The following is a 56,063-nucleotide window of genomic DNA, read 5'->3' as shown; positions in this document are numbered from 1 at the left end:
CAAAAATAAATATAAAAATATCTCAAAACCCTCTTCAAACCCCAATGTTTCTTCAATTTTTGACCTAAAATGTCAATTTGTTTAAGATTTTAATCACCAAACTAAAGGTTAGTACATATTTGCTCACATGTGTATTGATTTGTGTGTTTTTTTTACTAGATACTGGTTATGCTCGATCTATAAGGCTCGAACCATGTTCTTCATGCGTTCTAGTTCTAGCTCTCAAATGGTGTAGTTTTGCCCTATTTTCTTATATATTTTAATGTTGATGTTTAAAAAAATGAATAAATTGTTGGATCGAGTTACAAGGAATATGGAATTAGCCACTACCTCTGTTAGGCGGGGATGCCAGGCTAAACACCGTGCCAAATCCTCTCAACCTCATTCAAAGGCTAAGCCTGAGTTGAAGCAAGAGGAATATGAAGGCTAAGCCTGAGTAGAACGAAAGGACTGCAATGTAGCGGGCTTAGTCCTTACAACATAACCAACTTAATGGTCGTCTCAATCACGGTGATGCAAGAAGGATGACTGGTGTTGAGTATTATTGTCCATGAGTTGACTCAGACGAACGTGATATGAGAACCATGTTCTCTAATTTCTCCCATCATAGTATCAAGGGACTGATCTAGTTATAGATGTGACGTGACCTTGATAAGATTTGTTTAAGCTTGGTCCGTCCGAGGATCTTTGATGAAATTGCGGCGTGCATGGTTGAATTCAATGGAGATGAAGTCAGTAATTTAACTCCTACACAGTCTTATTTGTGTTTAATTGATGTTTTTAATTATGTGTATGTTGTTGATATTTATCTCGACGTACTATATTGTTTTTGTTAAAAGAAAAATTAATGTATTTCGCAACATCTATTTTGTAATAGAACTTTATTTTTCAAAAAATTCATTTTTCATCACCAGAGTATAAAATTCGAGAAAAATAATAAGCATGAAAAGAAAGAGTCATAAAACAACCAACTTTCTTACGGTACACTACTTCTTGAATTGTCAAAATGTTGTGCGGCCGGAAGACACTCTTGTCGTCATGTTATATCAAGTCCGTTTGAACTTAGTCGATTATAATATTCAGATTATTTTTTTAAAAAATGTTCAAAATAATTAAATAAAAATGGTTAATTTTTATAAAAATAAAATAAGATTCAGTCAAAACATAAAATAAAATAAGATATCTAATTATGCATATCGGAAGGAAAAAGGAAAGTAAGTACTGTACTCCGTACGCGCATAACGGTAGAACTAGAATGCGATCTAACTCTTCAACAACATTGTTAAATTGGCTCGAATATTTTCTTATATATTTTAATGGTGATGTTTAAAAAATGAATAAATTGTTGGATCGAGTTACAAGGAATATGGAATTAGCCACTACCTCTGCTAGGCGGGGATGCCAGGCTAAACACTGTGCCAAATCCTCTCAACCTCATTCAAAGGCTAAGCCTGAGTTGAAGCAAGAGGAGTATGAGGATGCTCAGATGCATGAGGCAGAGCCACAACAACATCTTATGTCAGATATATTTCTAGGAGGCCCGTAGGATAAATCTATATAGTCTTTGTATGCGGGCCATATTACGCAACACATCTGGGAGGGACATGTACGGTATCACATCCATACATGATCCTGAATGAGATCCGCATGAGACTAGTTGAGGAGGAAGATCTTATAGAGGTAGAACGAAAGGGCTGCAATGTAGCGGGCTTAGTCCTTACAACATAACCAACTTAATGGTCGTCTCAATCACGGTGATGCAAGAAGGATGACTGGTGTTGAGTATTATCGTCCATGAGTTGACTCAGACGAACGTGATATGAGAACCATGTTCTCTATTTTCTCCCATCATAGTATCAAGGGACTGATCTAGTTATAGATGTGACGTGACCCTGATAAGATTTGTTTAAGCTATCTGTTTAATCTTGGTCCGTCCGAGGATCTTTGATGAAATTGCGGCGTGCATGGTTGAATTCAATGGAGATGAAGTCGGTAATTTAACCCCTACACAGTCTTATTTGTGTTTAATTGATGTTTTTAATTATGTGTATGTTGTTGATATTTATCTCGACGTACTATGTTGTTTTTGTTAATGAAAAATTAATGTATTTTGCAACATCTATTTTGAAATAGAACTTTATTTTTCAAAAAATTCATTTTTCATCACATGAGTATAAAACTCGAGAAAAATAATAAGCACGAAAAGAAAGAGTCATAGAACAACCAACTTTCTTACGGTACACTACTTCTTGATTTGTCAAAATGTTGTGCGGCCGGAAGACACTCTTGTTGTCATGGTATATCAAGTCCGTTTGAACTTAGTCGATTATAATATTCAGATTATTTTTTAAAAAAATGTTCAAAATAATTAAATAAAAATGGTTGATTTTTATAAAAATAAAATAAGATTCAGTCAAAAATAAAAATAAAATAAGATATCTAATTATGCATATCGGAAGGAAAAAGGAAAGTAAGTACTGTACTCTGTACGCGCATAACGGTAGAACTAGAATGTGATCTAACTCTTCAACAACATTGTTAAATTGGGTCAACTAGTTTTTTTTAACATAAACAAAAAATATAAAATTTTACAATAAAAACAACCAATAGAAACGAAACAACTAGATTTCACGATCCGCATCTTATGTCTCCGATCAAATCTCAACCGTTAATTCAAATTGAGAAAACACAACTCACCACTTCACATACCGTAGGATCCTAACTAAGAAAGCACACGGATAGTATCTTATATCCGTTGGATCTCTGACCAAATTGCTATATATTTATTTCCCTTTACAAAGTTTTAGATTCTTTCCCCAATCTTCAGCGAACGAGTTTCAGAGAAGAAAAAAGCAAAAGTTTCGAGGTTAGTTTTTTCTTTTCTTCTCTACATTTTTTTAGGAATTAGGGTTTTTGTCTTTCGTTAATTTTGATTTCCACTTCTCTTCGTTTGTTAATTCGAACGTCTCGTAGCTAACATTTCAAGTTTTACTCATCAATTTAGGAAATTAGGGTTTATATTTTCAATTGTTTTGAGCCTTTGGTTCAGTATTTGATTATGATATGTTATTCGTTAATTTCATACATTCATCTTAGTTTTGTTAATGAGATGAAGCATTTGTAAATCTGTTGGGTTAATTTCTCTTATTTATAGGTTAAATTTGTATTCGTGATTGTTAATTGTTGGATATTAGGATTAAGATTGGGATATTAGGTTAAGTAATGATTCTAGGTGAAACATGTTGTGATCATCGTGTTCGATTTTGTTTCCTTTTTTGGTTTTAACTTTAATAAGCGTTAATCAGTTGTTGTTTTGGTTATGCAGAGATGGCACGTACAAAGCAAACTGCTCGTAAGTCAACTGGTGGAAAGGCACCAAGGAAGCAACTTGCAACCAAGGTATGCTTTTAGTTCATGATTATCAACATTGATTTTAATTTTATTAAAGTGTTTGAATCTTATGTCATTGATTGAATCTTATGTTAATGATTTGTTGTTTTCGATCTGTGTTTAGGCTGCACGTAAGTCTGCCCCAACTACTGGTGGAGTTAAGAAACCACATCGTTATCGCCCTGGAACTGTTGCTCTTCGGTGAGTGTCGTTATCCGATATGGTTTGTATGGTTTGTTTGTATGTGTAGTTTCTGGGTTTTGGTTGATTTGATTGTGTCTAATAATTGGATTGTTATGATAACAGTGAGATTAGGAAGTACCAGAAGAGTACTGAGCTCTTGATCAGGAAGCTCCCCTTCCAGAGGTTGGTTCGTGAAATTGCTCAGGATTTCAAGGTAATGTGAAATTATTTATTGTTAGATATCCTGTTTTTATTTTTTGTGGTTAAGATTGGTGTAGTTAACAATTTTGATTGTTGTGTTTGCAGACTGATCTTCGTTTCCAGAGCCATGCTGTTCTTGCATTGCAAGAAGCTGCTGAGGCATACCTAGTTGGACTCTTTGAGGACACCAACTTGTGTGCCATCCATGCCAAGCGTGTTACTATCATGCCCAAGGATATCCAGTTGGCTCGTAGGATCCGTGGAGAGCGTGCTTAAGGATGCTGTGATCGGTGCTGTTTAGATGGAGTGGCTGCTGATAGTGTTTTGTTATTGAAATGAATAGTTGTTTAGGGAAATACCGTTTATTCTCGTAGTCTGATTAATTGTGATGATAGAAATATACTTGCTATCTTAATTTTAGATTTTGGGTTGTATTTGCTTTCAATGATTTCAGATCTTTTAAATGTTTATATTTTTACTGGGTATGCAGCCACTCAGGATTTGTATTGTGGACAACCATTTGTTGCCATCTAATCTAGTATTTTCTAGCTTTTGTGGATATTTGTATGGAGTTTTGATTAACTTTTTTAGAACAAGTTAAATTTCTTTTGTGAAGGAGCCAAGTGATGATCTAAAAAGCTGTTTACAAAATATTTAAATGGTTAATTTTATAAATCTAATCGTCGCATTGTTATTTTACTCGGGTGACCCTAAAGTTTGTTTTAAATTGTTAATGCATCACTATTCCCAGGAACCTCTACAACTGAGAAGAAGAAACGTTGTGTTTTTATCATGTGATGTTTTTTTTGTTGTTTATGAATGACATTTTTGATATACCAGTGTGTTAAATACGATGATTTTTAAGGTGATATCTTAATAAAGTCAATCTCTCTGGTTGTATCTGAAATCAGAACTGTTGGATTTGATCATTGGTCCTGTTTGGAAAGATCGGTAAGATTGTGTGAAAATATGTAAATATTCTCACTTTTCATCTTAATCATCATTGATCATTGATCAAATCTACTACTAGTACTGGTTTTAAGTTCCACTAGTGAGACACTTAATTGAAACTACCCACTCTAAAAACCCCGGCTAAATACACGTCCTTACACCTATTTTTGACATACTCACCCTACAAACCTTTGTTTTAGTAGACGTCCTTACACTTAAGTAAACTTAACACTTAAGGGTGTGTTTGGTAACACAAATAAACTAGCTTATAGCTTATTCTATGAGTTTATAAGCTTGTTTAAAAAAATTAGAGGTGTTTGGTAACAAGCTTTTTTTACTAGCTTATAGCTTTTTTCTAGATTTCAAGTAGCGTTTGAGCTTATAGCTTATAGCTTTTTACACTTTATTCCATTTTTACCCTTTAATTTAATAACTATTCACTCTAAAAAATAAACTACCCACTATCAATTATGTCATTTTATATTTATTAACCACTTCAAAAGTTAATTTTACCAAACACTTTAATTTCAATTAGCTAGTTTTTCAGCTATCAGCTATAAGCTAGCTTTTCAGCTATCAGTTATCAGCTAGCTTATAGCTTATTTTTACCAAACAGACCCTAAATACTTTTCGACCCAGACTCAACTGTGGCCTCATGAAACCTCTTGGTGGATATTTGGATTTTTCGTTCGCATGCAGAATATGAAGCCTAGATATATAGTCTAAGACACATTAGAATATGAAGCCTAGATGTGTAGTCTAAGATACATTAACAAAAATTTTATAATACCTAAAACTAGGAGTACTAATAATAAGATAAAATACGACAAACTAGTGGATAGAAAGATGACCCACTGGTCAACTTTGATTGATGATATGAATAGTGGTAAGAGAGTCACTTTAAACAATCATATGAAGAAAACTCCTACCTAGGACGAGAAAGCTTCAACACCATTGTGCAAGAACAATGTTCCCATTGAAGCCTGTAACGAAGGCTCTAGTATGATTCGTAAGCAAACCTCCATAACAACACCATTGGGCACTTATCTAAAACTAATATGCATTTACAGTACAGGAATGAAATCTGCATGGATTATTCTTCATTAATATATAATTATAAAAACCATATAATTTACAAAAAATAATATTTGTGATTAAAACATAGATTGTAGAGTTTTATCATAATCAATTTTATCCCTAAACTGTTATGATATTAACAAAAGCATCATTAAAAGAACACAATCAAAATTGATCATAAAAAAAATTAAAGATTAAATTGCACTTTTAGCCCCTAATTCCACAACTTGCAATTTTTGCCTCCTATCTTTAGTCCCTTTTGCAAAAGTCACATGACATGATGACATGACATGTGAGTCACTGTCCACGTGAGAAAGACAAATCAATAATGAATCAACGCCACTTGAAAGACATTGACACCCATACAAAATACGCCCACAAAGAAGAATGATAAATCAAATAGAATCAACACAATTTTGTCCGACAATCCTTTTTATAAGTATCCGACAAAATAATTATTGAAAATTTCAAAAAAGAATTCCGATATTTTTAGGGTGCGTATCCTATTCGCGAATAACTACAGAATATCAATACTCCGTATAGGTTATGTGAACTCCATAATATACAATTACGTGAAAAAGACAGTAGTTGTGCAAGGTCGGAAAATTAAATAAACATGTTTTGACAGCATGTGAAGCAAAATTACATTTGAGCATCATGGGGAGCACAGGATAAGTTGCTTTACATTTACAGCACACATCTCTGTCTTCAAGAAGAACATCACTACCCTCTGCTTCCTATCACTTATTTCATTTTTCTAAGTTCAAGAGCTCCTTTTCAACTTAAAATTGTTTAATTAAATAGAGGTTTGAAATCGGTCTTGTGTCTATTATTTGATTATTGAATAATGAGTAATTTGAACAATAGATATTCAGTAAGAAATTTCCTTCCCTCCCTGCTATAGAACTATGGACGAGAGTGCGCCGCCTTATACCGATTCAATCGGCTGCACTTCCTTTATATACGGAAGAATAGAGTATTCAAACGATTTCAGACACATCATCGCCCATTTAATCCATTTAGGAAAAAAGCCTAATGTGATTGAAGATAAGACCAACCAACTAGATCATATGTCTTACTCATGTGCGATTTGAGGGCACCCTTTCAGCGACATTTCATGCATTAGACGACGACGACTTCATTTGCAATAAATGCACCATCAATTATTGATCTTTCAAGTTTCAACTACAAAAGCTGATTATTCCCTCGTAAACACACTTCTCTACCACCTTTGCAAGTCTGTTACACAAAGAATGTTGTAGATACTGAATAGAATTTTGTACACAACATACAAAGAGAAGTAGGTCACAACTCTGTCACGGAAGAAGGGGTGTCACACTTTGGAGCCTCTGCAGTGTTAGCCCCTAGTTATTGCAGATGGGATAGTGCCTTCCGGGAAGACATCTCAACCACTGGTTTTAGAAGTCATTATAGAATTCCTCATGCATTTTAATCCTATAAAAAAATGTTATCTCCGAATGCCACATACGGAGAGAACATGTGGACTGTATATTTAATCGTCGTCAAACCTAACAAGTGCATAAATTACATTTTCTTCACTGCTACTACTAGTAACGAAATGTAGAGGCGGTAATGTTCATTAAGTTTGAGTCAATCAAGTGAAAAACACGGTGCACACATGTTATGTTTCAATCAAATATATAGTCACTATATTAAGGTGCTGCTTAAATTGTCAATTTAAGTCACTTAAGATTCAAAGTTAAAAAATAAAATTCATGAATTCACTGGTTTAGATACAGAATTATAGAAACTAGAGGAATTAAAAATCCTCTGAGAGTCAAAATAAGACATATTATCTAAATAATAGCATAAAGAAATCCTAAAATCCAGTCAGTAATGAGCCAACAGCAGCAGCTTCTAACTCAAAAGCAAGCATCTAGCATACAACAGCAGCAGAGTGCAGCCAAACTGCAATACAAAAACACAAATTTCTGTTACTTTTCTTCTACAATCCCATCGAAATTCACAGTTCAAACATCAACAAAGATCAATAGAGATCACAATGGCTAATGTTATCAATATTAGCAATCATTGCATCCGGATATTTCTAATTTATTTGATAAATCATCAAGTCATGTATCCTAAAATTATTAAGATTTCAAGTTTGTACTTATGTTTATTATGTTATGACTATTAGTTGAAAATTAAGAGAAAATATGCTTTGATTATTTAATTAATAAAATAATTTCAACTATTTCATCTATTGACTCCTATTTCCTAATTCAACTGCTACCTGGAGGGGGCTTGATGCCAGAACTGACCTCAAACCAGAAAAAACACTTTTCAACTAATAAATAAATTATAATAAATAAATATAATTTTTCCCAGATCAAATTTGTTGCAGTCCACCTACTATGACTAAAAATTCAAAATTTTGAATAAAATAAAATAAAAAAATCAAAGAAATCATCAGTTTTCTAACCTAACACAAACACAGTAGCAATGAAAAAACAAAAGAAGACAAAAAATAGTAACATACCATCCTTCAAGAAAACCAACTTCTTGTTTCTGAGGAGGAGGTTGTTGACTGTACTGTGGTGGAGGATAGCCATAACCTTGTTGAGGAGGGTACCCTTGAGGAGGATACCCTTGTTGAGGGTAACCTTGTGCAGGATACCCTGGTGGAGGATAAGCATCTTTTGGTGGATACCCTTTAATAAAAAATCACAAGATTCATCAAATTCAATAGCCAAAAAACAATCTTAACAACCCAAGAACAGAAAAAGAAAGAAAAGGTAGGTACCTTGTTGGGGAGGAACACCAACAGGAGGCTGTTGTTGATGATCGTAGTAGCTCATGTTGTTTTGAAACAGATTATTATAAGAAAAGTGATTATTGTGATGTAGAGAGTGTAGGGTTTATATAGGCTTTGATAGAAGGAGAATGTTTGTGAGGGGAAGTTTCTTGGTAGCTTCGGTAAGAAATAGCTGAAACAGATTAAGGAAACAAAACGCGTTTGTTCAAAATTTGAGAAAGTTTCGGAGGAGATTCGATTTTTGATAATTGATTTGCTTTTGGATAATTATTAGTATTGGGAAAGACATTCCATAGCTGGATTATCGCGCTGTTCCCCCACTTACTAAACACATCACTTCTTTTTCCAATGACCACTAACTTTTTTGACTCCCCCTATTTTGTTTGCATCATTTTAACTTTTTAAACAATAAATTTTATTATTTTTCTTTTAAATATTTTTTTTATATTTAGATAGCTTAATATGACATATATTAATGGTGATGTCTAAGGTGAGGGAGCCATCAAGTCCCTCACCGGTGGACCAGTAAAATATAACCGTTAGATAAGATCAACGATTTAGATTCATTCAAGTTAAAACAGAGAACATTTACATCTCGCTACACGCCGTCCTGTTAACCTTTCTTCATCATCGTAAGGTTTCAAGGTATTAACGTGAAACCAACTCCGATCCGACGACGGCGAACACTCATACCACCAATGGCGACCACCATTTCTCGTGAAATCAGAACTCCATCAACCATAGGCATATGCAATTTCTCGCCTGCCACCACCACACCACCGACGACAACCACCATGAAATTTGGAATGCATGAAATATTGAAATTTATATCATTTCAGTTGTAAATTTGTGCGTCCTCCATGGTGTGAATTTTGGTCTGATCTTATTTATACTACAATTTTATGAATTTTCAACATCCCTTGATTCATTTAATTTGTTTTGTGGTGGCTTATTGGATTTTCCTGAAAGATGTTTTACTAGTTTTTTTTTTTTTTTTTTTTTTTTTGACAAAATGTTTTACAAGTATTGATTGCAAATTAGTTATGTTGATGAATATTGGGGACCGAATGTTTCAAAGGGGGTTTGATGTAAATGGCTTCAGATTCTTTTCATCAAATTTTCAGCGTTAGGGATGGCGGCGCAGCGACGTTATGTCTGATGATGTTAAGGCAGACAATGATATGTTGGGAGGAAAAGAGGTTTTTGAGACCACAAATGTTGGACGGAACAGAACTTTTGGTTTGCAAGGAAGAGAGGGTTTTGGATATGTTGGCAGAGGTTCTGGTTTGTAATTGTGTGTGAAGAGATGTATATGTTCTCTTTTTTAATTCAAACAAATCTAAACCAATGATTTTATCTAACGGTTATATTTTACTGGTCCACCGGTGAGGGACTTAATGGCTCCCTCACCTTAGACGTCACCTATATTAATATGACTTTTGTTTAATAGTAGTTTCAAATCTTTCATTTGATCTCATTTACTATTTTAATTGTTTTGATTAAATTGAACAATTCAAATTTAAGATCGGTATTTTAAATTAAGGGTCATGCTAAACACGGTAAACAGTACTTCGAATACTAGTTAAGCATAAAAAAATAAAAATAAAAAGTAAAAATTAATGTTGATAAGATAACTTTTTACACTTTCAATGTATTGAATGCACAATTTTTAAGATAGAATTTCCTTATTTATATGCTTAACTAGTGCATCGAGAATACCGTTTAACATTTTCTTTAAATTATTACTATAAATTAAAAGGTTGAATTTTTTTTTGAACAATTATTAAAAGGTTGAAATTAATCACAAATAACTTGTAGAAGTGATGAATTGTGCAATAGTCCTCCTTTTTTTTGCCCAGATACACAACTTCTTTTTTTTGTTTTGTTTTACCTATTTTTATTTTAATGATTTTGATCCAAAATGGATCTCAAAAAATGGTTATAAGTGATGAAACACGACTGAGGATGAGGATGAGGATGAGGATGACTCGGATTTTCCTTTCAAATCAGGTTGCAAATATTATTACACATAAGGACCATGTAATTAATGACGTGAGTTTATAAGACAACAATGTAAATACATATTATTACAAATGATATCATCATTAGAGTAAAATATGTATGAGTTGCATAAATAGTACATGATATTGTAGGGATCACTTACAGTATTAGTAATGACGATATCCAAAATTTTATCACCATTAGAAATGCTCTTAAGTAACAGATGTTATAAAATTGAGATTTTTGAGGAAAAAAAACCTCCTACTTAAAATCCACTGCTGCTTAAGTAGCAAATGAAAGTAAAAATCCCAACTTAACAAACTTTGAAAATTATTTCCCAATATGTCCACTTTTGACCATTGAAAATTTTCCTATACATTACCGCCACACCCAATGGCGGAGAGAAAGTCTTGCATAGGCACACCATTTAGACACAAATATATAGGCACATTCACATAAATAAATAAAATTAATACAAAAACAATTTAGTCACATCATTTTATTCATTTCTCATTTTATTTTTTTTATTATTATATGTGTCTAACACCTCAAATATATAATTGTGTTTAAGTAGTATTTCCCAACGGCGGAATGGCGGAATTGGGAAGAGAAAGAATTTTTACATATTTTCTAGCTTAGCCACTGTGCATGAGCTACTCTTGTGGTTGTGGCTGAATCCAATGCAAAAAGCAGGCAAACATGCCATACACATACAGTGTGGGGCGGTATTGTAGTAGTCCATGCCTCATAGTAATTCAGTTGTTACAACTTACTAGTAGTTACCAATTACCATGTTACTGACAAAACAAATAAAATATAAATTAGTTACTCTCCCTTTATGGCATGTTTAAAATTAGTTAAATTCTAATTTTTTGATAATTTTTTTGTTCTATAAATATTTTGAGTTTTGTTTTTGGTCCTATAAATATTTCAATAATTTTTTATCCTTCAAATATTTTTTGTCACAACTTTTGGTTCATACTTTTAATCAAACTTTTATATACTTTCACATATTTGAATAAATTTTTGTATTCATATTTATAGTATTATAAGAACACCTCTCACAAAATTTAGGGGAAAGTTTTTTTGTCAAAGTGTGATTTAAAGTGTGGCATTTGAGAAATTTTATTTCAAAGTGTGACATATTGGAATATATGTTTTTTTTTGAAACATAGCCGTTTGTTATAGCTTATTTTAGAAAAAAATCACTTTTTTTTATAAAAATAATCACTTTTAATTGTTTTGCATCTGTTTGTTACAGATTTTTAAAATAATCAGAAGCTAAAAATAATCAGAAAATAGCTAAAAATGAGAAGCTACTAAGAGTAGCTTATAAAATAATAGATTTTTTTAGAGAAGAGAGAAAAGAAATGTTAAAAAAAGAAAATTATTTATAATTAAAAAAATCACTTTTATAAGTTCTATCCAAACAAACTAAAAATTATTTTATTTTAAAAAAGTAATTTTTATTATAATAAATAAACACAAAGTAAATTCAACTTTTCTAAAAATTAATCTCTAAATTATTTTACATCAAAATCACTATTTTTTTAATCCGTATCAAACGGCCTTTCTATGTTTTTTTTTTAAACAAATTGGAATATATGTTTTAAACTGTGGCATTTGGGTAAAAAAAAAAGCCTTAACTTCATGCTCACCTGTCATGCATGAGTGGCGTCGTTGTCTTAGATTCCACTCATTCAAATCACAGCTCACACTAGTCGTTGGATATTAATTAATAATTAGCTTGTGCTTTACTTCCACACACCCTCGTTAGATATATCCTACACGAGTATAAAACAATTTAAAGAATTGTTAGCTTTCGAAAGTGAGCTTGATGCATATGCACACTAAAATCTTTAATTTTGTTATAAAATTTGATGGGTTTTCTATTTGTCAAAGTAATGTATTACTATTTTTTTCTAGACGTTGTTGATGGCCAGCGTTGTGATTCGAAGTTTTACTGTCAGAAAAGTGTGTACATCTGCCTAGACCATAAGTTAACCTTTATAGTGACAAATTAGGATTTGGGGTCCCAGAATATTATTCTGGAACCACGATTTGAGTGTGATCGCAGTTGTCTCGCCGCTATAGGTTTGACGAAACTTTAAGTTTAGTGAGCTTGCTTTCATGGTGGTATGCATTTGTCGTTTGTTTTTGTATTGGATTGGGTCACCCTAAGTCACTAGCTCTTGGACGAACCACATTCCATGGATGCGCTCTAGAGGCATAGTCAATAAAGGTCATACGTTCCATGAAGAATGTTGTAAAGGGATTTAAGCAATCTCCTACGGATCGACTACAGTTTTCCACTCAGACAGTTGTCACTATAAAAGTTATTTTATGATCTAGGCACAATAACGATAACAATTATTTGACACCATAAATACATTAAAAGAGAAAATCCAAACAAGTTGTTTTTGTTGAAGCAAAAAAATGTGAAATGAAAGGGTGATCGAAGTGTAGAAGGAGGTCTGAAGCGTATGGGAGAGGGGTGGAACGGGGAAGGAAGAGGCGAGAAAAAAAAAATCTAGAATAGAGAGTTTACAAATTAACTATATATATCTTATGGAACTCATAATTCAATTGTAAAAATTTATATATCTTATCAGCCTTTCGTGGACCACCTATTATGTTGGTCTGCACAAGTCGGCGACGACATCTATAAATAAACCAAAAATTGAAGTACTCTAGCATGTTGACAAAACATCTAGACAATATTTAGAACAAATAACCTTTAATTTGAATTAAAGGCCGGAATGATGAACAACAGGAGATAAAGTGATTGCACCATTGACCTATGATTCAATCAAAACAAAACAACCGAGGTAACAAACAAACCATAATCTAACAAGACTGTTTAGTGGAGCTAGCACTACTTTTAAATGTTAATGCGCATGCATGTTTTCTTGTTTTTATATATCTTGGACTCAAAATTATCTGCTGTTTGTATGTGGTTGTTGATAGTATTTATGGTTACTGATCACAGATGTTCAGTGTCCAATTCAACAAAGTGGGACATTAAGGACCAACATCAACTTATTTTCCAAGTTTTGTTCTCAATGAATTTGAGAAGAATGGACAAAGTATGAAAAGCAGTAGCTCCTGTTGGACCATGCAGGAAGTCTAATTAGATTGGATCACGACATTAGGCTAATAACAATTATTATACAAGTGAGCATAAATGAATTGAATATCACATCTTCATCCAAACTGTAAGATATTGAGCCGCCGCTCTCCCATCAAATCGAGCTCTGATACCACTGTTGGAGTGGAGGTTCTAATACGATTGTTGGTTCATGAGGTGAGACCTCCCTAATGCATTACACAAATGAATTGAATAACATACCTTTGCCCAAAATTTTAAGGCATTAAATTCATGAATCATATCACTTATATGTTGTTCAACCTTAACTCTTCTATTCAATGTCAGACTAACTCGCTTTCAAACAAGCTGGTGACATGGAAAATGGTTCAATAATTTTTTTTGACAAACAAAATAGCATATGATAATATGATATAATGGATTAACAGTTGGATTACTAATTGTATTAAGGTCTAGATGCATACATTTAACACAGCCTATGTATATAATGGATGGACTACTACAAATTAAGAAGGGGGCAATTACATGAATTGTATCGGAACAGATTTAAAAGAAGATTTATTTATAGGAGTGAGTGATTAAGAGAGTTCAAGTTCCAAGTTCTTCAATGCTCTGTAAGGCTGGCCTCCATTGCCCACTACCACCAACCAAATGCCTTCCAACACTTTTGTTATTGCTTCTGCTACGAGTTTCCTGTTCCACCTAACACAACACCAAAAAGGGGTTAAAAAAGTCACTGCAGTCTGCATAGAATTGGCACACACGGAAACGGATTTGACGAAGTTACCGCGTCAACACAGTAATTGTTTTTGGCCGTTTGATAAAAAAAAGAATGGCTATGATTAAATTCTGTACCAAATTGATTAAATAAATCAAAACCGTCCGATCAGTTTTGTATGGCCGATATCGTCTACTACATGTAACTGCGTCGTGAAACAGTTACATCAGGTGATCCATATCCGGCACACGCTAAGAGGTAGGGAAAATGACAAAGTCCAATTGCCATCGGTCCTAGCCGTTCAGCCGGATAAAACTACAATAGCTAGTAAAATATTCTCGCAATAGTATATTTTTAGGTTTAAATTTAAACCTAAAATACTTGGTTAAACTGAAAGATATCTTTTACCATCTCATGCAACATGGTCTTTAATTTTTTCTTTTGATTTTTATAATTATTGTGGTCATATCTTTAATTAAAAATCCTCCATACAATCCTATGATTATTAACTCGGGGAGGGCGCTTCTTCTCCCGGGGAGGGCGCTTTGGAAGGATGTTTTAGTGGCGAAGTACGGGAGACACATTCTTACTAATGTGGATTGGAGTGGTGTTAGAATTCCTACCATGGCGTCAAAATGGTGGAGGGATATTTGCTCTTTGGATAAGGTGGTGGAATCTAAAAATTGGTTAGTAGAGTCCATGGTTCGCCGTTTGGGAAATGGTAATTCTACTTACTTTTGGACTTCTATTTGGACCGGTGATGTATCTATTTCGGCGCGTTTTCCCCGTTTGTTTTCTCTCTCTAATCAAAAGGAGAGTATGATAAATGAACTTTGTGAGTATGACGGGGAGCGTTGGAATTGGACTTTCTCATGGCGGAGGGCTTTATTCCTTTGGGAGGAAGAACTTGTAGTGCGTTTGAGAGATCTCTTGGCAACGGTGAATTTATTAATGGAGGATGATGGTTGGAAATGGGTTCCGGATCCGGAAGGGGTGTTTTCGGTAAAATCTACCTATCTTCACCTTGTTGATGAACTTCGGTCCGGGGAGGTGTTGGAAGATGGTAAGGCGATGATTTTTGATCATATTTGGGATAGTCCGGCTCCGTCTAAGGTTATTGCCTTCTCTTGGCAACTTCTTCATGATCGGATTCCAACTAGAAGTAATCTTGCGGTTCGGGGAATTTTAGTTGCGGATGTTCCTTGGGAGTGTGTGGGGTGTGTGGGAAGTGTCGAATCATCCATTCATCTCTTTTTGCACTGTCCTAGTGCTTTGAAGGTGTGGTATGATATTTTTAGGTGGCTTGGATTAGTGATTGTGATCCCTCCTTCGTTATTTTTGCTTTTTGAGGTGTTGAGGGCGTCGGCGAGGAATGTCAAGATCCGTAAAGGATTTTTGTTGATTTGGCATGCTACAATTTGGTCCCTTTGGAAGGCGCGGAATGGCTCTATCTTCGCGAACGAATCTTTTGCCCCTAATGATATTGTGGAGGAGATAAAGGTCACGAGCTGGAAATGGAGTTTAGCGAGATTAAAAGTACCTCCTTGTATGTATTATGAATGGACTTGGGATCCCGGAGATTGCTTACTGCGCTAGTTTTCCTTTTGGTGGTTTTTTGGTGCTGTGTTGTGCTGCTGCAGCAAGGCTTTTTGGCTTCTGCAGGTGTTGCCTTTGTGTTTTTTAGGCTGCCTGCCTTTTTTGTTTTGTTTTGGGTGTAGTTTCTGTAAGCCTTTATATGTTTGTCCTTTTTGTTGTAGTGGGGGCAGACTTTGCCTTGTTGGTTTCAGATCTTGTATTGTTCCTTTTCTTTTGCTGCTTCTAGTACTCCTTGTTCTAGAGTAAGCTTTAATAATATTTGCAGATTCAAAAAAAAAACTCATCGAGGATATTGATCTACCACTACCTTTTAAGATTTGGTAGTGCTTTTAAGAAGTGGAAACGTGAAGAAACATAAAACTAAAGTGATAAAAGTTGAACAAATGTACTCCACATCATTGTTTGGATTGTGAAGCATGCATTGTTTGACGTACTTTCCTGATCTTCTTCTCACAGTCAACTAGATTATGATAATGAATTTTGGATAACTATTGTGTCCCTATGTGCCACCTCTGCATGCCCAAAAAACAGTTTTGCCTTTTCTTGTAAAACATTGTTGGCATTATTAGTGAATTGGATCTATCAATCATAACGAGTGATGCCAATATTGTTGTAAAAACTTGTAATGATCAACATAAACAAACAGGCATTATGTGTGCTCTTGCCTCTTAGGTGTTTCCGTCCTAATTTAAAATGGGGTAAATTTATAATTATAAGGAGAATTTTTTGCATCCTAGAGGCAAAATATATTTTAAAATGATTAAATATAAAAAATATATATAATATTAAATTATTAGATATAAAACTTTCGAAATCAAACCTACATCCTACATTTCAATTGCATCTACCAACTTGAGTTGGAGTCACTAGAAGGGGAATTCTAACATAGGCACAAATCCAAATAAAAAATATTTGGACACACACGATTGAAAAAATTTAAATATAAACTAATTTAGTCACATCATTTCACGAGAGTGGATTCCCTCATGTGCATATTGCACCAGAGAGGGAGCAGTTTAGATCACAGCCCTTAAAACTCTGTTTTTTAATTTTTACGTAATTTCCAATCAAAAGGCTGTTGTTGCACCGGAGGGTGACATAACAGGAGAGAATCCTTCCTCTCATTTCACATCATTTTATTATCTTTTCTATTAATTTTTTAAAATTTTTGTGTGCGCACCTAAACATATAATATTTAGGCTTTTGCCTAACCAAGAATATCTCTAAAGACCTCATCACTAGAATTCACCAAACAAAAAATGACCAGAAATACATTTATTTTATGTCTAATAATCAAGAGATAAGAAACCAATTTGAAATATAGATAGCATTAAAATGAAACTAATTTACCTTAGGAGGACCAAAATGATCAGAGTTGGAGCTGGGACTAGGATTAGGAGCTCTGGAATCTTTATGCTTCATCTGTATCCCATGATTACCACTCTCTTTCAGCAATTTCCCCAGTTTACCACATTTCTTAGAAGCAAACTCCTTCAATACATCTACACCCCACAAAAAATTAATACACACGTCAGACCCATTAACCGCATACACTCCTCAAATTAGGCATGTCAGACACCGTGTCAATGTGTCAGTGTCGTATCTTATCTGTGATTCATATATCATACTATACACACTACTACTTTTTTTTTTTTTTTCAAAAGCTAATAACATGAAGAATTATTATTGTTAGTACCTTCAAAACTGATCAAGCGATAAACCTGACCAATAAGCAAAGTATCATCAGGTCTCAAAAGCTTGAGATGTTTCACTGGAGCACCATTCTCAGATTTCAGAGTAGTCGATGAAACAACAAGTGCAACATAATGACCAGGATTAGAATTCATAATCTCATTAGCACTAACAGACCAATAAATCCTCTCAATCTTGTTCCCTGGATGATGAAGCAAAACCGTCGCCGCCTCCGCCGCTTGACAATTCCCCATCTTCTAACAATTCCTTGTGAAGTGAAGTGGGTTTGTTTGTGATAAATAAATTGTTGCGTTTTGAATTAGGTAGTGACGTTTGAAGTTTGAAAGATACGTAGCAGAGAGTAGTTTTATGAGGAATTAAAGAAAGTGTGTTACTACGTACTCTGGTAAAAGAAGAAAATGATGTGATGAAAAACGTGTAGAAGGAAAGAAAATTGATGATGATGGAGAAAACAGAGTAAAACAGAGTACTCTGTTTCTTAATGGGTTAGTATAAATGAAGATGACGTGACGGTAGCTAGTTCTTACAGATTCACTGACGCACGCTAGAGATGTGACCAATACTGAACCGTGACATGGTGGTGTAGTTAGAATAGTAGGGGGGTGAACAGAGAAAAGTATGGGATGAAAGAAAATGAGAATGTGAAGGACATGTGAGAGAGTGGGTCAGTTTATATTGAGGTGTGGTAGTTAGGCAAAACTCATTCATCTGTAGGACTTGGTCTCGAATGGAACTAATTTTGAGATTATAAAATGAGTTGTGTTAACCGGTGTCCTCATATACTTGTTAAGAAAATTAAAAAAAAAAAAAATTTAAATTGAAAATAACATTTTTTTTAAGACTTTTAAGGAGTTGACTGCGCACGAACTTCAATATCATATTATTGTATTTATTTTCTTAAACAGTACTGCCGAGACACTATTTAATATTTTACTTATAAAATTGGTTATGTGAATATCAAAATAGAGACAAAATATCATTCTAAAATATAAACAAGAATCAAGAATATTGGTATCATAGTTGACAATGACATCAAAATGAGTATTTCTCTAACGAAAATAAAAAAGTCAACGTTAAGTATGACTCATAGATACAGCAGAGCGACACGAGAATTGAATGAGAGAGTTGTATACAGATTGTATAGTATGGTTCTGAAGTATTTTTATAATACGGTTGTAGTATTGTATAGTGAAGGTGTGAAAACACAAGAAGGGGGGGGTTGAATTGTGTTTTAGCTAAGTTAAAACTTTTTCAAGTTCTTAACTCAACTTCGTTAGCAGCGGATAAATAACACAAATAATAACAAGAGAGAGAGAGAGAGATCACACAAGCAGTTTATACTGGTTCCTCTCACAAAACGAGAGTAGTCCAGTCCCCTTGCACTTCCAAGGGAGTTCACTATAATCACACAAGATTACACCTGCTCAAGCACACAAGCAAGAGACTTCTCAACAATGCTCAAGCACACAAGCAAGAGACTTCTCAACAATGCTCAAGCACACAAGCAAGAGACTTCACACTTAAGCACACAAGCTTAAGTTTCACAAGTAAATAGTAAAGTATATAAAAATATACAAATGCTCTTTGAACCTAAAGAGAGCAAATACAAATAGTACAGAGTATTTGGCTAAAGTGCAAAAACACTTGACAGAGGTTCAGAGCTTGTATATCACAGAGTTCAGAGTTTGTTTTTCGCACGTTCAATTCTTGATAATTGTATATTCGTTGTAGCTGAATCTTCTAGTATATATACCACTAGAAAAGAGTCGTTGCAAAAGGAGCCGTTGGAGTTGATAACCTTTTGTCTTCAAGCAGTCTGTCTTGATGCAGTTTGGTTATATCCAAAACTAAGAAAGAGTTTCAGGTACTTTGACTACTGCAGAGTGGACTTTCCTTATTCAGCTAACAAAACTGAAGACCCACGTTCTCAAGATAGGACAGACAGAACAGAGGTAGCTGAACTGATCAGACTTGAAAGGTCCTTTTCTTCATTGGTAGAAGAGTTGACTAACAAAGGGAATCTTCACATCTTTCAAAGAGATCTTCAGAGGTTGATGAAGCTTGTAGACAGACATGAAGTTCTGAGGTCTTCATCCTCTGAACGTTGTAACCTCTGAAGTCCAACATCTTCTGAGCGCTTGTGAACTTCTGAATTCACATCCTCTGAACTTCACTCAGGACTTATATGATGCTTATATCTGCGCACTTAAAATAAATTTTTAGTCCTTCCAATTGTTAATTAATACTTTGTTATCATCAAAACCTTTATAGATTTTAGGGGCAAACATTTTTTAAATCAATTTTGTTCCAACAATCTCCCCCTTTTTGATGATGACAAACATCAGTATTAATTGACAATTGTTGTTAAATTAACTTATCATGTTTCTCTTAGGTTTATGAGGTTTGCAAGCTCCCCCTAAGATTGATACTCCATAAAGTTTGAACTTTATGTTTTATCCATGATATTTTAATTTAGTATAAGATTAAGATGGTTTGAAATAAAGCAAATTTCATGTCTTTCTTCAGAGTGAGAGGTTTGCAAGCTCTCCCCCTAAGTCTCATAAGGCTAAGTTAAAATTGCACTCTTAACTTCTCCTTACTTATGAAATTTATTTTAGTTTCAACTAACTTAGTCTTCACCTTGAAATACGTAAAACAACTTAAAAGTAACAACTTTTAATTTAACAGATAAAACCGAGATAAAAGGCGAGGTTTCAGTTTTGGAACATATCAATTAATGCGTAACTACTCCCCCTTTGTCATTATCAAAAAGTAAAAAAAATTATATAACCAAGACAGTCAAAGAAAGAAGAGTGGTAGTTACAAGGTGAATTAAAGTCACAAACGAAAACCAACGCACTTAAAGGTTTATAAAAAGGTGAACGAGTTAACATGCCTTCTTCACGGAAAAACAAGAGTAAACAAGTGAAGCAAGAGAAAGTAGGAATAATGAAAAGATTTAGTTTACGCATCGCAGAGTTTAAGAGAAAGAAGAACGAAGAGAAACGCGAAGACGAAGAGAAAGATAAAGAAGACAACAAGATACCACAAGATGCTGAGATAATAATCATCTCATCAGATTCTGAAGCTGAAGAGAATGAAGATGATGCTGACTATGTTGAGTTCTTAGCGAGCTATGTTCCAGAAGAGGAACAAGAAGAAGAAGAAGAAGAGCAAAACCCAGATCCCATAGAAATTTCATCAGAGGATGCTGAGGAGAAATCAGAGATTTCTTCGGAGTTTTATCCATCTGATTAGGATTAGGTTGTCTTTTTCTTTTTCTTTTTACCAATGTACTCAACATTGTTTGATTATTAATGAAAATTTTCGTTTAAAAGCATCGTGTGTTCTTGTGTTCTTATTTATCAAAGACAGATTAGTATAAACAAAACATAAACGCAAAAACATGAAATATATAAACCAGACAAAAGATTGTTCAGAAAATAGTCGAGAAAACAAGCATCACAAAATAAGCAAGCAAAACTGAAGACATCAGAAAAAAGTGCATAGAATCCTAGGGTTTCTTAAGAAAGGCTAAGAGTTGGTCGAATTTATCATTCAAGGAACCCACATTGGAAACTAAACCATCCACCTTGGTTTCCAATGTCTCATGAGCAGCTCTTTGACGTTCTAAACCTTCTTGCTGTTCCCTCAGGGCTTCTTGAAAAATCTGCAACTGATTAGCCATCACAGGAGCTTGATCTTCAATCACAGGTGCTTGTTCTTCAGCCAAAGGTACTTGTTCTTCAACCATAGGTGCCTTGCCTTTATCAGAGGGTTCACCTTCCTCTGGATAGTCAATCATCAGCACATCCTCTTGATTCTGAGAAGCCAGCACATCATCTTCTGAAATATCCTCTTGTTGCAACTCATTTGCCAACTGGGCAACTCTTGCAGCAGCTTCTTCTAACCTTTCAGACTCAGACCTCTGATTTTCAAGACTCTGAAACAGCTTGGAGTCTATCCAGATGACTTTGAAAGCATTCAGACGATGTGCAGCATCAGCAAGTGCTTCCAGCTTAGCACGTTCAGATTCAGCATGATTAAAAGTGGTTAACCTTTTCACTGCAGCCCTAGCCATACTCTCCCTCATGAAGCTTATCACATCCAGATCCCTCTTACCAACAACAGCCTTAACTTTCTCAGCAGCACCATCCAAAGCATTGCAGATCCTTGCCTTAATGCTTGAAACTTCCAAGTCCACATCAGAAGGACAAACGAGAAACCTGTCCTTAAGCAAAGATAATCTAAGCAAATCTTCATGAAATTGAGTGGATAGATTACTAAAAGGGTTGGATGATGAGGGTGAAGAATTGGGAATGGTAGAGAGAGTAGGTGTTTCAGTAGCAGGGTTGTTAATAACCACAACTTCTGCATCTGAGGGCTTGGGAGCACAAGTGTGAATACGCTCAGGAGAAGCATGTTCAGCACTTGGGTTGGGATGGGGTTCAGGAGTTGGTTCAGATGATGAAATGTCAGAAGTTGATTCAGGGTAAATATGTTCAGGAGATGGTTCAGGAGATTTATGTTCAGGAGTTGGTTCAGGATGCGGAGAGGATTGTTTTGTGGGAGAGGTTGGTTTAGTGATAGGAATATCTGGTTGAGGTTCAGATGGTGGAATGTCAGGTTGAGGTTGAGGTGATGTAGGTTTAGGAGGTGAGCTAGATTTGTGTTGAGTTTCATGAGAGGGAGGGTGATTGTTGAGAGGGTCAGGGCTCAGATGTTTTTCCAGTTCAGATAGGGGGTTATCAGAGGTTGGAATATCAGAGGTTGGTAAAATAGTTTTGAGAGGTTTGGTGTAACCTATTCCAATCTCATTTTCATTAAAGACATACTTAGTAGATTTACCTTTATCTTTGGAAATAGGAGCAGGTCTTCTACGAAGTCTTTCAGCAATTGTCTCTTCATCAGACTCAGTCTCATCTTCTGACGTAGATCCTTCAGATGAACTGTCTTCCTCAACAACAATAGGCTTTTTGGAAGCTCCTTCAGCAGTCTTGTTTGCAGTTTCTTCATGCTTCCTCTTAGTCCTTTGCTCAGCCATAGATTGTTCAACTTTAACTTTCTTCTGAGCCAAAAGATCTGGTTTTTCTTGTTCAGCTTTCCTCTTTGGCTTCCTCTTAGGATTATACAAGTTTACAGGGGCTGGAGGAACCATACTTCTATCAACAACAAATCCTTCTTGTCTGAGCACTTCCAAATAGTCCTGAATCACATGCTCAGCATCAGCTTCAGATATAACTGGGTAGCCTTCAACATACAGACGATTTTCAAGCCTAACAGACAATTCTTTAGGAGGAGCAACAGGCTTAGATGCAATCAAACGCATCTTGGATAGAAAACTAGCATTCAGAATTTCTGGATAAAACTTCTTCTGAACTAGTTCTGGGTGAAACTTCTGCAGATTCTGAATCACGTGACCTTGATATAGAAGATCTGACAATAACCTGTGATAAACTATAGTAGTTTTCCTCTGAGACTTACTAGCAAAGATTGCTTCACAAATCCGTTCAAAAAAGTAATCTCCAAGATTAACTTTCTTCCTTGTCAGAAGGAAATATAACAAATGACGATGCGTCCAGGAGATTGTATCAGTCCCTCCAACTCTTGGACTGATAGAAGCAAGAATTATCTTGAACATTACTCTGCACTCGTCAGTCAAACCTTTGACTTTCCCTTTCAGCTTAAAGTTAGTGCAGATGAGATGCAGAAGATCATCTCTATATCTTGTATCCTTTTCAAAAGCATCTAACTCTATCCCAGAGTTAGGTAGACCAAGAAGAGCATTGAAATGGATGGGTGAGAAGGCCATATTCATCCCACAGATGTTAGACCTAATCTGAACACCTGTAAATTCCAGCAAGCCCATTTCCTTCCTAGTTTTACCCTTCAGACTAGGATTCCTCTCAATAGCAGCAATCTCTTCCTTCTTTGCTTCATGTTTATCAAACACTCTTGCTTTCATCCAAAATTTCTTAAGCAAGTCTGGGTAGATAGGACCGTTAAGCATGTCGAAGTACTTATCCCATCTTTGTGATGTAAAGTACTGCTTAACTTCAAAGCCGTTTGCAGAAAGACTATCAAAGTCCACAATCTTCTCAGACAGAAACGTGAGTTCAGATTCTGGAAATTCCATTTCGTTCCCAACGATCTGAAGATTCTTGAACATGAACGGAGGAATCTTTGTTGAAGAAGATGACGAAGGTCCAGCCATGTTGGAGATTAGGGTAGGGTTTGGAAAACTAGCGAGAGAGAAAGAAATTGTGTTGGAGGTTTAGAGAGAATATGAAAGTGTAGGTTGTGAAAGTGAATAGTGTGCAAGTGTATTGTGTAAGTTTTATTTAAATGCACACAGTTAACACGAAAATAGCAAATTTGGGAAGTTACGCTAATTGACAGAAAGTTGAATACCAAAAATCATCATTAACCACCCACTACCTGACACACGTAGACCACGTGCAGAAAGTTACTCGGTAACTGCTATTTTAATGGACAACTGTTCAGCAGTGAATACTAAACGTTTCCCACTTAAATAGTTCAGAGCCTCTGAGTTATTTAAAATTCTCTATCAGAGTTAAGTACTTCAGAGCTTGTGGTTCAGATGTTCTGAATCATAAGTTCTGATATACATAACCTCTTACACTTTAATTGCCAAAAAAAATTTTTATTCAGAGATTGAAAACATGTTCAGATGTTTCTTTATAAAATCAAATCTTTCAACAGATAGGGCTTTAGTAAATATGTCAGCCCATTGATTTTCAGTATCAACAAACTTAATATCTATAATGCCTCTCTGAACATAATCTCTGATAAAATGGTGTTTAATTTCAATATGTTTGGCTCTAGAGTGTAGAATAGGATTTTTAGATAAATGAATGGCTGCAGTATTATCACAATATAAAGGAATATTGTTACTGCTTACCTGATAATCTTCTAACTGATACTTTAGCCAGAGTAGTTGTGTGCAACACTTAGCTGCTGAAATGTATTCTGCTTCTGCTGTAGACAAAGCTATAGTAGTTTGTCTTTTACTAGCCCAGGAGATAAGGTTTTCACCAACAAATTGACAATTGCCACTTGTGGATTTTCTTTCAATTTTATCCCCAGCATAGTCAGCATCACAGAATCCATTTAGCACATAATCATTGGATTTCTTATAGAGAAGTCCAAGATTAGTAGTTCCTTTCAGATACCTAAAGATTCTCTTTACAGCAGTAAGATGAGATTCTCTGGGATCTGACTGGAATCTTGCACATAAGCAGACACTGAATAAAATATCTGGTCTAGAGGCTGTCAGATAGAGTAAGGAACCAATCATACCTCTGTAGACCTTTTGATCTACCTTTCCTTCATCATCTGACTTGCCCATGTTGGTAGTTGGATGCATAGGAGTATTCATAATCTTGCAGTCATCTAGATTGAATTTCTTCAGAAGTTCTTTAGTGTATTTCGATTGATGAACATAAGTTCCTTCCTTCTTCTGATTGATTTGAATTCCAAGAAAGAACTTCAACTCTCCCATCATGCTCATTTCAAATTCATCCTGCATTATCTTAGAAAAATTCTTGCACAAAGCAGCATTAGTTGAACCAAAAATAATATCATCAACATAAATTTGAATAATTAAAATGTCTTCTTTGGTTGTTTTTCTAAAGAGTGTGCAGTCAACCTTTCCTTTTTCAAACCCCTTTTCAAGAAGAAAATTACTGAGTCTATCATACCAAGCTCTTGGAGCTTGTTTCAGACCATACAGTGATTTCTTTAGTTTAAAAACATGTTCTGGGTTTGAGACATCTTCAAAACCAGGAGGTTGCTTAACATACACTTCTTCAGAAATAAAACCATTTAAGAAGGCACTTTTAACATCCATCTGATACAAGGTTATTCCATGATTAACAGCATAAGATAAAAGTAACCTGATTGCTTCAAGTCTAGCAACTGGTGCAAAGGTTTCAGTATAGTCAATCCCCTCTTGTTGACTATAACCTTGTGCAACCAATCTAGCCTTGTTTCTTACCACTTCACCTTGTTCATTCAGCTTGTTTCTGAATACCCATTTTGTTCCAATAATGTTCTTGTGTGAAGGTTTGGGCACTAAAGTCCACACATCATTCCTTTGGAATTGATTCAGCTCTTCTTGCATTGCTACAATCCAAGCATCATCCTTCAGAGCTTCTTCAATCTTTGAAGGTTCCATCATTGAGATAAGACCAACTAATGATTCCTCATTTCTCAGTTGAGATCTTGTCTTCCTTGGACTATCCTTGTTGCCTAATATCAGTTCCTCTGGATGTGATGATTTGTATTTGAAAGTATTTCTTGGGGGCTCATCATCTTCAGACTCATCAACATCAGGTTCAGCAGATGCTTCAGTTCTTGGTTGTTCAGAGTCTGTAGGAACTATTGTGTTCAGAGGTACTTCAGAGAATGGATGTTCTGAGTAGTTAGGAATATCTGAATATTGATCCTCTGATACCTGAAATCTAGACAAACCTTCCACAAGCTCTGACACTTGGTCAGGCTCTTTGTCATCAAATTTGACATGCATACTTTCTTCCACAGTGTGTGTTTCAGAAATATACAGTCTGTATGCTTTTGAGCGCTCAGAGTATCCTATAAAGATACCCTTATAACCTCTAGCATCAAATTTCTTTAGATGGACTTTGTTGTTTAAGATATAACATGTACATCGAAACTGATGAAAATAAGAAATATCAGGCTTCCTTCCTTTGAACAATTCATAAGCAGTTTTGTTCAACTTAGATCTGATATAGATTCTATTTTGAACATAACATGCTGTGTTTACAGCTTCTGCCCATAAAAACTTTGCTACATTAGTTTCATGCATCATGGTTCTGGCCATTTCTTGCAGAGTTCTATTCTTCCTTTCTACAACCCCATTTTGTTGAGGAGTTCTAGGAGAAGAGAATTCATGCAGAATGCCATATTTTTCACAAAAGTTTTCAAAAGGTTCATTTTCAAATTCTCCACCATGATCACTTCTAACTTTTAAAATAGTGTAGCCTTTTTCATTTTGAATTTGTTTGCAGAAGATGCTAAACTCATCATAAGCTTCATCTTTTGTTCTTAGGAATTTTACCCAAGTCCATCTACTATAATCATCAACAATTACTAATCCATACTTCTTTCCATTGATTGAAGCAGTGTTAACTGGTCCAAAAAGATCAATGTGAAGAAGTTCCAATGGTCTTGAGGTAGAAACAATGTTCTTAGGTTTAAAAGATGATTTTGTAATTTTTCCTTTTTGACATGAACCACAAAGTGTGTTTGAGTGATATTTAATTTTAGGTAAACCTCTGACAAGGTCAAGCTTACTAAGCTTAGAGATTAACCTCCAGTTAGCATGGCCTAACCTCTTATGCCAGATCCATTTTTCTTCACTCAAGGTCAAAAGACACATCACTTTTTGTTCATTCAAATCAGAAAGATTAATTTTATAAACATTGTTCTTTCTCAGACCTTTGAATATCATGGAGTTATCAGATTGTTTAGACACAGTACATGATTCCTTATTAAAGACAACTACATAACCATTGTCGCAAAATTGACTTATGCTCAATAGATTATGTTTAAGTCCATCAACTAACCAAACATCATTAATAGATAGGGAGGAATTACCTACTGTACCTGTACCTATTATCTTTCCTTTCTGATTTCCTCCAAAGCCAACAGAACCTCCTTCTTTCATGGTTAGCTTGGAAAACAGTTGCTTGTCACCAGTCATGTGCCTTGAACACCCACTATCCAGATACCATGAATGATTCATGATACTTCTTTGAGTGATAGGCTGTATGAGAAACAACTTTAATCACTACGGTGAAACTCTTTATCACAGTTAATGATAAAGTCATCCCAATATTCTTCCTCTTCATTTATCAAGTTCTGATTGTTAACTTGAAAGCTTGTCAGCCATTGGTCAAGGACATAAGCCCTTCTTCCTTTGCATAGGACTTGTTTCCATACTCTAGGTAGGACATATCCTTTCCTAGTTGGTAAATCTGAATGATACATAATTTCAGCTTTTGGTACCCATCTTCTGGGTCCACGCTTGTTAGTCCACAAATGTTTACTGTGTTGTTGAGTGTGAGAGAAAGATTTTGGTTTGGAATAATAACTCTTTTGAAAATATTTCTTATTTTGAGTTCTGTTATTATTCCAGGACTTGGATTGTTTATGCTTCCAGAGTTTGTATTTATCACCAGTCCATTGATTTGACTGGTTATATTTACTGACTCTAGAATCATAAATAACCTTAGTCCTATGTTGCCTCTGAGGTTTGAGGTTTGACTTTCTTTTAAAAACTTCTGAGCCTTTAGGTTGACTTTTCTCATGAACTAGAATTCCTCTGGTTCCAGAAGTTGAAGCCTCAGATTTTGAAACTTTCAGAACATCTGAACTAATACTGTCAAGTTCTGAATAACTTTTATCTTCTGAGCTTTTCTTCCCAGATCCTGAGGAACTTGGTTCTTCTGAGTTGTCATTTCCCAAATCTCTCAGATTATTGTCCTCATCTTCCAGAGTACCAAATTTCTTTCCTTCTTCACTCTGAGGTACAACATAGTAAACCCAAGATTTTCCAACCTTTTTGGGATAGGTCTTTAGCTTTGAATATGTTCTACCATATTTCGCACAGAGCCCCCGAAAACTCAGGGACGCCACTGAAATTGGGTATCCTCTGCGCGCAACTGCATAGATTAATCCCTTGAGTCTTGTGGGACCCAAATGAGTGGTAAACTCTCCCAAAGAGTTTTAACACTGCTGCATGCCCAAAACAGAGATCGAACCCAGGACCTTGGTTAAGCTAGAAGAGACCTGCGCCATCTCACCTAAGTGCTCTTGGGTGACCAGTCCCGTTTTCGATGAGTTAAAAGCAGGGCAAGGCTAAACAAAGCAGGTTTTTATTAAAAAAAAGTTTAGGTAAGTTAGATTCTAATGACTTAGAAGGATCAAAACATATCTTAAAATGGCGAGAGCATAATTATAGATTTTTTCAACCAAAGATGTCCTCACTCTCGTTCGTAGAATATGAACACATTTTTTACCACCTGAACTCATTAATGGTCGGTTATTCATTGCATTAATTATTTTTATTTTGTCTGATCTTAGGATAACTGAGTTGAGGCCTGTGATCAAAGAAATGCCGTGATTAATTGGTATGGTAGGAAATGAAATGCGAATCCGCAAAGTCACCTAATATCAACGCCATTTCCAAACTTAGCTCAACATTAATGCATGAGATTTTGTAGTTATTATCAACAATAACCCCAAAAATCGTGGACTTTTTTTGCTCTTCAAATTTGATTCTTACTTCTAAATTGAACACAATGCCAAATACAAACTTCCCAAATGACAATTGCAAAAAGAAAGAGAGGGTGCTCAATTCCAAACCGCTATGGTTTTGGTTGGTTTCGCATCATCGTTCTCGTCTTACTACTTTGTACATTGTGGTTTAAAAGAAACCAACTCACAACACTCCTTATGGCGCCCACCACGACCACCTCCGAGGTTATCCCCGACCCTCTTGTAAAAACCTTCTACGACGATCCACAACTGAGTTACTCCATTGAGGAACCCATGAAACAATGGGACAAAAAGCGAAGGGATTGGCTTCAACTTCATCCTTCATTCGCCTCCGGTGGACGTGAAAGGATTCTGCTCCTCACGGGGTCGCAGCCATCACCGTGCAAGAACACCATTGGAGACCATTTGCTGTTAAGGTGTTTCAAGAACAAGGTTGATTATTGTAGGATACACAACTGTCAGGTGTACTATAACAATCTACACTTGCACCCAAAGATGGACTCTTATTGGTCCAAACTTCCAATTATCCGGTCCGCTATGATGGCCCACCCGGAAGTCGAGTGGATTTGGTGGTTGGATGCAGATGCAGTTATCACAGACATGGAGTTCAAGATTCCGCTGGAGCGTTACAAGGATCATAATCTCGTTGTTCATGGTTGGTCCAACATGGTGTATACTGAAAATGAGAATATGAGTTGGACTGGGCTTAATGCTGGGTCGCTTTTAATTCGAAACTGTCAATGGTCCATGGACTTGTTACACGTTTGGGCTCAAATGGGTCCATTATCATCAAACTATGCAAAATGGGGGAAGATCTTAACATCAACATTTAAGGATAAGCCCTTTCCGTTACCTGATGATCAATCATCTTTGATTTATTTGCTTTCGAGGCAAAGAAGGAAATGGGGTGGGAAGACATATTTGGAGGAAGCATATGATTTGGAAGGTTATTGGATTGCTACATTGGGGAAACTTGAGGGATTAGAAAATAAGTACGACGCGATAGAGAAGGAAGCTAGAGTTTTAAGGAGAAGACATTCAGAGAAGGTTAGTGTATGGTATGGTGAGATGAGAGAGCGTTATTTGAGAAAGAGTGAGATGGCTGAGAGGAGGCCATTTGTTAAGCATTTCACTGGGTGTCAACCTTGTAGCGGGGAACATAATCCTAATTATAAGGGGGATGTTTGTTGGAAAGAGATGGAGAGGGCTTTAAATTTTGCTGACAATCAAGTTCTTCGTAATTATGGGTTCGTGAGGAAAGATCTTATGACATCTTCGGTGTATGAAGTTCCGTTCGGATACCCGAGGAATTGAGGCGTAGCTAGCTGATTGAAGTGAAGGACTTAATTTGTTAACTAGAACTGGAATTGGAGAGTGGAATGCAATGTTATTTCAGTTTTCATTACTCTTACAAAAAAAAAGAAGTATGTATGATGGATTATCACTTACAATATGTTCGCAAATTCTGCAAATTTTAAATTACTATTGTTGTGAATTCGATAAAATCACACCAATAATAATCTTGATGTGTGGAGCAAATACGATTAAGCAATCAAAATAAGCGAACGGCAATAATAATCACAAATAATGATAAACGGCGAGAAAGAAAAGGACACAATAAATTGTTTACCCAGTTCAGTCAATGTGACCTACTCTGGGGGAGAGAGCAGCTCTCCGTTCCACTATCAAACTTTGTTCCTTGATAACAATGAGATTCTCAAAAGAGTTACAAGAAAATAGAGTTATCCTATTTCTACCCTTTTCCCAAATCTCTTCCTGTGACCAAGAGATTTCAATGAAAGTGTTTCCCAAGGTGATAGAATGATTACCCAACCCTAGAGTCTTTACAAGATGTTTCTCTTATAACCCTAGTATGTATGTTGGCCTCAGAAACCCTAAAAACAACTTAAAAATCAGAAAAAACGCATTGCCTATAAATAGGCTCGCGCAGGCTGCGCCTCGCGCAAACCTCACTGCGCCTCGCGCAGGAGGCAGGGGCTAAAGCTCCACCTGCATATCACAGCTGCGCCTCGCGCAGAATATCCTGCGCCTCGCGCAGGAGGCAGCAGCTTAACTTGTTTTTTTCTGATCATAATTTCAAGGCAATTACAACAATTCTCCACCTTGCCTTTAAATTGATGGTGATGCCAACTTCCCACCAACCATCATGCTGCTCTCTCCAACCTCGGTCTACTCTTCAACGAAGTTAATTAAGTCCAAGCAATGCTTGAACTTAGTTCTAGGTAACGATTTGGTGAACATGTCAGCTGGATTCTCCTCTGATGCAATTTTCTGTACCATGATCTCTTTTGTTTCAATCATGTCTCTTACAAAGTGCAACCGGATATCAATGTGCTTTGTCCTTTCATGATACACCTGGTGATTTGCCAAATGAATGGCACTCTGACTGTCACAATGTATCTTCACACACCCTTGACTAATCCCCATTTCTCCAATCATACCCTTCAACCATATGGCTTCCTTGACCCCTTCAACAAGAGCTATGTATTCTGCTTGAGTTGTTAACAAGGCTACAACAGATTGTTGATTGGCCTTCCACGTTACCGCTGTACCGAACAATGTAAACACAAAACCCGATAAGGATTTTCTAGTGTCTATATTACCTGCATAGTCCGCATCCACATATCCCTCCAAAGCATCTCTTCTTGGATCAGTTCTTGTGTACTTTAGACCACCCTTCAAAGAACCATTCAAATACCTCAGAACCCACTTCAAAGCTTGCCAAAGAACTTGGCCCGGATTTGCCATAAACCGACTTACCACACTTATTGCATATGATAAATCAGGCCTACTACAAACCATGCCATACATGATGCTTCCAACCCCACTTGCATAGGGAGTACTCTCCATCTTCTTTCTCTCATCGTCGGATTGAGGACACTGTTTTATCGACAACTTTGAATGGTGACCAAGTGGTGTATTCACTACCTTAGAATCTGTCATTCTAAACCGCTCCACCACTTTCTTCAAATAATCATGCAGAGATAAGAACAACTCACCTTTACTCCGGTCTCTCAAGATATCCATACCAAGTATCCTCTTCGCATTTCCAAGATCCTTCATCTCAAATTCACCATTTAATTTCTCCTTGAGCTTTTGAATCTCATGCTTGTCAGAACTTGCCATAAGGATATCATCTACATAAAGAAGGAGGTAGAGAATTACTTTCTCATTCCTCTTCATCATGTACACACAACTGTCATAGTTGCTTCTCACAAATCCAGTCTTCAATAAGAAATCATCAAACCGACGATACCATTGCCTCGGACTCTGCTTCAACCCATACAAAGATTTCTTCAACAGACATACTTTAGAATTGTCTTCCACAAAACCTTCAGGTTGTTGCATGTAGATAGTTTCTTCTAACTCTCCATGTAAGAATGCGGTCTTCACATCCATCTGTTCTAACTCAAGATCATACATGTTGACAATAGCCATAAGTACCCTTATAGAACAATGTTTTACCACCGGTGAGAAGATTTCATTGTAATCAACCCCCTCTACCTGAGTAAAACCCTTTGCTACAAGTCTCGCCTTATACCTTGGTGCTTCGACCCCTGGTATACCTTCTTTCCTTTTGAACACCCACTTGCTACCAACTACCCTTTTATTTTTAGGTAATGGCACAAGCTTCCAAGTCTGGTTTTTCTCCAATGAAAGCATTTCCTCATTCATTGCCTTAAGCCAGTCTTTACTATATATGCTTTCTGATGCTTCCCTAAAGTTCTTTGGTTCAGAGTCTTGCACTTATTCAGCTGCATTCAAAGCATAACAAATAAGGTCAGCATAACCGAGTCTATTAGGTGGTTTAATAACTCTCCTTTCCCTATCTCTTGCAAGCTGATAGTCAGGAACAGTCGTTTCATCACTTCCACTCTCATCAGGTACTTGAGTCTCATCCTCCTTTTCCCTCTCATCAATGGAAGGCTCCACCTCAAACTGAATTCTCTCCATCCCCGTTTCTGGTCTTTTCTCCAGGTCTTTGCACTTCATCCCCATCCGGGTCTCATCAAAAGTGACATCCCTGCTTATGATAAACTTTGATCCTCCAGGCTCCATCTTCCACAACTTGTAACCTTTCACACCCTCGGGATAACCAATGAAAACACACTTCACAGCTCTAGCATCAAGCTTATCTTGCCTGACATGTGCAAATGCTAAAGCTCCAAAGACTTTCAAGTTAGAGTAGTCTGCCGGCTTGCCACTCCAAACCTCTATAGGTGTCTTTAGATCAATTCCTGTTGATGGACATCTGTTGATCAAATATGCAGCAGTGTTAACTGCCTCTCCCCAGAAACTTTTGGGTAATCCAGCTCCCAACAGCATACATCTCACGCGCTCCAGCAAGGTCCTGTTCATCCTTTCAGCCAGACCATTCTGCTGCGGTGTGTATGCAACGGTTCTATGCCTCTTTATACCTAGTTTCCTGCAAAACTCATTAAATTGCTCTGAAACAAACTCCAGGCCATTGTCAGTTCTCAACACTTTCAGTTTAGTTCCTGTTTGATTTTCTATTAAGGTATGCCATTCCTTAAATTTTTCAAAGGTGTCACTTTTGTTCTTTATTATGTGAACCCATACCCTTCTAGAATAATCATCAATCATAGTAAGAAAATATGAACCTCCCCCATGAGTGGAAACAGACGCTGGACCCCAAAGGTCCGAGTGAACATACTCAAATGGTCTACTAGAATTATGCACTCCCACCCCAAACTTCACCTTGTGTTGTTTGCCTAATGTGCAGTTATCACAAAATTCTAGTTTGTTCAATTTTTCTTGTCGTAGCAAACCTTGTTTAGCTAGTTTAACTAAACCCCTCTCACTGACATGCCCTAACCTCAAATGCCATAGTTTGGTTATATCTGCAGCCTCTACACTAGTTACTAATGCATTAGAAATAACAGTGGAACCTTCTAAAATATAAAGACCATTAATTTTAGACCCTTTAGCAATTACTAATGCACCATTTGAAATTCTCATTACCCCACGTTCAATTCTAGTACAATACCCTAGACTATCAAACATGCTTATGGAAATCAAATTTCTCTTAAGTTCGGGAATATACCTCACATTCTTCAAAAGGAAATCACGGTCATCAAACATTTTGAGACGGATAGTACCCATACCTTGAACCTTGCACGCCTTATTGTTACCGAGACGGACAACTCCACCTTCTTTAAATTCCAAGGTTTCAAAGTACTCCTTTCTTGGACAAATGTGATATGAGCACCCTGAGTCCATGACCCAGCTTTTCTCAGGTTCCCAACTTGTAACTGTTAGTGCTCCTGCACTCTCATAACCTTCCTCCTCACTAGCGGCAATTTGAACTGACGAACTACCACCACCCCTTCTCTCGGGACAATCCTTCTTGAAGTGACCTGGTTCATGACAATGGTAACATTTGAACTTGCCACCACCATCACCCTTTGCCCTAGACTTGGACCTGTGTTTCTTCCCTTTTCCTCTCCCTTTGTTTTCACTTCTCCCCCTTGCAATATTCAAGCCTTCTCCACTATCATCAATTTTCATATCTCTGAGTTTAGTCAACTCCTTGGTTCTCAAGGCCGATTGGACTTCATCCAAGGTGATAGTGCCTTCTTTGCCATATAGCAATGCATCCTTGAGATTGTCAAGAGACTTGGGAAAAGCACACAACAGGTGAAACGCTTTGTCCTCATCTTCCAGATTCACATCAATGTTCGCCAAATCGTCAATAATTTTATTGAACTCCGATAGTTGTTCCATTACAGACTTATTCTCCACCATACGAAAGAAAAACAACCGTTCTTTCAAACACTGCTTATGTGCCAAAGACTTCGTCATATACAACGCATCAAGCTTGGTCCACATAGCCACAACTGTTTTTTCTTTCGCTACTTCTCTCAACACCTTATCCCCAAGGCACAAAATAATCGCACTCAGTGCTTTATTATTCATCTCGGTCTTTTCTGCTGGTGTCAAAGTAGCAGGCATGTGTGCCTCTCCTAGAAGCGCTTCATCACACTTTTGTTGAGTTAGTATTGCCCTCATCTTCACCTTCCACAACCCAAAGTCGTTACTCCCGGTGAACTTCTCGATGTCCCACTTAGAACCCATGATACTTAATTCGTTTGATCCTTGCCCCACGGTGGGCGCCAATTGTTGTGAATTCGATAAAATCACACCAATAATAATCTTGATGTGTGGAGCAAATACGATTAAGCAATCAAAATAAGCGAACGACAATAATAATCACAAATAATGATAAACGGCGAGAAAGAAAAGGACACAATAAATTGTTTACCCAGTTCAGTAAATGTGACCTACTCTGGGGGAGAGAGCAGCTCTCCGTTCCACTATCAAACTTTGTTCCTTGATAACAATGAGATTCTCAAAAGAGTTACAAGAAAATAGAGTTATCCTATTTCTACCCTTTTCCCAAATCTCTTCCCGTGACCAAGAGATTTCAATGAAAGTGTTTCCCAAGGTGATAGAATGATTACCCAACCCTAGAGTCTTTACAAGATGTTTCTCTTATAACCCTAGTATGTATGTTGGCCTCAGAAACCCTAAAAACAACTTAAAAATCAGAAAAAACGCATTGCCTATAAATAGGCTCGCGCAGGCTGCGCCTCGCGCAAACCTCACTGCGCCTCGCGCAGGAGGCAGGGGCTAAAGCTCCACCTGCATATCACAGCTGCGCCTCGCGCAGAATATCCTGCGCCTCGCGCAGGAGGCAGCAGCTTAACTTGTTTTTTTCTGATCATAATTTCAAGGCAATTACAACAACTATGTCCCATTTCCTGTGTTTTCTAATGTCTATAGGTGCTTTATCTAACTGTTGGGTGCAGAATATTATAAAGGCTTTAAGGGTAGAAAGAGCAATATTTTTGGAAGTGGTGAGTGGTGACATAATCGGGGATCCTTACACTTGGTTGAAGTCATTTTGTTCCTTCAAAAGTTTATCATGCTATTCCTTAGAAGTTAGAATTTCTTAACAATTCTTATCTATGGATTATGGTGAACCTCTGAAAGTTTAGATATTGTAAAAGGTTTGACATTGAAAAGGATAATGTCTGAAAATAATTTTTAAATATTTGCATCTCTCACTATAAAAATTCTTATTATAACAATAAGTTAGATCTAATGCAAATTGGTGTTCTAAGAATAAGCTAAGGGTCATGTTAACTAGTATTTCTCGGGCACTAATTAAGAAACTCAAAAGTAGTAAACTTTACATTAAAAAAAAAAAGGGATGATGAGAAAGTGTGTATAACTTAACTTTCAAACATTTAATGCTTCCTAACAATAAGCAATGGGATGATGAGAATTTTTTTTATATTTTTGGTACAAGGGATGATGAGAAAGTTAAGATACTATTTTCTGAAAAAGATGCTAATATGATACTAGCTGTTCCATTAGTTCACTTGGTAGAGGAAGATAAAATAATTTGGAATGAAGGAGAAACTGGTATTGGTTGGGCTGAGAGAAGGAAATACATGGGGGAGTTTGTGGAAGATCCAAGCTCCACCAAAAGCCAAGCACTTGTTATGGCGAATTTGTAAGGAATGTCTACCGACCCGTATGCGATTGAGAAGTCGCTTTGTTATGTGTTCGGAAGAGTGTCCAATATGCTTAAGGGAACCGTAAGAAGAGTGGCATTCGCTATTTAGTTGTGAAGGAATCAAAGATGCTTGGAATGTCATGGGGTTGTACCATATTATGCAAACAAGGCTGAATCGCTGTCATAATTTTAAAGAATTAATCCTTGATATTTGCAGGAATGAAAGTAAACAGGTGGCTGGGAGAGTGGCTGTTTTGCTATGGAATATATGGCAAAATCGCAACAATTATGTGTGGAACAATCACTACAAGAATAATTGCATATACCCACGGTATTTTTACCCATGGCCACTTGCCGTGAGTAATACCAAGGGCAAAGCAGTGGGTACGGTGAAAGTAAGCAAAATTCTTCGGTGTACACAATAGATCTAACGTACCGATATCTAGGCCGTGGGTAAAGAGAAAATAAAAATATATGTTATTTCTTCCTTTTAGTAAACCACTCACTCACCAAAACACACTCAAGACATTCTCTCTTCACACAAACGGTAGATCAAAGAAGGAAACCCTAAACCCAAATGAATGAAACGAAACGAAACATCGCCATCTGTCTCTATTTTTGCATCTGGTCGCAGAAACACACTTGTGGTTCTCTCAGCTTCTCGTTTTTGCCGCTTCACCACCGCACAAGGTAGCGGTTGTTCTCCACTTCTCTGAGATTGTTCAGATTCGCACTTTACCTCTCCTAAGCGTAGCGATGAAGTGAATTTCTGGTGAGTGCTTAACCTATGATTGTTTCTAAATGTGAAAAGACCCAAATGTTTTAAAACCCTAATCCTCAATTTTACCCCCAATTTCGTAGAGTTTTAATTTATTCATGTTGTGTGGTAATGGTAAATCATTATTCGTTAGTAAGAACTTGAGAAACAACTTGTTTTGCTTTACAAGGGTTGTGTGAAACAACTTGAGAAATCTGGGTGTGAAGGGGATTTTTGCTTTCAACATTGTAAATTCTCACCCTTTGGATATGGCTGGCTCCTCAAACATTGATCTATTTTGAATAGCTCATTCCAACTGAGTTTATGGACTGTAGTTTGTGATTAGCACATAATATGAAATGAATGGGTTTACACTTGATCCTTCCCTTGGTGAGTTCATATTGAATGACTCACCCAAACATTAAGGTAGGTGCATTATGTTGCAGTCAAATTGGTAAATAAGTGTTAAGTAGCATAGTTTATTAGATTTTTACTTGCACAATTCTAAATTTTATTTGCTGCAATGTGTTAATTGCATAGATACCACGAAAGGAAAGATTTATTATGTTAATAAAAGGAAATGCCAAAAACTGCGATGAACCGACCACCAAGTAATTTTTCTGAGTGTGCCATTTGCTTCATTTTTTCATGAGGAAAGAGTCATTTTCAGAATATTCCATTTGCTTCACTGGAACAAATCTAATTGTGGTAAGTTATGTCTTCTGAATCTATATTTGGTTAAGATTGTCAATGGAGTCAATAATTGATCATGACTGCTTTGTAACATAGTAGTCTAAATTTTATGATTACGCCTTTATATGTTCTTTCAAGCTTTCTGAGATGTCTAGCTAATAATAATCTTTTGCCTCTAAACTAATTTTGTATGTTCTACAACCCATGCTTTCTGAAAATTACTTCCTTCTTTTCAAAGTTATGTAATCAATGAAAAAGTAATTATAATGTGTAGTTGGTTTAAATAATATAACATAGCTATCAATGTGTGTTTACAATATAATTTTTTCATGTCAGTAAAAAAAAAAAGAGTTGTTGGAAAGCATATATAGGGACTAATTTTATTTAATGTCGGTTCATTTTCATTCTTGCTGATTTATAAGTTTGACCTTTCTTGATGCATTTTATCAAGTATTCTAGGATTACAATGGCATTACTAACTAAGCAGGTTGGAATGAAGTCATCAATGCATGCAGACAACAAGTATGCTCTGTTCCTTGATCAATTGGAGAACTCACTCGTGAGATAGAAAGGGATCCTGAGGTATGGTTTGAGAAATGTGATAATTTGCTTTTGGAAGTCCAGTGATGATCTAAAAAACGTGTATTTTTATGATAATTGGTTTCTATCACCAGCTAATTCATGTTTTGTTTATCTTTTTCTTAATTCCATTTTTTGAATCGTATATATTGTAGAGTTGATAACTCATACACTTCTTTTTATATTAATTGGTTGGTATGTTCATTTTGACTAGTCTTGACATTTTGTTATTGTTACTTTCTACTATGGTTACAAGGCTTAATTCCTTAAATTTTGGTCTTATTATCTTTAGGTATATTGTTGGGTCTATTAAACTTATTAGGATTTTTGTTTATATATTTTATAGATGTCTCATGAAGAAAAATTTGGACCAAGGTGTCTCAAATGAGATGGCTGCACAAATTACATCAATTCAGGGGCAGAGAAGACAACAGAAGATGAGACTTAATATGATTTGGCAAGATGTTACTTGGAGAGTATGGCTTGCAAGGAATGCGCAAATTTTCCACAACAAGGCTTCAAGGCAATTAAGCATGTAACTTTGGAGTGGTTTATTTTTTCTAGCTACACTGATGTCTGTAGCTTTTATGAATGGGATGGATATCCATTTGATTGTTTATCTAGGTAAGGATTTGTTTCTTTTTCAAGGTTTAAAACCTTCTGTTTCTGGTTTTGGTTCTTGGGTATTTCTTGTTCTTTAGATCCCTTGTTTGGTGGTTGGATTGAGTACCACTTGTCCTTTTGTTCATCTTCTATTATATGATATAATCTTTTGCTGTTCAAAAGAGAAAAGAAGCTTAAGACGAACATGCATGAGGAGTTATATTAATGCTTATTTTGAGACTTTGCATTTTTTTTCTATGAATATTGATCTGTGTATATGAATTATTATTTCATCGATAAGCTTTTTATATGTTATATGTTTTAGCTTTCTGTTTAAAGTTATTATTGAGGGATTTATTTATTGGTAGTACTAGTGGCCACCGGAAAATAGTAAACTTTTATTTAATTTTTTTTTATTATAAAATTGACTTTACCCATGGCAATGCCGTGGGTAGCGTTTATTCATAGCTTTTCCGTGGATCAAGTACCCACTGCGAAGTCCTCAATAATACTGTGGGATAGGCCGTGGGTAGCGTTACCCACGGCATTTTTGCAGATAATGAATTACCAACGAGGCTTTATCTCACGGCCTCGTGCCGTGGGTAATCCGTGGGTAAATTGCATTTACCTGTGGTGAAGCCGTGGGTAATGGCAAAAATGGCCGTGGGTAGAGCGTGATTTTCTTGTAGTGAATAACAAATTGTTGGAGATTTTCCAAAATATATTTGAAAGGTTGCAATGGTTAATTTGAAATTCAAATTTACAATTTTGAAAACCTTTCAAGGGTTGTGTCCCTTAATTATTTGACATAAGTTTCTCTATAAATAGAGACACTTAGGAGGCATAAAACATATCAGAAAATCATGTTTCCATGAGTAAGAAGTTATGCCTGTAATATCTAAATCATTTCTTCATTTCTCTAGTGCACGAGAGTATTTGAAGAAACATTATTCTGTAAATTATCATTGATCGATATGCTTGATATGTGTATGCAATGCATGTCAAGGTTTCCAAAGTATCCTGAAGGGGATTCGCCGGTTAACCCTTTTGCATCCAGTTTATGGTGGGGGCGAATCGAACCTAAAGTTTAGTGTGATACACACGCTTTGGAATTTGTGCAATATGTTCATCATGTCGTTCATCATCTTCTTCTAGTTCGAGTATTTGCAGCAGTCCCCCAACAAATGTTCTAACAATCTTTAGGTTCGATTTATGATTTGTTTGTGATTAATTGATGACTGCAAATTTGAAGAGGATGACTACCGCCTTTGTCGCAAAAGGTGAAGAGATAAGTATCGATACCCTTCTTATTTCATATTTGATTGCAATTTAAATATGAAAGGTCAATTTCATGCATACACATACACAGATTCATGATGTTTAATTTTCATGTTTTGTATATGTTTAATAAGTTTTAAGATATAGAAATTATGTGTATAATTTATGAAATGAAATTTGCTTTATGCATGTATGTTGCAATCAATGGCATATTTGAAATTCGAAGTTTTTACAGGCAAAGGATATGTGTGTATATGGAAGTTTTGTTTAAGAAGAAATAAATCATCATTTCATTCTTATGCATTGGATTATTGATTGATTTAAAATTGACATGATTTTTCTGTTATTAAATTATTTCCAACAGATGGGTTAATAAATGAATTATTGGCCGAAACGGTGTATCGATGAAGAATCACATTGGTTCATGAAGAATTGTGACTAAAACTACTCCATATTCAGTTTTGGTGTTGATTTTAACAAGTAATATTGAAGAAGAAATTAATACACATAGTAATGACTATGGTGAAAGGTACACATTTAAATTGTATGGATATATGATTATTATATGATTCAGAAACTACTCAAAGTATGTGAATTGTGAATTTTGACAAGTTTGAATAAGTTTGGTTTATAGACATGTTTTTATATGATCTTCTTTTAATATAAAAGTAGGGTATATGAATTGTCAAAATATGAAATGCATATTTTAGTGTTATTATTATTATTATTTTGTGCAAGAAGTTATTAAATTTAAAAGTGATGATCTCATATTATATGTGTATGATAAATATGAAAGTTATTGTTAATTTCTTGCTTATCTTGCTTATAAGATTGATTGAGTATTTTGAAATTATTGCAAGTTGGTAATTGTTCATGGAGGAAATTAAGTTATAGAAAATGTTAATGATTTTGAGTCATTATTTTCTTCTATTATGATGATTACTTGAATTTACCATAGAACATATTTATACATGTAACTTGATTTTGACATTTAGAATTTATGATACATATGTATTAGTTATTTGATAACTAATAATATGAAAAGGTTTCTTAAATGAAATTGAAATAAATTCTAAAGTAATATTTTAAGTTCATGTGGGGTATATGATTTATATGGTGCGATCCATCTTATGAAATAAAAGTTGGTCATGACAAATCTTTATGATCATGTTTGTTGATGTTATACATATTTAATGTATTGAATGTAGGATATATACATTCAAGTGGAAGTTGAACTTCAAATTGAAATGATTATTAAATGTTATAACAAGAGAATAATGACATAAAGTTTGTGTATATGAGTATATGACACAATGACAATAGAATGACAAAAAGTCATGGTTTTGTGATAGCGGTTAAAACTATCAAATAAAGGAATATTCAAAGTTTCTAAAAAGCATAGCTATGTGGTTGATTGAATATTCAAAGGTTATAAAGTTGGAAAATATTGCAATTCTTTGACGAAAGGATTGACAAGGATATGATGTTTTCGGATAATGATGGTTAAATCATTGAAAACATCATTAGGGATGTGGTACAAGCCCATATCTAATTGATCACCAATGGTGGAAACTCAACTCACACTTGAATAACATCAAGTCTTGAGTTCAATGATGAAAGTACACTATTAGAGTGATTGAAGTACTTTGACAATAATAAATACATCCCAAGAGGTAAAAGTACTTGGACCATAAGAACAAAAGTGGTAGGATGAGATTTTTCTCTTAATAGACATATAGCATATGTTTGCTTGAATGCATAATTATGGGTGCATTCACGATATAGTCTACCTATATGAGAATGAAGTGGGGCCGCTTCATAGAGTTCAAGGGCTTGACTCTTAAATTCTCATGAAAAGGATATGAGACACAAGGCCTTAATAAATGTGTCATTTTGATAAATTCGATCAATGGTACCGAGATTTCATGTGTGAGTTATGAACACTTGTTCTGATGAATAATTGGTTCAAAGCTTGTCTACCAATCTATTCGGGGATGAGTGAAAACTTAACTTACTAACTAATGGTTCAAATCGTGAGATACCTTTATTGAAACCATGAGATTTCCGGAATAATGGATTTAGATATATTTTGAAAATGGTGGGGGATTGTTGGAGATTTTCCAAAATATATTTGAAAGGTTGCGATGGTTAATTTGAAATTCAAATTTACAATTTTGAAAACCTTTCAAGGGTTGTGTCCCTTAATTATTTGACATAAGTTTCTCTATAAATAGAGACACTTAGGAGGCATAAAACATATCAGAAAATCATGTTTCCATGAGTAAGAAGTTATGCCTGTAATATCTAAATCATTTCTTCATTTCTCTAGTGCACGAGAGTATTTGAAGAAACATTATTCTGTAAATTATCATTGATCGATATGCTTGATATGTGTATGCAATGCATGTCAAGGTTTCCAAAGTATCCTGAAGGGGATTCGCCGGTTAACCACACAAATCAAGTGCTCAACAAATTGGTATGCAAGCGGCACACATGTGGAACAAATGGGCAATGGTACAAGGCCTCTTTGAAGAACAACAAACTCAGGAACAGCAGCAACAAATGCACAGGCCGCAGCAATACTCTATCCCACAGCAGCATATTTATCAGTCACAGCATGAGCAGAGGCACCAAAGGCATGGCCAGCAGCTATCAAATGAACAGCAGCAGTCCTTGCATACACAGCAGCAATTTACACGTGCTCAGCACAGCAAACAGCTCATACAGTGCAGCAGTGGAGAAACCCACCTTCAGGAGTAGTTAAGTGCAATGTTGACGGGAGTTCATAGTCACACGGTTCGCAATTCATGTCATGTCGGTACGCGGTACGAATTCGGGTACGCGGTTTGCAACTCTCAAAAGAATTAGGTATGCGAGGGGTATACAGAGTCGGTACGCTGTTTGGGTTCATGGTACGTTCAAATATAATACTCGGTACGTTCAAATATAATACTCGGTACGTTACAAATAAAAAAAATATTAATTAACAAAAATAGATGATAAAAAATATTAATACCATTAACTAATAACTAAAACCATCCAACACCTTACCAAAAAAAAAAGTCCATCCAACAAAATAGTACATCAGTAACTAAATCCAACAAAATAATAACAAACTACAATTTGCCCATTCTCTATTTGATAGTTTGGTACGTTACTCAAATGCAGATGCTCCAATTTCTTAAAAGCTATCTCAGAAGAAGCATCATTCTCATCATCACTTTCAATTATTTCTTCTATCTTTTCACAACCAATTATGCACAACTTTCTTAGCTTTTGTAAACTAGTAGCTGTTGATGATTTCATAATAATCTCCAATCCAGCACACACGTACACCTGCAACTGTTCGAAATTCTCAAACAGCACTGAGGATAGAAATATATTCTTGAGTCTAGAACAGCTATGTACAACCAAAGTTTCAATATTTTGGATAACTGGATGCAGCTCAAAATTTCTCAGCTTGATAGTTGTTTCAGAATGTCCAGCGCATTCGCTTCCACTCGAGAAAATATATGTGAAGGAACTACCTTTCAAAAATAAACAAACTACTAATAAACAATAGTACAAACTAATAAAATGAGCTTTGTGAAAGGTGAAGGAATGCAAAGGAAAAAAGTCCCACATTGCATAGTTTCACAAGTTTTAAAGTTTGAGAAGACTATAAATAAGTGTACAAAAGGAATGCAAAGGACAAGATTGGGCAATGCTTAATGCACACCTTCATTGGTTGGCCACTGTTGCTTTCCAAAGTGTAGACATTGCCTAAATGCAATTTTAAGTTTTAATGCACTCTTAATATTTTAGTTATGCTGGTTTGCTTGGTATGCGATTTTTAGTGAATTCTTCACGAATTTGCCTGTACTGAATTCGAAAAAGCAGTGTGAACTGGTTTGCGTGAATTGGTTCGTGGTTTGCAGCCTGTTAAGTGAATTTATGTGACTATGCGCGAGTTTTTATGATACGGTGAAAGCGACGGGATGGGGATGGTGCGCAGTGATCATCAAGGAAGGTTCATACTAGCAGGGACTAATATTATATTATGTATACTAAGCTCAACACAATAGAGGGAGAAGCCATGGCCAACAAGGAAGCAATGGAGGAAATGATACAAAGAGGTCTATGTCATTTTTGAAAGTGACTCAAAAATTGTTGTCGATAGACAAATAGGAATATCTGAGTTTAATATGTTGATTTCTTGCATTAAGTCATTACTACTATTAAATCCAAGCTTTGAGGTCAAGTTTGTCAAGCGACAAGCAAATATGGTTGCCCATTCTTTAGCGAGAGCGGCCTATTCTATGTCTAGTCGCTATATTTTTGAGTCGATTTCTCGTTGTATTGAAAACTATTTGATGAATGATATGAATTAAGCTTGCTTTTGTCAAAAAAAATAAAAAAATTTGCAATTTAAAATAATTTACTTTCAAATAATTAAAAACATTATTTTCAAAATTTGTACAATACATGACACCTAAATTCATGACACCTAAATTCTTAAAGACGTTCTTAGTCTATCAAACTCGGACAATTGGTCTCTGTATTTAAAAAAAGAACACATACCAAGCCACACAAGAAAATAGCTTGCCTTCAAAACTAGAAAATCAACAATAAACAACATTGGTAAAAAGAGGAGCTCTAGGATATGCAACCCCAAAATAGGAGCTCATGATTTTTTCAGAACCACACTGTACCCAAAATAAATCAACGCTGCTCGATTTGATGTTCGACCAGTTCCATCAAGTGATTTTTACATTCTCTGCCATCTTGTCTAAGTACACCTCTTTGTTAAGAAACAATTTATCGTTTCTTGCCATCCAAATAGTCCAAATGCAAGTGAACCAAAGTACACTTGAGAATGCCCTGCCATTATTGATTATACCGGCGAACTGCTCCAAACCATTGACAGATTGAGTGCCAATCACCTGAAAATATCGAACACTCGAAAAAAAGATGAGATACCGCTTAATTTCAATTAATAGAGCACTCAACTTTTGTGTCCTTGAAACGAAATGCCTGCAAAAAATAAGTATTCTTCAAATTGAAGACGGAAAATCCAAACAAGCATGCACCTAAGGTTTTAAATATCGGTTGCAGCCGCGTTAAAGATTTCACGATTTTGGCTCTTATGAATACTGCATTATGGAGTGCAGTCATCGCAGTGTGAATTATTAGTCACAACATCACACAAATCTTATAACAGGTGGAATTTATGTTCATAATTGTATTAAAAATGTAATTTTAATTCATTTCAGTTGAAAAAATTGGAATTATTTGTCTAATAGCATTTGTAACGGCGTTTCAGCATGATTTCTTTTTCTACTTTATACTCCCTCCGATCTTATATATAAGAAAAAGTTTATTTTTTTATTCATCGTAAAGTTAATGTATCTAGCCTACAATGTTGTCTAGATACATTAACTTTACGATGAATCTAAAAAGCAAACTTCCTCTTATATATAGGAGCGGAGGGAGTAAAAACAAATAAAAACATTAACGGTGACTTCCTATATCGTTTTGTCGCGGCGTTAATGATGGACCTTTATTAAAACTCGCCGCTTAGTAGTTGTGCATGTATGTTACTTAAAACGTGAAATATATGTTGATGCTCATGCACTCTAGTTAAGGTGGTTTTTTTGCACTTACAGATTTGTGACACAATTACCTCTTAGGCCATTTTCTCCTTTTGATCCTTCCTATTTAAAATCTGTAACGTTCAACATTGCTGGCAACAAAGAACTTTCTAGTTGTGCAGCATAACTTCTTGCATTTACTTATTCCCTTTTCCAATGTAATCTTTCCTTTAATTCCTCAATTGCCAGCCATGCTAATTTACATTTATCAAAACAATACAAAATTAGTTCACAAAACATGACACTTTTTCACAATTAGACAAACAAGTGATCAAAGAAGCACATAGCCAGCACATCTTCATCACTACCAAACAAAAAAACACCAAAAATCATGTATTTTTTGGTCTTATAAATTGATTCTTACTTCTAAATTAAACACAATGCAAAATACAAACTTCCCAAATGACAATTGCAAAAAGAAAGAGAGGATGCTCAATTCCAAACCACAATGCTTTTGGTGGGTTTCCCATCATCGTTCTCCTACTACTAGTTTGTGCATTGTGGTTCCAAAGAAACCAACTCACTACACTCCTTTTGGGCCCCACTACGACCACCTCTGAGGTTGTCCTTGACCCTCCGGGAAATACCTTCTATGACGATCCACAATTGAGTTACTCCATCGAGAAACCGTTGAAACAATGGGACAAAAAGCGAAGCGACTGGCTTCAACTTCACCCTTCCTTTGCAGCCGGTGCACAAGACCGAATTCTTCTCGTCACGGGGTCACAACCATCGCCATGCAAAAACCCCATCGGCGACCATTTATTGTTAAGGTGTTTCAAGAATAAAGTTGATTACTGTAGGATCCACAACTGCGAGGTGTACTATAGCAACCTACACCTACACCCGAAGATGGATTCTTTTTGGTCCAAACTTCCAATTATCCGGTCCACAATGATGGCCCACCCAGAAGTCGAGTGGATTTGGTGGTTAGATGCGGATGCAATTTTCGCAGATATGGAGTTTAAGATTCCGTTGGAGCGTTACAAGGATCACAATCTCGTAGTTCACGGTTGGTCCAACATGGTGTATACTGAAAGTGAGAATATGAGTTGGACTGGGCTTAATGCCGGGTCACTTTTAATTCGTAACTGTCAATGGTCTATGGACTTGTTACACGTTTGGGCTCAAATGGGTCCATTATCATCAAACTATGCAAAATGGGGAAAGATCTTAACATCAACATTTAAGGATAAGCCCTTTCCGTTACCTGATGATCAATCATCTTTGATTTATTTGCTTTCGAAGCAAAGAAGGAAATGGGGTGGGAAGACGTATTTGGAGGAAACATATGATTTGGAAGGTTATTGGATTGCTACATTGGGGAAGTTCGAGGGATTAAAAAATATGTATAATGAGATAGAGGAGGAAGCAAGTGTTCTCAGGAGAAGACATTCAGAGAAGGTCAGTGTATGGTATGGTGAGATGAGAGAGCTTTATTTGAGAAAGAGTGAGAGGACCGAGAGGAGGCCGTTTGTTACACATTTCACGGGGTGTCAACCATGTAGTGGTGACCATAATCCTGATTATAAGGGGGATGTTTGTTGGAAAGAAATGCAAAGGGTTTTGAATTTTGCTGACAATCAAATTCTTCGTAATTATGGATTTTTGAGGAAGGATCTTATGACATCTTCTGTGTATGAAGTTCCGTTCGGATACCCAAGAGTTGAAGCATAGCTTGCTGGTTGCGGTAAAGGGTTTAATTTGTTAACTAGAACTTGAATAGGAGAGTTGAATGCAATGTTATTTCAGTGTTCATTACTCTTATTCAATCAATAAATTCTATAATTCCAAATAATATCTGGTCCATGATTCCTACATATAACTGATCTTGCTTTTACTAATAATTAAGTATCACATATTCATATTAAACCATACTATATTAATGTTGTGTTAGTAAAAAATTGTATGATGAATTATCACTTGCTATTGGTGTGGGGTGTCTATGTTTGTGCTGTTATACAATTCTCCCGATGTCCTGTTTCCTCCGTTATACGATGGTTGGGCCTGTGGGCCTTAGGTTACTGTTGGGGATGCAGGAGTAGAAATTAGAGTTATATTAGTCCCAGTATGGGTATTTTTTCAATTTTGGTCTTCTTATTTTATTTAACTCACAAAAATAGTTTTTTTTTTTTTTTTTAAATAATCTAACGATTAAAAATTCATTTCTTGAGAAAGAATAAGTAGTAAATTTCTGGTTCAAACTTGATCTAACCCCTGTATAATATGATGTTCTTATCAATTAAGTTATACTCACATGTACAAATGATTCACTTATTATTAAATTTTTTACAAAAAATAGTTCATTTCTTAAATTCAACTTTTTGGATCTGTATTCTTACATTTGTTGTAAATTTAGTTTCAACAGATTTTTTTCCTCTAAAAATGATTTTTTTTTTGGTGCCAAAAATATGATTTATTGCATCAATGTTGAATCTAATGATAAAATATTACTTTTAAGACTAAATTCAGATTTTTTATGTCAAAAGTCACTATTCTTAAGGCAAAACACATAAGTTGTAAACAAGATTACAACAACCGTGAAAATGGTGACAAAATGTTCAACTATCAAAATTATGAAATAGGGAAACCAAAAGATAAAGTATAAATTTATAAATACTTAGATTAGATTTTTCACTTTACAAATTCATATTGTAAAAATAAGTTAGATCTAATAATATCTCTCCGTTGAGCATCATCAGAAGAATGGTTGTGTCAATATTATGTCTAAGATGGGGCAATTTTGGTAAATTTGGTTGACTTCTTTTAGATTTCCTCTTTCGTAGTTGTTTGTTGTTGCTTCCACGCGACCCTGTTTTTTTTTTTTGTTTTTTTTACGTAAATCAGGTATCTTCTGTGCGTAATTGTAGAGATTAATCTCTCGAACATTGTGGGTTTCAAATGAACGACAAACCCTCCCTGAAAATTTTAACACTACTGTATACCCAAATCATACAATTTTTTTTTACTCTTAGAAGAAAATTTAAAAAAATATGAATTTGCATATGCTAGTGTTGAAAGTAATTTAAAATGGGACGGATAATTTTTTTTTAATTTTCTTTTTGAATTTCTATTGAGCATTGAAAATGGAGGGAGCATATTTCTTATTTTACTAGCTACGAACTTATTTTTCAAATGCTATTTCAAATAACTTATGAACTTATAGCTTATCATTTTTTCTTCCAATTTTACATCTTTCTTAAAAATTAAATATTAACTAAACATATATTTTTTATGTCATTTCATACTTATAAGTTAATTACCGTTAATTTTACAAACCACAAATTCAATCTGCTAGCTTATTCGCTATAAGTAAAGGTGATTCGCTATAAGCTAGTTTATTGGCTATCCATTATTTTTTACTAAATAGAGCCCTAGACTCTACTATATTATGAAAAAAATGGTTTTTTCCTAAACTATCGCTTTATAATTTGGGGGTACTTACCTATCAACCAATAAGAACCAGTCATACGCATGTAAAATAAAAGTTTGTTACAAGTTAGTTGTGGGTACCACATGCAAATCCTCTTATGTATCTTATTCTCATTGTTTAATGGATGAAGGGATAGAATATGTATCACAAAAAAGGAAAACGAAAAAAAAAATGTATAGTACACTCAAAGCAAATTGTTCCTTGTACGAATTCACATAATATCAATTAATAGAACACTCAACTTTTGTATCCTTGATTTTGTCAAAAAAGAAAAAAAAAAAACTTTTGTGTCCATGAAAGAATTGAAATATGCAGAAAATAAGCGTCCTTCAAGTTGAAGACGCAAAACCCAAACAAGTACCACCGCTTCCTAATTGTGTGTATGTTACTTTTTTTTCTGAAGTATGTTACTTGAAACATGAAATATATGTTCATAAAATAGGAAAATCAGTGTTATAATTAAAGAATAACAATACTAACTAGTATTTGTAAAATGGTTCAACAAATGTTTATGTGAATTTAACTTAGTTGGTTGGAATATCGCATATTATATGTAAGGGCCGATGTTCGAACCTCGAACACTCCACTTATCTATCTTAAGAGTGAAATTTCTAGCTACTAGGCTACTTTTAAAAAAAATGGTTCAACAAATAATAAATACACATAGAAAAAGAATTAGGAAACTTGGAGAAAACATATATATGTAGTTGGGGCTTATCTCTATGAGTCCATGATACATTTGAATGAATTAGGGGACACATATATGTTACCTTACCTTCCCCAAAACAAAACACAAATGCCACCATTTCCCAATTTAGAACTACCTTTCCTTTATTCACTCAATTGACAAAAACACAAAATCAGTTCAAAGAACACGACACTTATGTACAATGAGACTATAGTAGTAATCAAGAAGCACATATTCATACGCTACCCAACAAAAGAAACCCCTCTTAAAAATGCAACCACAAGTTCTCATTTACATCCACACAACAAACACAACTCACCCATGGCGAAATTCGGTTCGAAGAACAAATCATCCATATGTGCCTCAAATGGTTGCATCTTCCTCGGAGGAGCAATGTCAGCTCTTCTTTTAATATGGGGTCTCTCTTCTTTCATCAACCCAATCCCAAATTCCAACCCCAAATTCAACTCCATTGCTAACCATCTCAAAGCCTTAAACTTCACCACAAATAACAACTTCACTCAAAATTTGTTATATGATCCATTGGATAAAACTTTCTATGATGATCCAGAAACATGTTACACCATGGACAGACCAATGAAGAATTGGGATGAGAAGCGTAAAGAGTGGCTACTACTACATCCTTCATTTGCCGCTGAAGCAGGTGAAAAGATACTCGTAATAACAGGTTCGCAGCCGACAAAGTGTGATAACCCCATCGGCGACCACCTTTTACTACGGTTCTTTAAAAACAAAGTTGATTATTGTCGGATACACAATCACGACATAATCTACAACAATGCGTTGTTGGACTTGAAAATGGACTCTTATTGGGCCAAGTATCCTATGGTTCGGGCCGCAATGTTGGCTCATCCAGAAGTTGAGTGGATATGGTGGGTTGACTCTGATGCAGTTTTCACTGACATGGAGTTCAAATTGCCATTAAACCGTTACAAGGATCACAATCTCGTAATTCACGGTTGGGAACATTTGATTAAGGTAGAACATAGTTGGACTGGGCTAAACGCGGGGGTTTTCTTAATGCGGAATTGTCAGTGGTCGTTGGACTTTATGGATGTTTGGGCCAGTATGGGACCAAATAGTCCAGAATATGAGAAATGGGGGGAGAGATTGAGAGCTACTTTCAAAACAAAGGTGGTACTTGATTCAGACGATCAGACGGCGCTTGCTTACTTAATCGCAATGGGAGAGGACAAATGGACAAGCAAGATATTTTTAGAGGATGGGTTTTATTTCGAAGGTTATTGGTTGGAGATTTCAAAAATGTACGATAAAATGACGAAGAAATACGATGAGGCGGAAAAAAGGGTGGAAGGATTAAGAAGAAGACATGCAGAGAAGGTTAGTGAACATTATGGTGAAATGAGGGAGAAGTATGTTAAGGATTTAGGAGAATTAAGGAGACCCTTTATTACACATTTTACAGGGTGTCAACCTTGTAATGGTCACCATAATCCAATGTATGCTGCTGATGATTGTTGGGATAGTATGGAGAGGGCTCTTAATTTTGCTGATAATCAAGTTTTGCGCACATTTGGTTTCATTCATCCAAATCTGTTGGACAAGTCTGTTTCTCCATTACCCTTTGGATATCCTGATGCATCAGCATAATTATATTATGATAACTTGCAGAGGCAAGTACTATTAGTAATGATAATAATAATCGTTGTAATGACGATGATTCTTCGGTCAATAATAATGAAAATAATGAATTTGATGATGATATTAGTAAGGAATAAAAGTACTTATTCCGATATCTGTTATTTATATACACCATGGCCAAATGTATATCTTTAATTTCCATTTGCAGTGATTTAGTTTTTATGTGGTCACTTCTTTTTTTAATAAAAGATATAGAAGCTTCAAAATGTTAGGGTCAAGCTAGTTTGTGATTAGTTGGGCTTGACTGTCTTACTTGTGTTACAAGCAAGCAGACCCATAGTTTGTTTAGGTGTTTGTATGTCAATATAAGGAACCTTGTACACCTAAACTATACAATAAGAAGTTCCCAACAATTGATATCAGAGTCCGGCTGGAAAAAAAATAAGTGAGTGATGATGGATCATGGACACCACTTATAGACTAACATTTGGGGGGAAATATTGAGATCTATCAAGTGTGAGTTAAGTCTCACATTGGTTGTAAGAGTTAATGTTGAACATTTTATAAGTGAGAGGACCCATAAACTATTAACCTTAAAGTTTTGGGTGAAAGTGTGGTGTCAAAAGTCACTTGTGAGGTTGCTCAATGCCCAATTTATTAATCCAATCCAGGGAAGTTCTCCACGGCCCAACACAAAATTATATAAATGTTCATCAATTTGCTGAGATGAAATTAAGACTTACATTTTGCATTGAAAAGTCTCATGGTGCATCAAAATAAATATAATCTTTAAAATTATGATGTTCAGTTTCTTAACAAACAAAAATATTATGATGTTTAAATGAAGACATTAGACTCAAGTAGTTTTTCGTAAGACGAATCGTTCAGAAAAATCTGAGTTTAACAAACCCCATTTCCTTGAGAACCATATGTTTAAACAAAAAATAATAATATCATGATGTTCACTTCAATAAAAGGACTATATATGTCCCATGAGCTTAGCTCAATTGGTTGGACATTGCATTGTATATGCTTGTATATGCAGGGGATCAGGGTTCGAACCCCGGTCATTCCACTTATCCACTTTAAAGCAGGTGGAATTTCTAGTCACTAGGCGACTTGACCAAAAAACAAAAAGGACTATATATTAGCCATGATTCTTTTAATTTCAAGATTATGGTGCCATTTGATAAATTTAAGAATTCTCCTCCTCCTCCTCAAATAGTTGGGTGAATCCGAGTTCGAATTCAAGGTGGAACAATCTTTAGTAAAACTGTACTTATATCCATGACAAACTTTGATTACTAGGGAACTTTTCTTAAGGAATCAAAGGCTTAAATGTTGGGCCATGAATCAAAGGCTTAAATGTTGGGTCATGAGGGTTCGGGGATCATCACACCGGGCTTTGAACAACTACACAAGTGAGTTGGACATTACACTTTTACCCAAAACCTTATGGCGTTAGGTTTTTGGGTCTCCCACTTATAAAATGTTCAACATCTATTTTTCTTTCTGATGTGAGACTTAACTCACACTTGAAATATCAACAATCTCTCCCCCATGTGTGAGTCTGTCCATTCTTTATGGGTATGCTCCCCTCGAAATGGAAGCTTTTTCATCCACTTGTATCGCCGTTGCTTGGTCCATCTACAGGCACGCCGCCTGAACACCTTGGTCAGTAAGACTTTCGACACAAGGGGTCGGTTCAACCATCATTTCTGATACCGGTGTTGGGTCATGAGAGGGTCCGGGGATTATCACATCGGACCTTGAACAATTACACAAGTGAGTTGGACACCATATTTTAATTCAAAACCTAAATGCATTAAGTTTTTGGATCCTCTCGCTTATAAAGCGTTCAATATCTACTTTTTATTTTATCAACATAAACACAAAAAATAAATAGTGTTTGAGATGTATTTTATTACCCAAATTGCTAAAAATAAAAGTAATATATTTTAGTCTTAAATACAATTTTGATGCTCTATGGTCAATCACCAATTTTGGTTCTTCATGTTTAATTTCATAATTTTAGTGTCTCTATTTTATAAATTATGCATTTTTGGTCAATCCTCTATCAAATTGTCACCCAACTTTTAACATAAATGATGACGTGGTATTTAGAAGGTTACATTTTTTTTATCAAGTAGTCTAGTGGCTAGAAATTCTACCTTTAATATGGATAAGTAAGATGACCAAATTTCGAACTTCGAACCCCAGCATAGTATAGTACAGTATAATGTTCCTATGTCAAGTGACATTTATTTGACTACCACATATGAGATGCTTATATGGCACTAATTAAGATTTGACTTAATTTTAAGATAAGATTGAGATTAAAATAATGATAATTAAAGATATGATATGATTATGATAAGATAATAAGATTGAGATAAAATTACTATTAATTGAATCAAAACTTATACTCCCTCCGTGCTAAAATAAGTGTCATAGTTGACCACCTTCACGTTTGTCAATATACAACTTTAATCATTAATATCTTAAATTATTTATTATTAAAGATTATAAAATTATATATTTTGAAAATACTCATCGAGACAAATCAAACAATATCTCATATGTATATTTGCATATACATATTAGTAGAAAAATACAGTCAAAAGAAATCATATGAATAGTAGAAAAGTCAAAAATATGTCATTTATTTTGGGACGGAAGAAGTATAAGAATAAAATTAAGATTAAGATAATGTGATTTGGTTGTATATACATTAATTATTAGTATTAAAAGGACCTTTTGAATTATTTAATTCCAAATTTATTGATTGTAATACACTTTTTGTGAAAAATAGTAAAATTATACTTAAATAAATATATCTTTTTATATTTATCTTTATCTTAAAAATATACTTTTTCTTTTCTCTCATATTTTTATTTATTTATTTTCATACCAATTCATTAAACAATAATATCATTTTCTTCATCTTTCTCTTATTTTCTTCATTTTGCTTTCTTTCATACACCAAATAATATCTAACTCTAGTAATGGTAAAACAAAAAATAATTGAAAAAGGAGATGTCTTTAAAGCGTTGAAATGTCTTTCATTATCTACAGCGTCGAGATGAGGTTATATAATGGTACAATTGATTTTTTTTTTATTACGGAATAATTTTTTTACAACAGAAATTGAATAAAAAATAATGCAAGTGTTTTCAATTCTTGCATTCTTCGCACACATTTGGCTAAAAGCAAGCAACAATAGCACTGCTTTTGTTGTAAGATAAAATCGATCAATCTTGATATTACACTACTAGAAAAAGTTCAAATACCGACGGAATTTAGAGACGGAATTTATTTCTTCTCTGTTAGAGACGAAATTAGAGACCGAAAAAAACAATCAGAGACGAAAAATAAAATATATGTACTAGTGACCGATGTTAGAGACGGAATATTCTGTCTCTAAATCATTCTGTCTCTAAATTCGTCTCTACTTGATTATTTCTTTAATTATAAATAGATAACAATAGTTGGAGACGGATTTTAGAGACAAACTTTAGCCGTGTCTAATGTTTTTCGTCTCTGTATCTGTCTCTAATCAGTCAACTTCTTATTAAAATAGTCAAAATTTTGTTAGAGACGGAAAAAATCTGTCTCCGTATATTGTTGTCTATATTAAATTAACACAATACTATTTCATTTTGCGCCAATTTTTTGCCGCCTAGACATTTATTTAGAATTTTAAGAGATTTTTTCTTCATTGTCCGGCCAAACTAATTATATTATTTCATTAGACAAAATTATCTTCTTTTTTTTTAACCCTAAGTCACTTTTTGCCCACTTCACACTAGTCCACCGCTTCCTCTCGTTTTCACCCTTCACACCATTGCTCCGTCACGACCATTATATCAAGTTATCGCTCACTAATCCTCACTCTGTCAAGGTGTTTGCCTTGCAAAAATAAAAAAATACAACTTAGCGTCTGTCTTGTTAAATTCAATTATTTTCTTTTCCCTTTGTCCCAAATTATAAACGAAAAAATAAAAATCATACTTATTAAGAAAAATTAAAACATGATAATTTGGAGTACATTTTTGTTTTTTTTTTGAAATAATTTTATAGGAAGACATAAAAATAATTTTAATTGATTTTTCCATTATCCTTTAAATTCTCTCTCAAACAAGTGAAATGTTGAAAACAAAGGGACAATTGAAAACAAATAA

The 56,063-nt window shown here is 35.2% G+C and overlaps 6 protein-coding genes and 1 long non-coding RNA gene across 10 annotated transcripts; 5 read left to right on the top strand and 2 right to left on the bottom strand.

The window, feature by feature from the left end:
• Positions 1-2,718: 2,718 nt before the first annotated feature.
• On the top strand, positions 2,719-4,335 carry LOC123919741 (histone H3.3). The gene is made up of 5 exons (XM_045971728.1): positions 2,719-2,866; positions 3,326-3,399; positions 3,515-3,591; positions 3,697-3,787; positions 3,880-4,335. Exons 2-5 carry the CDS (start codon positions 3,328-3,330, stop codon positions 4,048-4,050), a joined length of 411 nt encoding a protein of 136 aa, XP_045827684.1. The 5' UTR covers positions 2,719-2,866; positions 3,326-3,327; the 3' UTR covers positions 4,051-4,335.
• Positions 4,336-7,515: 3,180 nt separating this feature from the next.
• On the bottom strand, positions 7,516-8,923 carry LOC123919740 (cysteine-rich and transmembrane domain-containing protein WIH1). Its single transcript, XM_045971727.1, has 3 exons — positions 8,567-8,923; positions 8,303-8,474; positions 7,516-7,731 (listed from the first exon to the last, which is right to left on the bottom strand). The coding sequence occupies exons 1-3, from the start codon at positions 8,619-8,621 to the stop codon at positions 7,686-7,688; spliced, it is 273 nt and encodes a 90-aa protein (XP_045827683.1). The 5' UTR covers positions 8,622-8,923; the 3' UTR covers positions 7,516-7,685.
• Positions 8,924-14,084: 5,161 nt separating this feature from the next.
• LOC123919739 lies at positions 14,085-18,442 on the bottom strand. Its single transcript, XM_045971726.1, has 3 exons — positions 17,696-18,442; positions 17,350-17,501; positions 14,085-14,387 (listed from the first exon to the last, which is right to left on the bottom strand). The coding sequence occupies exons 1-3, from the start codon at positions 17,943-17,945 to the stop codon at positions 14,274-14,276; spliced, it is 516 nt and encodes a 171-aa protein (XP_045827682.1). The 5' UTR covers positions 17,946-18,442; the 3' UTR covers positions 14,085-14,273.
• A 10,637-nt stretch (positions 18,443-29,079) lies between these two features.
• Positions 29,080-30,477, top strand: LOC123919738 (galactomannan galactosyltransferase 1-like). Its single transcript, XM_045971725.1, has one exon. It carries the CDS (start codon positions 29,080-29,082, stop codon positions 30,346-30,348), a length of 1,269 nt encoding a protein of 422 aa, XP_045827681.1. The 3' UTR covers positions 30,349-30,477.
• Positions 30,478-37,073: 6,596 nt separating this feature from the next.
• Positions 37,074-39,359, top strand: LOC123919737. 4 transcript variants are annotated; one of them, XR_006813311.1, is made up of 3 exons: positions 37,090-37,370; positions 37,546-38,630; positions 38,974-39,359. It is a non-coding gene; the product is annotated as an uncharacterized LOC123919737 (long non-coding RNA). The 4 variants fall into 4 exon arrangements; XR_006813309.1 differs by having other exon boundaries at positions 37,091-37,370; positions 37,896-38,630; XR_006813310.1 differs by having other exon boundaries at positions 37,091-37,781; positions 37,896-38,630.
• A 7,181-nt stretch (positions 39,360-46,540) lies between these two features.
• On the top strand, positions 46,541-47,815 carry LOC123922759 (glycosyltransferase 6-like). The gene has a single exon (XM_045975450.1). The coding sequence runs from the start codon at positions 46,541-46,543 to the stop codon at positions 47,813-47,815; it is 1,275 nt and encodes a 424-aa protein (XP_045831406.1).
• Positions 47,816-50,580: 2,765 nt separating this feature from the next.
• LOC123922758 (galactomannan galactosyltransferase 1-like) lies at positions 50,581-51,891 on the top strand. The gene has a single exon (XM_045975449.1). It carries the CDS (start codon positions 50,581-50,583, stop codon positions 51,889-51,891), a length of 1,311 nt encoding a protein of 436 aa, XP_045831405.1.
• The last annotated feature ends 4,172 nt before the right edge of the window (positions 51,892-56,063 follow it).

The sequence above is a fragment of the Trifolium pratense genome, linkage group LG4 (assembly GCF_020283565.1).
Source record: "Trifolium pratense cultivar HEN17-A07 linkage group LG4, ARS_RC_1.1, whole genome shotgun sequence".
In the NCBI taxonomy this organism is placed as follows: Eukaryota; Viridiplantae; Streptophyta; class Magnoliopsida; order Fabales; family Fabaceae; genus Trifolium; species Trifolium pratense.
The sequence above is the reverse complement of the archived record's forward strand: the minus strand, read 5'-3'. Positions and strand labels throughout refer to the sequence as shown.

Bases quoted from the DNA above. Each gene is read 5' to 3' on its own strand.
- LOC123919738 (XM_045971725.1), top strand. From the start codon at position 29,080: ATGACAATTGCAAAAAGAAAGAGAGGGTGCTCAATTCCAAACCGCTAT.
- LOC123922758 (XM_045975449.1), top strand. From the start codon at position 50,581: ATGGCGAAATTCGGTTCGAAGAACAAATCATCCATATGTGCCTCAAAT.
- LOC123919739 (XM_045971726.1), bottom strand. From the start codon at position 17,945: ATGGGGAATTGTCAAGCGGCGGAGGCGGCGACGGTTTTGCTTCATCAT. The intron at 17,502-17,695 runs GTACTAACAATA...TGTGGGGTGTAG, and splicing joins TCGCTTGATCAGTTTTGAAG to ATGTATTGAAGGAGTTTGCT. The intron at 14,388-17,349 runs GTAAATTAGTTT...GTGTTGTGTTAG, and splicing joins ATCATTTTGGTCCTCCTAAG to GTGGAACAGGAAACTCGTAG.
- LOC123919741 (XM_045971728.1), top strand. From the start codon at position 3,328: ATGGCACGTACAAAGCAAACTGCTCGTAAGTCAACTGGTGGAAAGGCA. The intron at 3,592-3,696 runs GTGAGTGTCGTT...TTATGATAACAG, and splicing joins CCTGGAACTGTTGCTCTTCG to TGAGATTAGGAAGTACCAGA. The intron at 3,788-3,879 runs GTAATGTGAAAT...TTGTGTTTGCAG, and splicing joins AAATTGCTCAGGATTTCAAG to ACTGATCTTCGTTTCCAGAG.
- LOC123922759 (XM_045975450.1), top strand. From the start codon at position 46,541: ATGACAATTGCAAAAAGAAAGAGAGGATGCTCAATTCCAAACCACAAT.
- LOC123919740 (XM_045971727.1), bottom strand. From the start codon at position 8,621: ATGAGCTACTACGATCATCAACAACAGCCTCCTGTTGGTGTTCCTCCC. The intron at 8,475-8,566 runs GTACCTACCTTT...TTTTTATTAAAG, and splicing joins TGGTGTTCCTCCCCAACAAG to GGTATCCACCAAAAGATGCT. The intron at 7,732-8,302 runs GTATGTTACTAT...TTTGTATTGCAG, and splicing joins GTTGGTTTTCTTGAAGGATG to TTTGGCTGCACTCTGCTGCT.